Genomic DNA, 70,091 nt, shown 5'->3' on the forward strand with positions numbered 1-70,091 from the left:
TTTTCTATTGTGGCAGAGAAAACTGATCCGTCCCCATTGACTTACATTGGAGGTAATGCCGGATCCATTTTGCATCCGCATCCGCATCCCAGGACGGAAAGCAATATACATCATGTTGCGGTTTGCTCTCCGGTCTGCGAACACAACTAAACTAAACTGAATGCATTTTGGAGCATTTCGTTCAGTTCAGTTTTGTCCCCATTGACAATGAATGGGGACAAAACTGAAGCGTTGTTTTCCGGTATTGAGCCCCTATGATGGAACTCAATACTGGAAAACTTAAGCGCTAGTGTGAAAGTACCCTAAGGCCCCTTTAACACGGGCGAGAATTCCGCGCGGGTGCAATGCGTGAGGTGAACGCATTGCACCCCCACTGAATCCGGACCCTTTCACTTCAATGGGGCTGTTTAGATGAGCGGTGATTTTCACGCATCACTTGTGCGTTGCGTGAAAATCGCAGCATGTTCTATATTCTGAGTTTTTCACACAACGCAGGCCCCATAGAAATGAATGGGGATGCGTGAAAATCACAAGCATCCGCAAGCAAGTGCAGATGCAATGTGATTTTTACGCATGGTTGCTTAGGAGAAGAGGGATGAGTTACCCGGGCCCCTATTTACTTTATTATTTTCCATTATAACATGGTTATGATGGAAAATAATAGCATTCTTTAATTCAGAATGCCAAGTAAAAGGTCCATTGGGGGTAAAAATAAATAAAAATGTAACTCACCTCATCCACTTGATAGCACAGCCGGGCACGTCTTTCTTCTTCTTCTTGCAGGACCTGGCTTGAAAAGGACCTTCGGTGACATCACCATGTGGTGAGCGCGGTGACGTCAGCGCAGGTCCTGCTGAATAAAGATAGAAGGTTCTTCTATCTTCATTCAGCAGGACCTGCGCTGACGTCACCGCGCTGTCACGACCATGTTTATGGCCGTGACTCCTTGGGAGCCGCATACAGTTGCCCGCGGTTTGGGTTGTAGTGTCAACCGCAGCTGGAGACATAATGTTGTTTGCCTCAAGTGCGGTTGCCGCGGACAACAGGTATGTGTGCGGTTGCCTTGGAGTTGTGTGCGTGTATGTATGCACTTTTGTATGTCTGTGTGCACTCTGTCTTATGTGTGGTGTGCACTGACATCTTCCCTTCACTGTGGTTGCCCGTGGCAACGTTTGGTTGTATTGTGTACACGTGGTGGCAGTGTCCTATCCTTCGGGCTGACTCCCAGGACATGGTTGCCACCCATGTCGTTGCCTGCGGCAACAGCCACAGTGTGTTCTTGGATTGGACACTTCCCGTTTAAGTGGTGTTTTCCCTTCTTTGGTATTGGAAGGTTAACTCCCTGTGTGTGTGAGTCACTGGGTGTGTCTGACTGTTGGGTGTGGCTTCTAGGCCCTATAAAGCCTCAGTTGAAGGCAGTAGTCAGAGAGGGTGCTTCAGCCATGCTTGCTGGAGACATCCTCCTGGTTATTTACCAACTGCCAGTGGGGGCCACCCTTCTGGTCATAAAATAATGTTGTTTGGTGTTTAGAAGATGTGTTTGTCTTTATGCTTCTTTATTGCAGCTTATGGATCTGGGTTCCTGTGCGTGGATGTGTGGTTGCTGGGTTCATCTCAGGTTGTGTGGACATCAGCTTGCCAGCACAGGGATCCAGTCAGCAAGGCTGTGGCAGGTAGGTGGAACTAGTTCGGTTCACCTGCCATATCCGTAAGACTGTTAGTGTTCCCCCTTCCCTGCAGCTTGGCCAATGTGACTCCTGTTCCTCAGTATCCAGAAGGAACAGGTTGTCTTACCCTGACTCCTAGTCCAGGAACCGGTCGGAGGGTGAGTTAGGGATCCGAGGTTCCTGAGCATGGGTCCTCCTACCTTAAAGGTCGGCCCATGCAGCTAGGAGTTAGGGTCAGGTTAGGGACGATTTAGGAGGTGACCTGCTCCCTAATCCTGCCGTCCTGGCCGAGCAGCCTAACATCATCTGGCATCGCACGGTTGAGGGTTTTCCCCATTCCCAGCCATGACACGCGCTCACTATGTGGTGAGCGCGATGACGTCACCGAAGGTCCTTTTCCAGTCAGGTCCTGCAAGAAGAAGACGACGGCTGCGCAATCAAGTAGATAAGGGGAGTTACATATTTTTTTATTTTTACAATGGACCTTTTACTTAGCATTCTGAATTAAAGAATGCTATTATTTTCCATTATAACCATGTTATAATGGAAAATAATAAAATATACAGAACACAGATCCCAAACCCGAACTTCAGTAAAGAAGTCCAGGTTCGGGTCTGGGTATCACAGCCAGTTTTTTATCACGTGCGTGCAAATCGCATTGCACCAGCGCGATAAAAACTGAACTTCGGAACGCAATCGCAGTCGAAACTGACTGCAATTGCGTACCTACTCGCATGATTTTCCCTGATCGCAGATGCCGCGCATCCGGACACGCTCGTCTGCAAGGGGCCTAAGAGATTCTGCTGACAGCACCTAATGATGTTTAGTGCACTCAACAGATCCTTCAGACAATTCATTATTTTAATATGGCTTTGAGAGGAGGGTAGTTTTTACATGAAAAATATTTCCATTATAGAAAGTTTGACAAAATCTGTGATTTATTTTTGAAAATCTCTAACATATTTCAGCAAATCAGATATTTAAGGACCTTATCCCTATTTTGAGGATCTATGATTTGTGGACCACAAACGGATACGGTCGTGTGCAGGTGTTCTAACACTGTAGATTGATAATCATTATAACGCAGAGACAATTTGGAGTTTGTTGTAGCAACGAAAAGCTCGTCACACACCAGCTAAGGAGCCCTGCATCCCTCACTGTAGCAACTAGAAGAAGCTTCTCTTCAGAACAAGAATAATAGACGGGGGAGGGGAGGGCAGCCCAATGTTTTTGTTCCATTATTTCGCTTCATTACAGGGTCTGGTTTATAATCCTTCACGATACTTAGCATAACCAAGCTCCTCACTAATTTAACCGTCGGCCTGTTTAACGCCAACAGGCAGTGGACTTATACAGTAAAGGAGCATTTGTTTTCAGGCACAGTAAAAAGTCTCACACAGATAATATAACAACGAGGAAAGGAACACAGTAAGAATAGACAAATGCTAGTTGTAAAGAGCTTTCAGTAGCTAAAACATAACTAGGCCTGAATATATGATACCATGCCGTCATATAGCAGAGAACTAAACTATAGCTAAATTATACACTAAGTAGTGGATAGACCAATACACTCGTTTTTATTTTACATATATTACTATCTCACCACCAGTATTCTAGTAGTGTAATTTGTTACACCCAATAACCTTATTCACACGTCCCCATTCATTTTAGGCCCCATGCACACGACCGTTGTGCGTTTTGTGGTCCGCAAATTACGGATGGCATCCGTGTGCGTTCCGCAATTTGCAGAACGGCACGGACAGCCATTGATCTTACTGCCTAGTCTTGTCCGCAAAACAGACAAGAATAGGACAGGTTATATTTTTTTTTTTTGGGTGGACCACCGAACGGATGCGGACACACGGAGTGCAGTCCACATCTTTTGCGGCCCCATTGAAGTGAATGGGTCCACATCCAAGCTGCAAAAACTGCGGCTCGGATGGGGACCAAAACAACGGTCGTGTGCATGAGGCCTTAATGTGTGTATTCAGACATCAGTGGTTTACCATGGTCCATGGTTTTAGCACAGACGCATGCTTTATTTTGTCTGTGTTCACAGATCCATCACGCCCATTATAGTCTATGGGTCAGTGAAAAACTACAGATGCAACTCGGATACCATCCGTGTTTAACAGTTCATTAGGAAGAGATTCTTTGAAAATTACTTTTCAGCTGCACAGTGTCCGTGAAACACGGACAGCAAAAAACAGACACACAGATCCTTCATGGACATCTTCACATATTTGAGCACAGACATGTGAATGACGCTTAACTCAGTTGCATCCATACATTTTGAACCTTTTTATTATGGGAACCTGGCCATGTGCTCTCAAGTCTGACACCTTGCTCTAATGTGTAAACAGGAACTTGTTCTCTCCCATGTGGCTGACTTCCTGTGAACTATAGGATGACATCATCAGCAATCAGCTCCTTCCTGGTAACTCTCAGGCCCCTCCAAGTTTCCTTTGCATACCCTTTTATTCTGTTTGTAATGTATCCCCTATCCAAAGCACCAGGAGTGCAGATACACAGCAGGTGAGTGTATACAGTGATTAGCTGCAGTTATATAAACCTCCTGACTCACACTGCCTGTCCTATCTATGTGTGCTGACGCTCCAGTGTAGTTCTATAGGATGTAACTTCATACTCGTATCGTGCCTCCTCATGTAAGAGATGACAGGACAGAGAGGGGAGACAAGATGCTTCACATAGGAAAACATGGAGACTCTGCAGTGTAAAGGAATAGAAGCTGTGTCACGTATCTGTCATGGCTGCCATTACACAGAGCACAGTGCGGTGTGGTGAGACTCCACCCCCTCTGTCTCTTCAAGGAATAATGGGAAATGTAGGATTCATTAAGAAAACCATATCTGAGTGGAGAAAGAATCAAGATAGCTGCCAAATTACACAAAAAAAAAAAAAGTACACACAAGAGCCTCTATCTTATTATTTTATAATGGGATACTCTGCACTATATATAGGCAAAGAAGTGCATCTTTAAGGCCCCTTTACACATGAGGCAATTATCGGAAATGATCCACCTGCTTGCTCGTCAGAGGAGGAGAGCGCTGCATTTACAGGTGAAACTCGAAAAATTAGAATATCGTCCAAAAGTCCATTTATTTCAGTAATGCAAATTTAAAGGAATAGCATTAATGCAGCTTAAAAATAGAATTTTGTGAAAAGGTTCAATATTCTAGGCTCAAAGTGTCACACTCTAGTCAGCTAATTAATCCATATCCCCTGAGCAAAGGGTACCTCAAAATTGTGCCTTTGGGGTTTCATAAGCTGTAAGCCATAATCATCTAAATTATAACAAATAAAGGCTTGAAATATCTCGCTTTGCATGTAATGAGTCTATCTCATATTATTTTAACCTTTTAAGTTGCATTACTGAAATAAATGAACTTTGCACGATATTCTAATTTTTCGAGTTTCATCTGTATATGCAACAATCACTTCTGTTATATAGGGACAAAGGATCACCACTCCCATCGCATGTCCCCATAGAGAATCATTGTTTCTGGGTAGCAGATCACTGTTTACATATGATGATCTGTTCCCCAAAAATAATTAGGGCTCATTCACACCAGCGGATGCCAGGCAAGTAATCTGCTGCGTGAAAGAAAGCCAAGCCCCGCTCTGGACAGCAGAGACACGGAGCATTAACATGATTGATAATGCTCCGGGCCTCTCTGTGACCTTTTTACTACAAAATCACGGTGACAACTTTATTTCACACTGATTTTGTAGTAAAAAGATCACAGAGAGGCATGGAGTATTATCAATCATGTTAATGCTCCATGTCTCTGCTGTCCAGAGCGGGGCTTGGCTGTCTTTCACGCAGCGGATTACCCGCACGGCATCCGCTCGTGTGAAAGAGCCCTTTGGCTAGGGCTACATGTGCCGCAGAAAAGTCGTGCACCATTTTTTATAATGATAGTCAATGGTGTCGCAAGTTGGATTTTTGTGCGACTATCACATTGCAGTCGCAGCATGTCGCAGTGCGACACCATTATCTAACATTACAAAAAATGTCAACATAGTTGTACCCTTACTGTCATGTGACACTTTTCGCTGTGTAGCTCTAGCCTTATTTAGATGGCCGAACCTGCGCTTGCTTGTTCATGGGGTGATTGGCGGCACCTTTACATAGGGCAATTACAGTTAAACAAGCATTCTTAGGAAGTGTCTTCATAAGTGCCCCAATCATTGGCTGTGTACATGGACCTTTAGTGTACACCACCATTCCCAGACCATGATAAAAGAATTCAATTACAGATAAATAAGGGATTAGTATATCAGATAAAAGCGGTTAGGTCAAATTTTTGGTACAGATTAAAGGGGTTTTCCAAGATTTTGATACTGATGACCTATCCTCAGGATAGGTCATTAGTATCTGATCAGTGGGAGTCCCACACACACATTCCAGACATTCACTTCTATGGGGCTGAGCACGATAACAAGCACATCCGCTACACAATCTATGGCGCTGTACTTGGTAAGGAGCCCCAATGCCTTCTCAAACAGCTGATCATGGGGGTCTCAGGTGTCGGACCCCCACCGATCAGATACTGATGACCTATCCTGAGGATAGGTCATCAGTATCAAAATCTTGGAAAACCCCTTTAAACTGTCTCCTCTGTTCCTTTATGAAGGGTAATAAACGTACAACTTGTGGTCACACAAACATTGAAGACTTGCACTACAAAAAATTGCAGGGAATCTCCTGACAGAATGTACTTAAAATGTGAGAAGTTGAGCAAACTGGGCACTTGTACCACAAAACCCTGGCATGTCAACTAAGGGTTAGGCCTCATGCACAAGACCATATATATTTTGCGGTCCGCAAAAAAACTGATCTGCAAAAAATACGGATGACGTCCGCGTGCATTCCGTATTTTACGGAACGGAACAGCTGGCCCCTAAATAGAACAGTCCTATCCTTGTCCGTAATGCGGACAATTATAGGACATGTTCTATTTTTTTGTGGAATGGAAATACGGACATACAGAAACAAAATGCATGCGGAGTAACTTTTTTTTGCGGACCAATTGAAATGAATGGCTCCGTATACAGTCCGCAAAAAAAACAGCACAGACACGGAAAGAAAATACGTTTGTGTGCATGAGGCCTCATGGCATGGCCAGTTGTCAGACTTAAATAAGGGGAATACTTTGTTCCAGACAATGTACATGATAGCTCCCATCTGATTAAAATACTAAAAGCCAAATAAAAGAATGTACACTACCCCCGATTTGTTAGTGCAAATACATGGTGTTTGTCCATTGATGCAACTGAGTTGTTAACTAATCTTTTAGCATTTACATTGGTTCCCATGCAAATCTGCAATCACTCCCTTCCTGAGGTCTGTAAATAAACACTGAAAACACCAACTCAGCCCTATCTTGTAAGTAGTCAAACCATTCCTGCCATAAATAGCGGAATGTCTATGATAAAGCTGGCCACACACAGATAAATGCCAACCATCCGAGTTTATATCACATCATGATCTGTAAGAAGAACAGGGGGGGGGGGGGGGGGAGAAAGAAAAAAAAAAAAGATCCTGAGCAGCAGTTATGCACATTTGGCATCTCTTTTAGCCATTTTCATCTGAGATCCGTTTTTTTAGATACATTTTTTTTTTCATAATGGCTAAAACGGATGCCAAATGTGCACAACGGATGCTTAAAATACAGGATGCATTTTTTTTTTTTTCTGTTCTTCTGACAGAACAGAACGGAAAAATAAACTGTGATGTGAACTCAGCCTACGGCTACGTTCACATATGTGGCATAAACTCCGGTACTCTGTTCCAGCAGAGAAAGAGTACCGGAGTTTACCGTATCTGGTATAGCCGCCCACTGCAAGAGCCCTATGGACTATAATGTGATCGGACGGTAATCCATCCTGCATGCAGAAAGCCGGCAATTATTCCAGAAAGCAGAAGTATCAACATCGAATCCCATTATAGTCAATGAGGATCCTGCAGTGCACAGCCATTTGCAGTCTATGGGGCCATTCACATGGCTGTTTATTTTTTTGTTTATCTATTAAACGGCCAGTGAATAGCGGCCGTCAAAAAAACAGGACCTGTCCTATTTTTGTCCATTTTCACAGCCAGACGGATCCCTTTGCAATCAATAGGACCACTTAGACAGGAGTGCACCCATCTTAACAACCGTTAAAAACAGCTACACTAGTGCAATATGGACTTTTAGGGATTAAAAAAATAATAATATAAAATGTGTATATATATATATATATATATATATATATATTATATACAGTACAGACCAAAAGTTTGGACACACCTTCTCATTCAAAGAGTTTTTGTAGATTCACACTGAAGGCATCAAAACTATGAATTAACACATGTGGATTTATATACATAACAAAAAAGTGTGAAACAACTGAAAATATGTCATATTCTAGGTTCTTCAAAGTAGCCACCTTTTGCTTTGATTACTGCTTTGCACACTCTTGGCATTCTCTTGATGAGCTTCAAGAGGTAGTCACCTGAAATGGTCTTCCAACAGTCTTGAAGGAGTTCCCAGAGATGCTTAGCACTTGTTGGCCCTTTTGCCTTCACTTTGCGGTCCAGCTCACCCCAAACCATCTCGATTGGGTTCAGGTCCGGTGACTGTGGAGGCCAGGTCAATTGGCGCAGCACCCCATCACTCTCCTTCATGGTCAAATAGCCCTTACACAGCCTGGAGGTGTGTTTGGGGTCATTGTCCTGTTGAAAAATAAATGATGGTCCAACTAAACGCAAACCGGATGGAATAGCATGCCGCTGCAAGATGCTGTGGTAGCCATGCTGGTTCAGTATGCCTTCAATTTTGAAAAAATCCCCAACAGTGTCACCAGCAAAGCACCCCCACACCATCACACCTCCTCCTCCATGCTTCACGGTGGGAACCAGGCATGTAGAATCCATCCGTTCACCTTTTCTGCGTCGCACAAAGACACGGTGGTTGGAACCAAAGATCTCAAATTTGGACTCATCAGACCAAAGCACAGATTTCCACTGGTCTAATGTCCATTCCTTGTGTTCTTTAGCCCAAACAAGTCTCTTCTGCTTGTTGCCTGTCCTTAGCAGTGGTTTCCTAGCAGATATTCTACCATGAAGGCCTGATTCACACAGTCTCCTCTTAACAGTTGTTCTAGAGATGTGTCTGCTAGAACTCTGTGTCGCATTGACCTGGTATCTAATCTGAGCTGCTGTTGACCTGCGATTTCTGAGGCTGGTGACTCGGATGAACTTATCCTCCGCAGCAGAGGTGACTCTTGGTCTTCCTTTCCTGGGGTGGTCCGCATGTGAGCCAGTTTCTTTGTAGCGCTTGATGGTTTTTGTGACTGCACTTGGGGACACTTTCAAAGTTTTCTCAATTTTTCAGACTGACTGACCTTCATTTCTTAAAGTAATGATGGCCACTCGTTTTTCTTTACTTAGCTGCTTTTTTCTTGCCATAATACAAATTCTAACAGTCTATTCAGTAGGACTATCAGCTGTGTATCCACCTGACAGCTCCACAACGCAACTGATGGTCCCAACCCCATTTATAAGGCAAAAAAAATCACACTTATTAAATCTGACAGGGCACACCTGTGAAGTGAAAACCATTTCAGGTTACTACCTCTTGAAGCTCAATCAAGAGAATGCCAAGAGTGTGCAAAGCAGTAATCAAAGCAAAAGGTGGCTACTTTGAAGAACCTAGAATATGACATATTTTCAGTTGTTTCCCACTTTTTTGTTATGCATTAAATTCCACATGTGTTAATTCATAGTTTTGATGCCTTCAGTGTGAATCTACAATTCATGGTCATGAAAATAAAGAAAACTCTTTGAATGAGAAGGTGTGTCCAAACTTTTGGTCTGTACTGTATATACATATATATATATATATATATATATATATATAAAAAATCACTCCCCTCATCCACTTGCACAGGCAGTCGCTCCTCTCTTGATTCTAAAGGACCTGCCCTCAGTGTGATGACATCACCACGCAATCATGCTGGGAGCGCGCAGCGACATCATCACGCTTAGCGCAGGTCATTAATGCCCGTTTTGCATCAGTTTTTCATGGGCATTAAAAACAGCCATGAAAAACAGATTTATTTTTTTTTAAGCATCCCAACCACCACAATGGCCCCAGTATCTATAATGCACTCCCTGTAGTGCCCTCAGTGTCTATAATGCTCCCCACAGTGCCTCAATGTATATATAATACCCCCCTATCCCCTGTATATAAATATCCCCCAATAGTGCCCCTGCATAAAGCCCCCAGCCCCCCCCCCCCCCTTATAGCAGCTCCAATTTGCTGGTTACAAAAAATATATATAAGTAATCTACTTCAACGCCCAGACATACATGTGACATCATGATGCTGGGGGCGTCAGGCCCCATCCAGTGCAAACCGAGTGCCAGCACACACTCATTAACACAAGTTAATGAGGTGTTTTTTTTAACCCCTGAAAGGCACTTTAACCTGTGCACCTTTCTGTTCACTTTGGGGGTCCCGTTCTGGAGATAGAAGCGATATGCCATAAATGTCCCAGATGGGCCAACCCTTTTAATGAAGCCTTTGTCTACTTCAAATGAAATGACATTTCACAAATAAATTAGACAACATCCAAAGAAGTTTAGGAGCTAGATAAAAATTTTTTTTTTTTAATTAAGCGCAATAAATAAAGCAGTGAAACACAAAATCAGCACTTAGGTAGTGCTCTGAATAACTACTGATGTAGGACTAATGCAACATGATGCTTACAAATAACTGAAAATAAAAGCATCCTGCTCTGTAATACAGCAATTCTAATCAGACTCTAGCTTTATTTCATTGCATCCGCTGTGGGTCCATAGAGCATTGTACTGTATGACAAGAACTCTGCTTCTGCCATGTGAAGGCTGTAAACTTAGAAGGGTTGTAGCAAGTTTTAAAGTTATCACCTATCCACTGGTTAGGGTATAACAGACTGATTGGTGGGGTCCGACGACTGGGACCTCCACTTCCAGAACAAGGGTTCAGTTCCCTTCGCCTTGTAGAAAGGCAGGTCAAGCATGTGCCTTGCTGTTCCATTGGGACTGCTGGAGATAGCCAAGTACAATCCTAAACTATCCCATAGAAAACAGTCCCATAGAAAATGAATGGAACAAGCTCGACCTGCCATTCTCAGGAGGGAGAACTGACCCCCCCCTTTTTTTGGAATTGATGGGTATCCCAGCGGATTGACCCCCAGAGTTGAGTTACTAAAAACTTTCAAACTCAGAATAACGCCTTAAAGGGTCATAATTATCAAGTCGGTCTTTGCTGTCCATAGCAACCAATCATAACACAGCTTACATTATCCAAAAGCACTATGGAAAATAAAAGCTGCGCTGCGATTGGTCGCTATGGGCAACAAAGACCATTTCATAAAATCACCTCTAAATTGTCCCATGAATGGGGTACTAAGAAGAGCCGACTTGTTACTGAAGTCCCCGACAACCGTTCTTCTCAGCTCCTCTAACACATTGGTCCACTTGAGACTCTAAACCTTTGTAGTGTTAATTAGCAAGCACAGCACACAGAAAGGTCCTAACATAACAGCTCGTAACTGCAGTCACTTCCAGGTGTAAATAAACTATCAGAACAATGACATCACAAGGCGTCTCTACAATAAATACTGTACAGAATCGATATATTTATATATACACACAAACTATTCACTGAGTATCAAAAAATGTCATCAGGGTGCTCTGGTCATAATTGTCCAATATCTCCAACAAGAGAGGCACTTTGGATTTGACGTTCGTGCCTTTGAATTTGAACTTGTCAATGAAGAGGTCTGTTATCATACCTAAAAAACAAACAAAAAAAACACAACAGTTAAATAAATGTACACCCCAGACCATCCTGTTTCATGTCATCTGTAACCATATGTATATGAATACAGCCCTGAAGCTGCTTTACTCCCGAGTTAATGAGTTGTGTGAAAAGAAGCCTTTTAGTAAAGTAAATCTGAATCAGAACATTAAAGAGCTCCCCAAAGTGTAAGTGTTCTTTTTTGTTGTTGTACATGATGTAAATAGTAAAAGGTACTGTTCTCACTGGTCACTGTATTAGAGTTACCCACTCCCTTTTGGTCTTCAGCTGTGTCATGTGACCAGCACCGCGAGGGAGTGGAACTAAAGTGTTTACGCCACAAAAATAAAGTAGCAAATTATGACGTATGCCATTAATGTATGACTTTTCAATTGTGTCGGCAGTTTTTAAAAGTGCAGAGAAAAGTGGGTGGGGCTTAGTGGGAGCGGATGGAACCTCCCGAGGCCCACCGGATTTACCATCATGTATGCCAGAAACCAGAGTAAATAATAGTTTAGCCCAGCTCCAGCTCATAGCTGGCATAGATTCGGAAGTATGGCGCATGGACTGCCTGGAACTAGGGCTGGGTGATTTTGCAAAAAATAAATTAAAAAAATTGACTTTTTTTTTTTAACCCTACGGATGAATTTTTTTATTTAAATCTTGATTTTCAAATTTTTGTTAATTAAATTGAAAAAAATACCAAGACACAATTCAATAAATTATTTTCTGTATACCATTTTTTTTTCTTTTTTGCCTTAATCTCTACTTTATGAACAATTATAATCTTGACTACCAACAGTTTTTATTTTTCTGTCAGGGGTGCACTGTATATAGAGGGGTGCGCTGTATATTGGGAGTGTCCTGTGTATATAGAGCGGTGCACTGTAAATGGTGCATCCAATGTCTTTAAGGGAAGCAATTGGAAGGTGGGAGAGGCACAGAAGCAAGGGGGGTGGGGATTAAAGTACAGGGTTGGCAAAGACAAAGTAACTCTGTGGGAAGGCAGGGTGCTACAATGTAAATGACATGAGAAGGGGCACATAAGATGGCAAGGAGAAGTTTAGGAACAGTTTTAGCAGACTAATTGAAGCTGCAGCCTGCCTATACAGAACACGGAGCAGGCTACAGCTTTCAGAGCTCCCCATAGCCTCGCTGCAGCAGACATAGGCATACCTCATTCACTGTGTCTGCTGCCATTCCTACAGACTGCAGGACGGATCCCGCCATTGCAAGTATAACTACTAGCTCCACCTCCTCCTCACATGTGGCCATTTACTGCCGCACGTCGTGCTTCTGTGGGGGAGGAGAATAGAAGAGGTGGGACTGACAACTCGTACCGCCTTGAAGCAGGAGCCCGGCTAATTCAGCGCCGCTGAGGTCTGGAGCACTGTATCAGCGCAGCATGTGCGAGTCCCTGCAGCCTGCCCCAGGATTAATAGCACGGGCAATGAGACAGCTCTCCAGAAGAAAAAAAAAAACAAAGCTAAAGAAAATCATTGTGACAATATTCAACAAAAACAATATCTTCAGGCCTGTGCCTCTTGATAAATGTGGCGCATTCTATGCAGACTGCGTTTGTAACGTTAGTCCTAGTATTTCTCCCCCACTGTCTTTTGTGTGGTCAGCTTCTGTAGCTATGAGAGCCTCAATGTCAGTTTCATAGGAATCAGTAGAGACGTTGGGGGAGATTTATTATAACCAGTGTTAAGGGAGACTGGTTAAGGCTACTGTCACACTCGCGTTATTAATTCCGCTATTGAGATCCGGCAGAAGATCTCAATATGGGAATTAAACAGATCCATTTTGATTTTGCACATCAGGATGCACCTGTTCCATTAGGATGTGGCTGTGTGAAATCAAAACTGAAAAAAAAAAAAAAAATACGTCAATGGGTGATGGATCAGTTTTTTTCCTATTTTTATGACCGCACACAAAACCGCAGCTTGCAGCGGTTTTGTGTCAGATCACAAAACTGAAAGCTGACGGAATGGAAGACATCCTGAACGGATCTCTTTCCATTCAGAATGCATGGGGACTAAATGGAATTTTTCTTTCCGGTATTGAGATCCTCTGCCAGATCTCAATACCGGAAAACAACACAAGTGTGAAAGTAGCAACCAATCAGATTCCACCTTTTATTTTTTAGAGCGCCTTGGGAAAATGAAACGATCAATCTGATCGGTTGTTATGGGCAACTAAGCTAGTTTTCCTTTGCAACAGTTTTGATAAATTTCCTCCATTGACTTCTTGTCTACATGTAAGACTCCAGCCCAGAATTATAAGGCCTCTTTCACACAGGCGTTGCGGGAAAATGTGCGGCTGCGTTGCGGGAACATGTGCGATTTTTCCGCGCAAGTGCAAAACATTGTAATGCGTTTTGCACTCGTGTGAGAAAAATCGCGCATGTTTGTTACCCAAACCCGAACTTCCTTACAGAAGTTCGGGCTTGGGATCGGTGTTCTGTAGATTAACATGGTTATAAGGGAAAATAATAGCATTCTGAATACAGAATGCATAGTAAAATAGCACTGGAGGGGTTAAATTTTTATTTTTTTTAACTCACCTTAGTCCACTTGATCGCGAAGCCGGCATCTCCTACTGTCTTCATCTTAGCTGTGTGGAGGAACAGGACCTGTGGTGACGTCACTCCGGTCATCACATGATCTTTTACCATGGTGATGGATCATGTGATGACCGGAGTGACGTCACCACAGGTCCTGTTCCTCCACACAGCACAGAAGAGATGCCGGGCTGCGCGATCAAGTGGATTAAGGAGAGTTAAATAATTTTTTACTTATTTTTTTAACCCCTCCAGCGCTATTGTACTATGCATTCTGTATTCAGAATGCTATTATTTTCCCTTATAACCATGTTATAAGGGAAAATAATAATGATCGGTTCTCCATCCCGATCGTCTCCTAGCAACCGTGCGTGGAAATGGCACAGCATCCGCACTTGCTTGCGATTTACACGCAACTACATTCATTTCTATGGGGCCTGCGTTACGTGAAAAACGCACAAAATAGAGCATGCTGCGATTTTCACGCAACGCATAAGTGATGCGTGAAAATCACTGCTCATGTGAACAGCCCCATAGAAATGAATGGGTCGGGATTCAGTGCATCCGCGCTGAATACTCGCCCGTGTGAAAGGGGCCTAAATCCTAAAGATGGCCCAAGCATGGACACCAGATTTATCACAGCAGCTCAGGATAGATGGTAAATCTGGTGCCGGAATGGACACTTTTCATTGACTCGATACCAACCATTGGTCGGCTTACTTTGAGACAGATTTTTACGCCAGTTGTAAACAATTTTGGCACAAAATGGCACATTTTAGGTTCTGCCCCCTTTCTACCCACTTTACACTAAGCCCTGCCCCCTTGTTGAGCATGTCTGAAAAAAAGTATAGAAACCCTAGATGTGCCAAACTGCGGCAGTTTGCTCCACTTTTTGGCACGGACATGTTAGTAAATCTGGGTCACTGCGTCAGTGGAGGAGTTAGCATGTCGGTCACAGCTGAGGACCAGAAGGGCGCGGATAACTACAGCCACTGATAGAGATTTTGGAGGTTACAGACTCCCTTTAACAATTTACTACTTCATATGAAATTCACAATTTCACTTTCTACTTATGCAAAATCTGAAGATTAGGCTTTACTCTGACAAATGGTTTAGAATTAATTGTAGGGACTTTTATACGGATTGAATACATTTATACATGAGATTATTTAAATTCTAGCACTGGTGTTGTAATTGGGTAATCTCCATTTCTGTTAGATCTACATCCTTACTGACAAGGCCTACTGTAACCATCAGTAAGGATTGTGAAGGTGCAGCTGCTGATGAACTTCCTGAAGACGCATACTTGCCATGCAAACGAGCAGGTGACACATTTATGGATACGAGAGGTTTTACTCATCCTTACACAGACTGCTAAAAGTACTTGTGCCTTTTTTAGAATAAAGCTAAAAAGAACAAATGATGACAATTTTATGTGGTTTTACTGCATTGTCCTCACAAGTGTATTTCCTGGTATGCCAATCATACCATGGTTTAACAAATACAAGTCTTCCTAATCTCCGCAAATATTAACACTATATAGTAGTGAATGATTTGCATGGAGTTGGTTTATAGTCATATAATCCCCGATACCAGGTTTCTGGTAGACAGTAGTGTCCGAACAAAGTTTAGGGTGTTTATGAAGTTAGTGTTGTGCAGAGCAACGAGTGACCGCAGAGAGGAAGTCAGAATGTTCTATGATTGAGCAGTAGTTATTTGCTGTACATATATTTGGACACTTGCATTTGAGGGATAAAAAGAGCAATAAACTGATTCCTATTTTACACAAAAAATGACAAAATTAGCTATATTTTGTACAGATGTATGTACAACCATTGTCCAAAGTGGCATGCGAGCCTTTTAATAGTGTGTCACTTGAATTACGCGGTCTGAAAGGGGTTGTCAATCATTTTTTGAAAGTCTCAAAATGGCATAAAAAAATAAAAATAAAAATCACCACTGATATCTTCTTCCTGGTCCCTCTAGACACACAGATAATACCTGATCAGCCAACCACTGGCAGAGATGTGTCACTGCTGCCATTTCCTGCGTGTCGACAGGCACCAGGGAGCAGAGACCTGAGGAGGATTGGAATAGGGACAGTGGGGCACCATTAAAATGTTTATCCAATTCTAAAAATGCCCCGGTCCCCTCCTATAGATCATACTTATACTTACCCCACTACATGGCACCCGGGTCACTCCAGATCCCTGCACAGCCGCCGCTGCATCTCCCCATCGTGCGGATCAAAACATCCAGCGATCGGAGGTGCAGCCTATAGCAGGCCACGACAGTGACTAGCCTCCCTAGGATCAGACTGCATCTCCGCGCAACAAGGAGATGCAGCGGCGGCCGTGCAGGGACTGAGAGTGACGTGAATGCCGGGGAGTGGGGTAAGTATGATCTTTTTTACTCAAGAAGAAAAGGGTATGATTGGATATGTAGTTCCTAGTGTTTGTGTCTTATGCAAGGAGCAAAAGGTCAAAATAAAGTTCATGTACAATGCTTAAATGATGAAACAATGGCAAAATGAGTCCACAAAATATGCTACAGTGGCAGTTATGGTATAAAAGGAAAAAAAAAAAAAAAAAAAACAACACACTGAAGTATTGAGACAATCTTACTGGAAGACCCATTAAATAGGTTAGATGTTAGCCCTCATGAGAACTTTTCATTTTATTTGGAGCTTGCATAGACAGCAACTCTAGTCATAGGGGAAAACATCTTTGATTTGGAAATGGATTAGCGCTCATTCACACGACTATGTATTTTGCTGTCCGCAAAAAACTGATCCACAAAAAAAATACAGATAACGTCTGTGTGCATTCCGTATTTTGCAAAACGGAACAGCTGGCCCCTAGTAGAACAGTACTATCCTTGTCCATAATGTGGATAGTAATAGGAAACATTCAATTTTTTTGCGGAACGGAAATATGGAAATTGTATGCACACGGAGTACCTTCTGTTTTTTTTGTGGACCCATTGAAATGAATGGTTCCGCATACGGCCCGCAAAAAAAAACAACTGAACGGACATGGAAAGAAAATACGTTCATCTGCATGAGCCCTAACGCTGATCAGGGTCTAGAAAAGCTCAGCAGCTCATGTTATACACCAGGTTTCTGGTATTCAGTCATACACAGTGTTGCACCTTACATGAGTGAAAAGGCAGATGTTCGAATGAATCACTAGCGTTAGGCTTCAGAGTATTCCCCAACAAACTTGAGCCACCATCTCAAAAAAAAATAAAAAAATTTTTGTGACCTCCTGTATAGGAAAGTGCAGTAGACTACAGTGTATGCCAAAAGGACAATATTTTGGCATAGGTTGGGAGCTTGGGGGCCTAAGGACACATTTGGCACAAGCACTGGGAGCTTTTCTGGCAAGTTGCACATGTAGCAGAAGCAAGATGAGAACAGAGCCTTAGTCTACTGTATTATTATGCCAAGCTAATGATGTACCCTAAAGCATGGGTTTCATAAAACATTAACAGGAAAAAAAAATCACCATAAAGCCTTTCAAGATGTGCTGGCTGCTTCTTGTATTCCTCCTGGAGCTTTTCAGCCTCCTCCAGAATACTGCGATACTCTGGGATCAGAAAATCTGTGTTGCCTTCATGAACTTGAAGCTCCTTCCAGAAGAAAAGTGGAATTCACATTAATCATTAAATTTTACATTGATTTACAATAACAGCCCTAGAGTCTCCATAATTTATCACATGGCTGGAACATACCTGAAACCGCTAATAACATGTCTTTCGGAGGGCAGACAAACCTATATATACTCTGTACCTATGATATGTTTAGCGCAAAATTTCTCTGAATTAAAAAACAAAATGGTGTTCAAGAGCGGACATCGTGAAATATGATAAAAATGGCCAAGACAAATCATATATCCAGTTGGTAAATCATGCAGAAATGCAATGTTAGGAAAAAAATAAATAAAAAAATCTATGAAAAAGTTATCCTGATAAAAAGTTCATCATAACTGGACCACAATACTGTGAACGTAACAAAATGACTAACAGGATTGTCACACTGTGCAACAAGGTAATATGCTGTTTCCCAGCAACCTATCTAGCCCGAGATACAGGGGACATCCTACTTGCCAAGTTGTCTAGACTAAGGCCGTCTTTACAAATATTCCTTGGCAATCAAGTATGCAGGAAAAAAATGCAGACACTCAGTTAATCAGTTTGTGCAGAAGCAATAGGAGTAAAGAACAGAAGATAAACTATAAACTGATTAAAAAAACTCTAGATGGGTCAGAATCATAAATAGTGGGATCCATCCCAAAATTGAGGAGCTGTGTCTCCCAATGAACGTAGCAAGAAAAGGACTGAGTACAAGGCAGGAAGATGAAGGCCCACTTGAAGATCGGAGACCTGGGAAAAGTCAGACCTAATAAGCCTATATTCCCATCAGAGGGGAGCGAAAATTGTGCCCAAAAGGCCTGGACCTGAGCAGTGTGAAATATTTTGGGGATAAGTAAAAAAAAAAAAGAAATAGAAAAAACTCTTGCTGCTGAGACCCAGGCACAGAATGGAGACACCTGGATTCCAGCATGAAACGGGATGGTGTATGATGGTGAATGGGACAAAAAATATCTGTGCAGGCTGCGGTGGGACAACTGCTGGACTGTCAGGTAAGGCCGTCCATAAAAATGGGTTTCCTAGTGGCTCAGTGATAGAAAAGGAGAATATGGGATAAACCCGACAGCTAATGCTGAGTGCCCACAGGCAACTCACATCCAGACAAGACAAAACCCAATTCTAGCCTGCTAGCTTACCACATTAGCCAAGAGAAAAACACCAACCGTTGTTAATGGCAAACATGGTAGACAGTGACTAGGATGGTATAGTAAACCACATATAACGGGCTATAGGACAGCAAAGCTGACATCAGAACCTATGCTATACAATGGATGAGCTACTGTGCCAGCTACCTCACCTAATGAAGGAGAGTAGTGACAGGTGGATGCAGAATGGGTGTAGCCATGCCAATATAGCATCCGGCGATATAACAAGACCTAATCCATATAATGGAGATAAGTGGCTGACTGGAGTGAGAGGCAATTGCAAGGCAGTGTCTAGTGGTAGTCCTACTACTGCATGAACATAAGGGGGGATACAGATTGATTATCCTAACATGGTCCAAATAGAATACCGTAACTGGAGATCGGGAGGCTGCAGACAAATCAGAACCAGACGCAACTACTCAGTCTAATGACTAGGTCACACAACGGCCTCATTAGCTGCAGCACTAGTGACTGCCCAGAGACTCTGCCTATGGAAGTGGGTAATGTCTGTCAGATGCAAATCAGATGGATATGGCCTCAATTAACTGCATGAATAGGTCAGACTGACAGTGAAAATAGCACTGAGCTGTGTAGACTCACCACGTACAAATAGCGATAGCATCAATTGCTCCTCCAATGAAGCAATCCAGCTGTCTGGTACATGAAAGGTCTGTGTAGGACTGACAAATACAGCATCTGGTGATAGCACAAGAAAGGCAGGGCTCGGCAAAAACGCTTCCGTTACTGATGATACAACCGTCTGCATCCGTCATGAACGGATCCGGTTGTATTATCTTTAACATAGCCAAGACGGATCCGTCATGAACTCCATTGAAAGTCAAAGGGGGATGGATCCGTTTTCTATTTTGTCAGATTGTGTCAGAGTTAAACGGATCCGTCCTCATTGACTTGCATTGCGGGGAATGATGGATCCGTCTTGCTCTGCATCCCATGACAGAAATAAAACCGCAGCTTGCTGCGATTTGTTCTCCGGTACGGGAACGCAACCAAACGGAACAGAATGCATTTTGGAGCATTCTGTTCTGTTCAGTTACGTTTTGTCCCCATTGACAATGAATGGGGACAAAATGGAAGCATTTTTCTCCGGTATTGAGACCCTATGACGGATCTCAATACCGGAAAATAGAAACGCTAGTGTGAAAGTAGTCTTACTGAAAGTGGCACAATAGCTGGTGAAAAGCCAGAATGCGGTAGGCTTGACAGGAAAATAATTTGATGCTAGTGCGGACAATCTATCCTCAAAGAGTAATGAAGCTGTCTGGCGCATGTCAGTACCATACAGTTGTTAAATCTAGCAAGCAGCTATAGAGCAATTTTTCTGCCCTGAAAATGCAGTAATGCTGTTGTCTGGAGCATCTCAGAATGGGATAAAGTCAGTACCTCAACTTCAAGAGAGGGATGAGGCTGTCTGCTATATATTCGAACTGCTGAGTATTTCCAAGTACATCAGCAAGCAAAAATGTAATTACTTCACCTATTACAGGGAAATACTGATGACTGGCGCATGACTGAACTGTGCAGTATGTGACTGTGTGATGCCCGACAGATCAGAGCAGGCATGATGTCAGAAATTGTGGTGAAAATATAATTATTCCACGCAGATAAGAGAGTAATGGGGTTTGCCAGAGCCCAACAGAGCTGAATAGATCCAACAGGTATCGCAGCCATCAGTAGCTGAGATACTCCACCTAAAGGGGGTAATGCGGATGTCCGGTGCATGTGAATCTGCATACGGCTGTCCGATGCAGAATGCATGCAGAAATAGAGTGGGTTTGTCAAACACGGTGAGAGGGGATAATGCAGTGTTCTGGTGCACCGTCAAAGTAGGCATTGCTTGTCGGAAGCAGCATCTAGTGGCGACACAAGTTCTCCGCCACTGAAGGATGAAATGTACTGATAAGGCTTGCTAGAGGCAGAACCCCGTGAAGTCACGAATACTTCACCTGTGACAGGGGAATGCGATCAGAAGTATGTAGGTCTGCCATCTACATCATCTATATCTTATGTCTGGTGCACAACCATACTGGATAGGCTGGACAGATATGGTACTGATAAATTGCCCAACTACTCTGCCCATTGAGGGGGGTAATGTGAATGACTGGTTTATGTAAGAAGACTGTCTAGGCTTATATGAACTAACTAGGGAAGTACAACTTAAATTTAAAAAAAAGGGGGTATTGTGGGTGCAAGTCAAAACAGCACTGTCATACACGATGGATAAAGTGTCTGAAATACTGAAAGGGGGTGCCAACTAGGGCAGATTCTACCCAGTCTGCTGCATATGGAGGCCAGGATGCACCACTGGGGAAAAAGGGCCAAGAAGGCTAGAAGAATGAAAACTCTGCAACAGGAGAGGAGGAGGAGGAGGAGGAGGAGGAGGAGGAGGAGGAGGAGGAGGAGGAGGAGGAGGAGGAGGAGGAGGAGGAGGAGGAGGAGGAGGAGGACGACAGGTTCCACACCCTGCATCCGTGAGTCTGGGGCTCGCGTGAATAAAGGGCCGGCCAGAAGTGGCTGCTGCCCAGACCGGAGCGGCAGGGACTAGAGCCTGGGATTGGAGGTCCGAAGGTATCATGGAAAGGCCTGGAAATGGGCTGAGGGATGGGGGAGTGGAGCAAGGTCCAGAAAGCTGAAGAAAGCAGTGGCCGTTCCGCAAATGCTGGTTGCAACCTCCACAGGTCTGCCTCCTATAGCTCAATGTCTGCAGAAAGGAAATAGCTAATGGAAAGAGTTAACACTTATTCTTCACTTAGTGTTTCCTGTTGGCAGCAGTATCTATACCCAAGGTCCCCCAATGACACAAACCAGAAAAATTAGCTAGGATTGATATTACAATTACGAGTACCCGTTCTTCGTATGCTTGCTATACAAGAGGAAAAAACTATGACTAAGATATAAATAGGAGAATAAATATTTGGGCACAAAATAACATAAGATCATTTCTTCTATCTCAATATTATCCTTACTGGCAGGTGAGCATACCATGCAAGTACACTGATCAGACGTTCTTCACATACTGTACCTTCAGTGCATCAATTAAATGAACTTTCTTAGCCAATAGCAGCTGGTACTCTAACTTTGGATGGATCATTCTCAGGGTATGACCAACTGATTCTTCACTTATATCTATTCAGGAAAAAATATATTATATATTAAAATGATGAAATGCTTACAAATATGCAGGCTTGTACACCAAGCACATTCACTGGAACAGTATACACCAGGTACCTCAATCTACATACACAGATAAATCAGGCATCAGAATAATGCAATAGGTCCAGACAATGGATAGACATCAAAAACAGAAGAAAAATCTGGGAAGCAAATTACCATATGATATATTGAGATTAATTTTTCTTTTAGTGGCTTCTTTAGATAAAACATCTTTTAGAATTGAAATTGTGGAGATATTGTCCGATTTAAAAACTCCTTCCCCTTTTCTGAAAAATAATTAAGACAATGATGTTACTGAGCAGAAATATATATGGCGGAATCTCACAACGTAATCAACTAAATGTGTAGAAGCCCTGCGTGCCTACAAAAGGAAAATGCAGAGATTGTGGGCTCTGCTACAGGCAATAGTTACCTGTATGAACATTCAAGCTGTGTATCCAGAAAGGTATTCTGGAAGTAGAAAACAATGTCTTCCCCAACTGGTGGCTTCTCCGGGACCTCCGGCAGACAGAATACCATCCATGAATGGATCTCTGGAAAGCTGAACTGGCCTGTCAGGCTCAATATATTCATAGGCCTGCAAAAATTGCAGCTTGATTAATAAAAGGCATTATTGAAATCATTCAACCAAATGTTAGCCCCTTTGATAATATTGTGGCAATGACATCTTTCTTGTAGGGTGCATCTGTGCGGCAGTACAGCGTGCTGCACTTAGTAGATGCTGGATCTGCCTGCCTGATGTAATAGTATGAGCAAGGCAAATAGCAGTTAAAGGGGTTGTGCAGCGATTTATATTGATTACCTATCGTCAGGATAGGTCATCAATATCAGATTGGCGGAGGTCCAACACCCAGCACCCTTGCCAAGCAGTTGTTTGACGAGGAGTCAGCGCTCCATGAGAGCGCCACTTCCTGGTCTTTAGACTATGCGTCATCTCATGTGGCGCGGTGGCGTAGTGTAATCACAAGCACTCGCTCCATTCAAGGGAATGCAGCAAGCACTCGTCATTACACTGCTCTTCTGATAGCAAGTGTAGTGTAATGAAGAGGAAGCAGTGCTTGCATGGAGCGCCACCTCCTCTTCAAACAGATGATGGACCCCTGCCAATCTGAAATTGATGACCTATCCTGACAATATGTCATCCAATATAAATCGCTGTACAACCCCTTTAACCAGAATGGTGCCCTACATGTAACGGTGTGACTGGCACCTTATATAAGCCTTGGCTGTGTGCATACAGAATACAAAACATCCACCTCTTTCTGTAGTTTTGCCGTAGTATTAATGCCTTCTTTTTAGTGAAGATTGTCCAAATAAGGCTAGTGTGAACTAGAGCCAAAATCTTCAGGCAGAGGAGCAGCCTGCAGGAAGAATTGCATCCAGCATAGCCAGATACTACCTGACCCCGCTGACGATAATGAGACTCGGCAGGGATCCAGCCTATTTCCGGCATCATTGCCGGGATTCAGCCGGACAAAAGCCGCTGATTGCAGCAGAATTTGTCCAGCTGAATCCCAGCACTAATGCCTGAAACAGGCTGGATACCCACCGAGTCCCATTGTAGTCAATGGGGCCTGGCAGTGCGCCAGCCTTTATCAGTTGAACCAGATACAATGTCTTCCAACAGGCTGTTCCTCTGCCGAAACAGCCTTCTGGAAGAATTTACCGCTTATGTGAAGCTAGCCTAAAACAACGTAAATAAGCATTCAAAGTACTAATAGATAGAATACTGTATACACATTTCTTTTCATACTGTTTTAACAGCTGCAGGACAGGGTATTTTGGGTCTTCAGGACCAGACACAGTGTAGCTGGAGAAAAAACATGACGTCATGAACAAAAAAAAAAAAAAAAAACAGCCGACATGCATGACCCTGGTGAAAGAAGCACCTGAGGCGGGGCACTAGGTGGATGGAACATGATAGTGAAGTTAAATGACAGAAGGCTATGAAAAGAGAAACATAGCTGCGTGAAGAAAAAACAGGCCGAAGGAGGTGGTATGTTTGAGCGACGTGGGCCTGGAACGTGACTGGCTAGACATTGACATTGCAAACGAGGATAGTGGACAAAAACGTAAGCCTGGTGCGTACACAGCTGCAACGTGAATTAACAAACGTAAGCCTGAAACGTACCCGGCTGCAACATTGATTTAACAAATGCAAGCCTGGAAATGGACCCGGCTGCAACATTAATTTAACAAACGTAAACCTGGAACGTACACGGCTGCAACATTAATTTAACAAACGTAAGCCTGGAAACGTACACGGCTGCAACATTAACTCGACAAACGCAAGCCTGGAAACGCACCAGGATGCAACATTGATATAACAAACGTAAGCCTGGAACGTACACGGCTGCAACATTAATTTAACAAACGTAAGCCTGGAACGTACACGAGTGCAACATTAATTTAACAAACGTAAGCCTGGAAACGTACACGGCTGCAACATTAACTCGACAAACGCAAGCCTGGAAACGCACCAGGATGCGACATTGATATAACAAACGTAAGCCTGGAAACGTACCCGGCTACAACATTACATTTACAAACGTAAGCCTTGAAACGTACCCGGCTGCAACATTAATTTAACAAACGTAAGCCTGGAAACGTACTGGGCTGCAACATTAATTTAAACAAACGAAAGCCTGAAAACGGACCCGGCTGCCACAAATTTTAATTTTTTTTAACCGATTTATTTAAATGTTTATTTATTTTTTATTTTTTTATTTTTTATAATTGATTTAAATGTCTTTTCTTTTTTTTTTTACGCATTCCCCTACATGTCCACTGGGTGGCAAAAGAGCTCCTTTGTTTTTTTTTTGAACAGAGAAGCAGTCTGCGGCACATCCACTGGGTGGCGATAGAGCCTCTGCCGAGCTTGCTGATGAGACGAGGCTCTGCCCTAGGATGTGCATGCAGCGGTGAGTGGCAGTACCGGGCTGCGGGAATGTGGGGACATGGGCAGGGGCGCATGCAGGGACACAGCGGGGGAAGGGGCACCTGGCATTACAGGAGGAGAGGGCTGGGTGGCAGCCAGGAAAAAACCTGCCCCCCGCTCCTTGCAGACAGCTGCGCCATGCAGGAAAGCCGCTACTGTGTCCTGGATCGAGGCGGTGTAGGGGCGGGTCAGACACGCTGTGCTGGGAAGTTTCCCCGTGGAGAGGGACCGGGCCGGCATCCAGCAACAGGGGGCAGACTGTGGTGCATGGCCACGCTGTTTGGGCCGCACCACGTGTGATGAGCTGGCGGCGAGTTGTAGCCATACTTACCGGAGTGCTGTGTGCGGGCGGGCCGGCCGTGCTGTGAAGAGGAAGGGAACTTACCCAAGCGAGCTCCTGAAGGCTTGAGGCAGCGCGCAGGTTCAACTCAATGACCGGAACTGCACGTGCACAGGTGAATAGGTGGGAGGAGAATATAAAGCCCTTACGCCCCTCCCACAATTGCAGGCTGAATATTCAGCCTTCTCTATTTGTACAGCTATGAACGTGATTTTCTTCCTGACCAAAGCAGTTATTTTTGTATAATTTTTTCGGGGGGGTTTTGGGGAGGGGGTTGTGGGGGGGTTAGACTTCTAGTGTGCAAAAGCAGGAGTTAGGCGGCAGCCTTTTTTTTATTAGGATGTCAATCTCAGGAAAGAAGAAACAGACTTCCTGTGCATACATAACACGACGTGTCATTTGGAGAGTCAGAGTGTCGGTCACATGATGCTGCTAAAGACCAGAAAGTAACAGATAAGTCACAACTACAACCACCAGTAAAAAGATTAACTTCCCTACAATTTACATCACATACCTTTCTATTGGGGAAGAGAATAACATTTTTTGAGAGAGTGCCTTCTTAAAATCTTAGTTATGGATTTTGGGTTCAACGAATACTATGTACAATATAGTATAAAATAAGTTTGATTTCCCTTTTCATTATAATGGAGAGTGTACCTGTTTTGATCAAAGACATGGCTCCTCTGATGGAGAGACAGAGGTTTGATCTGGTATTGGCGAACTTGGCATGTTTTAGGCTGAATTCTAGGAGTTACATAGGCTTGTAATGTTCCATACTGGCCTTCAATGGAGCGAATCTGTACAAATACAGAAAGGCTAAGTAAGACAGGTTTGTCGAATAATGGTAATTTAATTCAATCTTGCATATCGTCTGTATTAAAGGGGTATTCCCATTACATACAATGGGGGAAAATCGCTAAGATATGCCCCCATTGCCTGATAGGTGCAGGTCCCACCGTCTGGGTCCCGCACCTACAACGAGAACTGAGCGAGGAAATTAATGGAGGGGGCACTGCGCATGCGCAGCCGCCCTCCATTCATTTCAACAGGGCCGCCAAAAATAGCTGAGCGCTGGCTCAGCCATTTCCATCTGCCCCATAGAAATGAATGGGAGCAGGGGCCACGTGTGCGCTCCCATTCACTTGTATGGGAGCAGTGGGGAGCAGCGCTTGGTGGTGGACAGACCCTGGAAAACCCGGGGTCCTCCAGCCACAGTTCTCCTTGCTCCATTATCCTTGTAGGTGCGGGACCCAGACAGTGGGACCCGCACCTATCAGAGAATGGGGGCATATCCTAGCGATATGCCCCTATTGTATGGGATGGAAATACCCCTTTAAAGCCCAACTTAGAACATATAAATGCTTATGAAACTTCCTATTCTTTTAGTGTTTACAAAAGCAGCAGTTGTTTGTGCTCTACAGCAGATCTTCCCACTGTAACTGAGGACAGTAAATGGCAACCACAGTCACTCATTTTAGAGGCAATCAGGCTAAGGGCTCATGCACACAACCGTATGTATTGTGCGGTCCACAGAACACGGATCCACAACAAAATACTGATGACGTCCGTGTGCATTCCGGATTTTCGGGAATGTAACAGCTGGCCCCTAACAGAACAGTCCTATACTTGTCCGAAATGCGGAAAATAATAGAACATGTTCTATTTTTTTGTGGACCAGAAATACAGAAAAGGAATGCACACAGAGTCACTTCAGTTTTTTTGCAGACCCACTGAAATGAATGGTTCCACATATGGTCTGCAAAAAAAACTGAACAAACACAGAAAGAAAATACGTTTGTGTGCGTGAGCCCTAATTCTTCCATGATGTCTCGCTCACCCTACTCTCAAGCAAGTCTTGGGATGCTGTTCTCATAATTACACCCCACTGCCTTGTACAAGAACAGATGAAGTATTAGTATATGGAGGATGAAGGCATGATGGCCTTCATACATTTAGTGGGAGCTAGCAAGCCTTCCATTCATGGTGGCATCATGAAGTAATTAGGCTAAACATGAAAAAAAAAAAAAAAAAAAAGCTAGAATTATAATTACAGCACTTACAATGAGTTAACATTCATAAAAGGGATTCTGTCACCAAGTTTTAGGCTATAGAGATACGGACATGAACGACTAGATCGCCGCTAGCATGTCCGCAATATACCGGTCCTATAGGGCTGTGTGCTTTTATTTTCTTTTAAAAAGGATTTTAGAGATATGTAAATGAGTCTTGTAAGGTGACCAAGGGGCTGTACGAACCTTCCTAGTGCCCAGCCACGCCCCCCTGTGAAGGAGGCCAGCACCGCCTATGTCCTCCGAATCTCCTCCTTTCGTCATTGATAGATAGCCGTAATCTCGCGATGCGCGAGCTCGCGCATGCGCATTTCCTTCCCTGAGGCTAATGCCAGCACAGGGAAGGAACACTATACCGGCACTAATTACAGCTATCTAACGGTGACAAAAATTGGATTTTTTGTACTCACCGTAAAATCCTTTTCTCGTAGTAGGCATTGGGGGACACAGCACCATGGGTATATGTCCAACTACCACTAGGAGGCACTAGACACAAAAAGTGTTGGCTCCTCCCAGGTGGGCTATACCCTCTCCACAGGCACGAGGCTATTCAGTTTGTACCAAAAGCAGTAGGAGAGAGAAGAAAAGCAAGGAACCAACAACTCCCGTACCGGGAAAGATCAAGAGACCAGCCCGGAGAAGCGGAAGTAAAAACATAGGGTGGGATCTGTGTCCCCCAATGCCTACTACGAGAAAAGGATTTTACGGTGAGTACAAAAAATCCAATTTTCTCGTGCATGGCATTGGGGGACACAGCACCATGGGACGTCCCAAAGCAGTCCCTGAGGGTGGGAAAAGAAGAGACGTGCCACCGGCTGGGCATACAGGTGCAGGAGAATGTGACCATGTGACCCAACAGGAAAAAACACGGAATGGGCAAGAGGTCTCATAACAAGGAAGAAACCTCAGAAGAAGCAGGGAAGACTGCCAGCACCCCAGGACAAATGTCTGGAAGAAAATCCCAAATGCAAGAAGGTGGCAAAAGGGAACACCAAGCGCAGCCAAGGGCTGGAGAAAAAAATTAGGACAGCACTGCGTGTTGGATCGACCCAACGCCCTACATTGTCTCAGACCCATAAACCTGTGGCCATCCCCTGAAAGGCCAGGGGAGAAAAGAAACAGGGAAGCACTGGAAACCAAACGAGTGAGGGAAGCCATAGCAAGGCTCACATGTGAAGGGAGAGGGACTCCCCTCACCGCAAGGCCAGGTGAAGAAGCCAAGCGCCCCATGTAAAGGCGAAAACCCAAGGCTGCTAGAGGAAACTGCCAACCCTTGGAGAAGGAGGGGGTTGTAGGTAAAAGCCAGGAACAAAGAACGATCGCTCCTGCGTCCCCAAAAACAGGAAACGAGGCACAAGCCTCCGAAAACAAGATAGCACTGTAAAGCGCAAGACCAGAGGAAACTCTGGGCATGTGAAGTATCATGGAAAAAAGGAACCAGAGACAGGCCCAGGCAACCTTGGCAGGAACACACTGGACTGACAGACATGGGAGTAGAAGAAGAGCACTCCAAACAGCCTAAGGAGGAAGGGGTCTACAACAGGAGGAGGTCCCTCCCGAAGGAGACCATACGGTGGAATTGCAAACCGTAGCACCAAACCACTCAATACCAGGTACTTTACGTGGGAGGATGGAAAAAAAAAGACAAATCCCAAGAGGACCTCAAATGAACAGGGACTCCAGAAAGGAGTACCCAGATGGGGTCACAAGGAACCAGGAGCTGAACCACCGGAAGACAACGCAAGCCAGCATATCCAGGAAAGGCGAAAAGAAACCGCCATAGGGGAAGGGACATTGGCCATGGACAACTAGCCGCACCAAAAACATTGACCAGCAAACCGTAAACATTGTCCCAGAGAGGGCAAGTACAGCAGCTCGGAGGTACCACAAAACGACAGACATCGATATGCATAAGGAATGCAGAAGTCGCCATGAAAAAACCGGGGTAGCCTACATAGAAATGTAGAAACCAGCTGCGACCGGCATACAGAAAACTTCCAGGGGGGAGAAAGTACCAGACAGGTGCAGACGACAGCAAGGTCCAAGAGGACTGCCCCTTCGCCATGTAGCACAACTAAGCAGAAAATACAAGGGAATACCGAAAACACCTGGACCCAGAAGGAACTACGGGGCCCTGTCCGATACCAGAGCAATCAGCTGAAAATTCAGACAGGTGTGTGTGGCGCTCAGAGGTCCTGTCCTTGACCCGTCAGGGAGGACGTCCAGCAATGATAAAAGCCGTGGACCCAGAAGGATACCGTGAGGCGGACATCCAGCGATGACCGAAAACCACTGCCGCGGCCGATGCTCACCAGCTACATGTCCAAACAAGGTAGAAGATCCAGTGGAGATCCTTGTACTACACCAGGAATGGCCCGCTCAGCAATAGGAAACAATGTGAGTACTCCCCTATAACATGGGGTAACGCGGAGCACAGCATACCGTAGGACCTTAAAGAGAAAGCAAGAGCAACTCTAGCACAAAGGCCAACAACCACCTGGCCATGGAGTAGGAGGTTGAATGAGGACCACCCGCCGGACCAGACAGATCAGTCATATACTGGAGCTACCAGAAGCAGCACTAGACCGATAAGGTGGGGGATGGGCTGACCCACCCCTGCCAGATATGGTAACCATGCACATGCTGAACAAGGGTGACCTGGTGCTGACAGTGCCTTGAGCGGCACAAGGAGACCAATGAGGACGACAGTAACGGAGTGGCAGACGTACGGAAGAACCAAACGGATGGAACCAACATCTGCAGCACAGATTAGAACCCGTGGGCAGAAAACACCTAGTAAGAAAGAAACTGTCTGGGCCACAGATCGCACCACAGGGCCCAGCACTTGGGGTACTACAAACACACGCCTAAAATAAAGGTAAAGTGGCTGCATGTTGCCGACCAAGGAGAGTGGAAACATAGCCACAGCATCTGGGGATGCGACAGCATTCGAAGGGTACAGGTACACAACCTGTAAAGTAGAAATATGGCTGTGAAGAGGAACTTCATTTAAGATCGAAGCAATGTGGCCGCATGGTGCACCCCAGACCCAGAGAGGTGCAACAGCAACTGCGTTAACAATGGAACCCATAGGGCCGCACGGTACCACAAAGAACAAGACAGGTGCACACTACAATCAGGTAGGTGCAATGGCAACAGAAACAGGGCCGCATAGTACACCATAGAAGCCAGACAGGTGTAACGGCTGCAGCATCAAAGACGGTTCAGGAACTCTACCTATGAAGGAAGTAAGATGGCTGTTTGGTGCACACTATGATGAGGTAGGTGCAATGGCCACGGCAACTGGAGGAGGCCTCAAAATCTCGTCCTGTAAGGGAGAGAAAATGCCACATGGTACACCATAAAGCCGGACAGGAGGAACGGCTACCACATCCGGAGATGGTGCAGGTACTCTACCTGTTAAGGGATCAAGGTGGCAGGGAACAGACAGGTGTAACTGAACCGGACAGGGGCAACTCTATGGCAATAGAAAGTGGCCTCTATATCTCGCCCGTAGGGAGAAATGTTGCCGCCTGGAAGACAATAGAGCCCGCCAGGGGTATCGACCACAGCACCGGAGATGGCGTAGGTACTCTACCTATGAAGGGAGCAAAATGGCTGGGAATAGACAGGTGCAATTTCAACGGCAATTAAAGGCGGCCTGTAAATCTCGCCAGAAAGGGAGAAATAGTGCCGCACGGAACACCATAGCGCCAGCCAGGGGAATTGGCTACAGCATCAGGAGATGGCGTAGATACTCTACCTATGACGGGAGCAAAGTGGCTGGGAACAGACAGGTGCAATTGCAACGGCAATCGAAGCGGCCTGTACATCTCGCCCGGAAGGGAGAAATAGTGCTGTATGGAACACCCCAGAGCCAGCCAGGAGTAATGGCTTCAGCATCTGGAGTAGGTGTAGGTACACTACCTATGAAAAGGGGCAAGGCAGCTGTACAATTGCTCTTAACTCCCCAACCTACAGGAGGCGATAGCCGAGCTAACCGCTTGCCCAGAACAGGAACCCCCTGTAATGAGGTAGAGTGGCGAACACCACCACCAGGATGGGGACCCTGTGGAAACACTCTCAAATATGTAGAGGATAGCCCCTGGTATAGGGGAACCAGGAAGGCTTGTCAGGGACAGCCTATGGCAGTGGTGCAGGCATCCCCCTGTTAAGGAGAAGGCGTACGTATCAGAGACACCGCGTAGGTGACTCAGTATGCTAAACACGGGGACGGCTGCCTTACCTGTGCGGTTGAATACCTGTGTGGTCAGGGGAGCACCATCCGAAAATCCACTAGAGGGGATACCAACCCTGGGTAGGAAAGGTTCCTCCGTCCACATTCGTCTTGACCTCCCAGAGGGCTTCTGTATGGAGGAAGACCGCCTGATGCTCTGTTCCGAGGGAATCGGCGCAGAGGTGTCCCCAGAGGCAACGGATGGGGTGACAGGAAGGATTCGTCACCAGCCTCAGGCCTGTCCTGGGGGGGATCCGAGGATGCCGAGGAGGGGTGGTACCCCGTTGAGACCACCCGAGGGAGTACCGTGAGCTACCCCTAGCCGAACCCGGGTGCAGGTACCCCTAACTGAGCGTGCCCCATCTGCAGGGAGGACCCTGGGAGGGCAGAGGTGGCCGCAATTTGGATTGGTAGCGGCCAGCGACACCGCCAGGGAGAGGCGGTCAAGGTTCCCATGGCATTGACACGGAGGGAGCCCATTCATGGGGGACCGACACAAAGGGATTGTTCGGGGAAAGGATCTGGGAAGAGGTACTGCACCCAGCAGGGACAGGCTGACCGCACGGCAGCCATTGTTAGACCCAGAGAGGTGCAGACAGCGGACGCACGTGAAAACACGTGGCGACCGAGGAGAGGCTGGGAGAGGAGATGCTCAAAAAGCAGCCAGCAGAGGCTGTCTATCCTGACCCGGACGCCCTGTTCCCCCAAAGAGGCGCTGCAGCAGCTTGTCCCCCCAAAAGAGGTGGTCAGTAGGGCTGCAGGGGACATAAAGCAATTGAGGGGAGGGAAGGGGTTAACCACCCCCTTCAGCAGAAAAAACACGTTAGCCCAGGAAAGGGTGAAGAGATAGCCCCTCCCAAGGGCCGGGCGGGGCTCAGAAAAGCCCGGGAAGCAAGGAGGAGGGGCCGGGAAGATTGCGGCCTAGCAGGCCCAAAAGCCGGGGCCTCGATTTATTAAGGCGGCCGGGAATGGAGCGAGGGGGGCGGGGCGAACCGCGGCCGACAGAGGGCCCACCGAATCATAAAAATAGGTGAGGAGGGTAGGGGGGGAGAAGCGACACCTAGGGACAGGTGGATCAGGGCAAACGGAGCACCTGGGAGCCGGGAACGGGCCACAGAAGATGAGGCCTAGTCCCGGCAGAAGCCGGGGACTAAAGTAGCGGAGAAGCCAGGGAGAAGACTGTGTGGCCAGGGAGGAGAGAAAAGACCAACCAAGGGGGAAGAGAAGGGAGGGGAAACAAGAATATAACCCCCCCCAGAAAAAAGGGGGGGTTGGCTAGGGGGAAGATGGAGGCTCCCCAGGACCCCCAGCTAAGGTGGATCCCATCCCCCTGGCCACAGGAGGGAACCTAACCCTGGGGCAGGGACACAGGGGAGTATACTCACCATCAGATATACTCACCATCCGATGTCTTCGGGCGCAGCAGGGTCACCCCTTCGGCAGACTCAACACGGAAACCGTGGGAATGCCGGCAAGCCACTGCGGATGCAGTCCGTGGGGACTGGGTGACCGGCGATGGTACCGAAGTACGCGCCCGCAGGGGGGCAACTAAAGTGGAACACGATGGAGCCCCAGCCTGCAGCAGGTATAACGGTGGAGAACACCGAGACCTGCGGAAGAGAGAAAAAAGAAAAGAATAAAAATAAAAAACAGCAGAACCTGCAAAAAAGCAGGACAGGTCTGCCTCCTACGGACACTAGACTAAAACTGAATAGCCTCGTGCCTGTGGAGAGGGTATAGCCCACCTGGGAGGAGCCAACACTTTTTGTGTCTAGTGCCTCCTAGTGGTAGTTGGACATATACCCATGGTGCTGTGTCCCCCAATGCCATGCACGAGAAAGAAGGAGATTCGGAGGACATAGGCGGTATTTAGAAGAAAGAAAACTGGGGAGATTTATCATCACCTTTGCGCCTGAAAGTGGAGTTAAAAAGTCGCACGTGCGACTTGTTAAAAAATTGTCGCATCCCCCCCTTTTTCCAAACACCCCAACAAATTTATCTTCAATCATGCCAGTTTTCCGACATAAATATAGCCAGAAATCTATGGCATCTCTGAGCTGCTCAGATTTCTTGTTAGGCACACAGACTGCAGGAGGATGCACCTAAGGTATGACAAGGTGTGCTCCCCGTCATAAATTAGGCGTATCCTCCAGCAGCAGACCCTTTCTGTGCCAGTCTTGATAAATCTCCACCAATGTGTTTAAATAAATATCCCCCATTAACAAAGTGCATTTCTATAAGAATGGTTATGCCAGTTTTATCTTAGAAATTACCTTCAGTTCTAGGCGGGTGGTGTTTGCCTGACAGCGATAGGTAGCGAGGAGGAAATTTCCATTTGGCTGTGCAACAAATTTCATATGTTAAAACACAGGTAATAAAAATAATCTAATCCTCATATCTGTCAGTGTGCCTCACCTCGGTGTCGCAGCCACTAAAACTCACAACAGCTGAATTCTTGTCGACATCGAGCAGGTCCACAGGGACATCACTCTGCAAATATTAAGACCATCAGTGTTGTAGAAATCAATATGGGCTCAACTACGTACACAGCTAAAACTCAGACCTTCATACAAGGCCGGCGTCATAACCCAGCATCCCCGGGCAAGTGCCAGGGCCCAATGCTCCTGGGGGGGGGGGCCCACTGAGCTGCTATGAGCACTTCCATCAATACAAATGGGAGCTCTCACTGCTGTCACTTCACTTACGCAGTACCCCTTTGGTGGGGCCCTCTGAGCTGCAGAGACTCAGATATGCCCCCTGAGCTGCAGAGACTCAGACACGCCCCCTCTACACAGGACACGCCCCCTCTACACAGGACACGCCCCCTCTACACAGGACACGCCCCCTCTACACAGGACACGCGCTGCCTGAGGAGAGAGACCGGAGGGCTGGAGCTGTGAGTGAGTCTGCACTGTGACTGTCTCTTGTCTGTGGGACAGAAGGGGGGGACTCTCCGATCTGCTGCTGCTTCATTCTATTTAGTTGTATTACTGTTTCATTAAGCAGTTTGCCTCCATGATACCTGCCCCCCCCCATATCCTGTCCTATCTCATCCTCATGGGGCCCCTGCTGTCTCCTTTCCTCCCTCATGTATCCAGAGCTCCTGTTTCACCCCCCTATCTCCTGTTGCTGCCCTGCACAGACCTCCTGCCCCTACTTCTTGTATGAATCCCCTCAGAGCCCCTTCAACCTACTTGCTGTGTCCACCCCTCCTGTCCATCCAGGGCCCCTGTCTCACTCCTCTGCCTCTCATTATGGTGGCATCTGAACAGCATTCACCATAAGGACCTTCTAACGTCACAGGGTCATGTGACTGTGCCCCCCACCCCGTACTGTGCCCCTTTATACCCTGCATTGTGCCCTCTTACCACACCCTGTGCAGTGCCCATAGTCATTCCCTGTACTGTGCCCTCTTATACCCTTTTATCCGGTCACTGTATGGTGGTTTTATCATTGTATGGCGGTGTTATCACTATATGGCGGTGGTATCCAATAACTGCATGGCCATAACTGTATCCCCTTCCCTGCCCACGCCATCCTTTCTTAGACCTGGCATGAGCGGGAAAAGATACAGATTGCGGTGCTAAGGACCTTTGTGCCACAATCTGCGTCAGAAATACGCCTAAGGCTACTTTCACACCTGCGTTTAGGTGGGGATCCGTCTGGTATCTGCACAGACGGATCCGCACCTATAATGCAAACGCTTACATCTGTTCAGAACGGATACGTTTGCATGATAATTCAAACGGATCCGTTTAGACTTTACATTGAAAGTCAATGGGGGACGGATCCGTTTGAAAATTGAGCCATATTGTGTCAACTTCAAACGGATCCGTCCCCATTGACTTACATTGTAAGTCTGGACGGATCCGTTTGCCTCCGCACGGCCAGGCGGACACCTGAACGCTGCAAGCAGCGTTCGGGTGTCCGCCTGCTGAGCGGAGCGGAGGACAAACGCTGCCAGACTGATGCATTCTGAGCGGATCCGCATCCACTCAGAATGCATTAGGGCTGGACGGATCCGTTCGGGGCCGCTTGTGAGAGCCTTCAAACGGAACTCACAAGCGGAGCCCCGAACGCTAGTGTGAAAGTAGCCTAATATAGACGTATTTCTATGTAATAAATGACCCCCTAATTGTATTATTATTTGGGGGTAGGGCTAATATCATTATATTATATACTATATAGATTCTAGTGTATTATACTGTGCCTTGTATTTCCCAGTAGAAAATGATTCTTGGGAAGCATAGTCCTCACCACTGACGACCAGGACCAGGCAGCGCTTTGTCAGTACATGGCGGCCTCCCCTCTCCGCCACGCAGCTCCGCTGTGTACTGGTGCTTATTCTGACACTAGGGCTGGGTTCACATCCCATTTGTGCCATCCATTTAATGTATACCAAAAATGTATGCGTTAACAGATGCCTCAGACTGATGCCGTACAGTGGCGTCCGTTCACCATACAGTTCCATTGTAAAAAAAAAACATACGTTAACGTATGCATTTTTTACCTGACTCTGCAGGATACAAAAACGTGGAGTGCTGCACATTTGTATACATCAAACCGATAGGAAAAACGTGATGTGAACACACATTGGGGGCTCACTGCTGCAGCGGGCCGTCGGAGAGAAGGAGCGCAGGGAGCTGCGGTTAGTGAATGACAGGACCACCAGCAACCCTGCAATGATAGGTATGTGAGGGGGCCACTGGGGGGTCATTCATCACACTGTGAGGGCCCCTTACACAGTATAATGACTCCCAGTGCCCCCCATTTAGTATAAGATCCCCATTGACCCTCCATTTAGCATAATGACCCCCAGTGTCCCCCATTTAGTATAATGACCCCCAGAGCCCCCTCCATACAGTATTCCCCCAGTGTGGGGGCTACTGGGGGTAATTATTCTGAATGCAGGGCCACAGGTGGTCATAATACAGTGGGGGGGGGGGGGGGGATCTGGGGTTCATTATACTCTGTGAAGGGCCACTAGTAGTCATTATACTGTATAGGGGCCACAGGGGGACATGTCAATGTAAAAAAATGCCTCATGGGGGCCCACTGGGATTTATCGCCCAAGGGCCCACATGAACCTGGAGCCGGCCCTGCCTTCATATCACATCCAGAATGAAACCTAAATCAGGATTTAACTCCACGTTACATTATTTTCTCCTGCTGATGTATTGGAAATAATATATGGTTAAACCACCGTGAACGATCTGTTTATTTAATGTGTCACCATTGTAGGTACCATTACACACATACCCTTTGGAGAGAGAAAAACAAAGAATTTACAATGCAAACTACAAACCTGAATCAGCACATTGTCAATAGCCATCTGAACCTCCAGGATAAGGCTGTAGCTGGCGTCATCCTTATTCAGTGTGAACTTGTCATTGATACTAAATACAGGGACGGCAGAGACTGCTGTGGTAGACTGGGAGGAGTGCTGGTATCGCTCCCGCTCCTGAACAACTTTGAACTGAAGCTGCTCCAATTCAGACCTGAATATAAAAAACATACACAAGGGTTAATGGGATTCTGTCACCTCCCCTCAGCCAAAAAACGATTTTAAAGCAGCCATGCAGCACAGCTTACCTGGATTAGGCTGTGCTCTTTTATCTTGAAATCCGTCCAGCAGTTAGTGCAAAAAACGACTTTGATCGATATGTAAATGTGTCCTGAAGGTGCCCAGAGGGGCGTTTTTTTCTTCTTAGTGAGCCCAGTACCGCCCCTCTTTCAGTGCCCAGCCCGCCTTCCTTGTACTGTCTAACCGCCGCCCCCAGCCTGCCACAGCCTCTCCTCCCTCTCCTCCCCCTCCCTCACGCCGAACGAAGTCTCGCACAGGCGCAGTACCCACTGAGGGCTGCGCCTGTGCGATCATCAGGAGACTGAGGGCGGCAGCTTCATCTTCGTCACTGGGCATGCGCCGAGCCCAGTGACGTCCGATGTTGGCTCTTTCCCTCAGTCAGTCTTGTAGGAAGCGCAGAGGATTGCCGATCGGCTGCTGCACCCTGCGCTTTCTCCAGTCTGCCTGCCACAGTGAAGACGGCCAGCGATTTCTTTCCCCACCCTCCCTTCAGGAAAGAAATAAGTATTTGTTGGGGCGAATTAGGTATTATTATATTAAGTAAAGCTTTACTGAATTTATACATTTTCACTGAGCAAAAACAAATACTTAAATAAGTATTTGTTTTTGCTCAGTGAAAATGTATAAATTCAGTAAAGCTTTACTTAATATAATAATACCTAATTCGCCCCAACAAATACTTATTTCTTTCCTGAAGGGAGGGTGGGGAAAGAAATCGCTGGCCGTCTTCACTGTGGCAGGCAGACTGGAGAAAGCGCAGGGTGCAGCAGCCGATCGGCAATCCTCTGCGCTTCCTACAAGACTGACTGAGGGAAAGAGCTAATATCGGACGTCACTGGGCTCGGCGCATGCCCAGTGACGAAGATGAAGCTGCCGCCCTCAGTCTCCTGATGATCGCACAGGCGCAGCCCTCAGTGGGTACTGCGCCTGTGCGAGACTTCGTTCGGCGTGAGGGAGGGGGAGGAGAGGCAGGAGAGGCTGTGGCAGGCTGGGGGCGGCGGTTAGAAAGTACAAGGAAGGCGGGCTGGGCACTGAAAGAGGGGCGGTACTGGGCTCACTAAGAAGAAAAAAACGCACCTTCAGGACACATTTACATATCGATCAAAGTCGTTTTTTGCAGTAACTGCTGGACGGATTTCAAGATAAAAGAGCACAGCCTAATCCAGGTAAGCTGTGCTGCATGGCTGCTTTTAAATCGTTTTTTGGCTGAGGGGAGGTGACAGAATCCCTTTAAGGTGGCCGTACACTTGAAAGTTGACCAAAGAAAACATTTTAGCCAACCAATATCATTTGAAAAGAAGTTGGCTGTGTTTAAGGGTCAATTCACACATCCGTGTGTGTTTTGCAGATCCACAAAACACAGACACCGGCAATGTGCGTTCCGCAATGAAAGGGTCCGCAATTCCGTTCCGCAAAATGCGAAGCAGAATTGCGGATGTGTGAATGGAGCCTAACAGTTTTGTCCGATACTCGGATCAGGCTACTTTCACACTCGCGTTTTGTGCGGATCCGTCATAGACGGATACGTTCAGATAATACAACTGTCTGCATCCGTTCAGAATGGATCCATTTGTATTATCTTTAACATAGCCAAGCCGGATCCATTTTAAACACCACTGAAAGTTAATGGAGGACGGATCCGTTTTCTATTGTGCCAGACTGCGTCAGAGAAAACGTATCCGTCCCTATTGACTTACATTGTGTGTCAGGACGGATCCTTTTGGCTCAGTTTCGTCAAGCAGCGTTTTGGTGTCCGTCTCCAAAGCGGAATGGAGACTGGACTGATACAAACTGATGTATTCTGAGCGGATCCTTTTCCATTCAGAAGGCATTAGAATGCCAACTGAACCGTTTTGGACCGCTTGTGGGAGCCCTGAACGGATCTGCCAAATGGAAAGCCAATACGCCAGTGTGAAAGTAGCCTAAAAGATCTTTCATTTAAAGCAAGATTCATGAATTCAAAATCTTTCTTTAAAAGAACATTGCCAGAAAGATCTTTTGTCTATCAGCCAGTTTCATTGCATGTGTATGGGCAGATTGAACAGCTGTAATTGCCAATATGGACTACAATGTGTAAGGCCGTGTCTGTGAGAGGAACGTTCACTAGATGTTTGTTTGTTCAACCATCTTCTATCTAATGTGTATGGCCACCAACAGAATCTGTATTCGGGTAGTACGTTACTAAACTATACTAGTATGTTACATTATGAACAATTATGAAAGATGATGAATGTTTGCAAAGGTAGCTGAGAAGTTATGATCGTAAGCTCTTATGGTTAATGCTCTCACCTATTGTTTATAGGTACTATTTTTTCCGCTTGTGTTATTTTTTGTGTACTTCTGGGTTTAAAGCACATAGGGAAATTTATCATTTAAACTGCTCCAATTTTCTCCTATAAAAAGTTGTAGATTTTGACACATTCCCTGTTCTGTGCCATTTTTTTTTTTTTTTTACTTTTTGTGTGATCTTTGTCACTTTTGAAAAGTCAGTGAAAAATTGTGCACGGTTAGATTTTAATTCCGTAAATTCCTGATTTTTCAACTTTGACATAAAAAAAAAAAAAAAAAAAAAACAACACACACACACACACACACACACACACACACACACACACACACACACACACACACAATCTTACTCCAGTACAAAGGTGCTGTAAACCAAATTTAACGTGTGACCTTTGATGAAAAGTGTTGGGGACTGATGGCAGGGGTCTGATGAATTTTTATAAAGGAAAACAGTCTAATAATTCATGTTTTCTTACTAGAGTACTCAATTAGTCGTACAAATAATCGGTAGAATACTCGATTACTGTATTCAGCACTGGAGATAGCTGAACACATGTACTCTTATCTTCAGCAGTCCCATAGAGTTGAATTTAAAAGGAAAACACTGGCCCCTGTTCTTGTGATCGGCAGAGGTCCTAGTGGTTGAACCGCTGGTGATCAGATACGTAAATTATCTTAATGGGACAACAACTTTAATGCAGATATATCACCAGAATACACTGCCAAATTTAAGCATGGCCACTGAGCTGTTATCCAAAATGACCCGATAAAACATTTACTGTGGCATTTGATTATGATGTATATTTACATAATTTGCAGGGGCAGTATGGGTTCACAAGCTGCGTTCATGCCATGTGTGGTGGCTTCCAGCTGTGCGATATAGTGACCGAGGCATCAGAGTACTTAGACGGTGGACAGAGGGAACCCCCTCCCCCTGTCCTCCAATTGGACCCCCCTGAGACAAAACTAAAGGGTTTTGATCGGTTGCTCTGGCAGCCTGGAGCCTTGTAATGGGCTTGTCCAGCCTTGGAGTAGACAACCCCACTGGTCGGAAAGTGTGCCCAGTATATAATAAAAAATAAAAAAACCCTCTCCTGTCTGCAGTCCCACCATTCCAGCGCCACTGCCCCATTCCTGGCCAGATCAGACGTAGTCTGGTACTTTGACTACAGACACAGGACTGACCTACTATCGGTCCAGCCAGGAACATGGCAGTAATGCCGGAGCAGCATGATGTATAGTTTTATAGAAAAGTATTCAGTTTAAGGCTCCATTCACACGTCCGCAAAATGGGTCCGGATCTGATCCGCAACGTTCATTCAGTGTGCTGTCCGCATCCGCACTTCCGTTCAGAAATAAATAGAACAGGTCCTATTCTTGTCCGCAAGTGCCGGCCATGTGCGGTGTCCGTGTTTTACGCTTCCGCAATTTGTGGACCGCAAAACACTTGCGTGTGAATGCACCCTAAATTGTATTTCAGTCATTTAAATTCCCACTCAGTCTGGGCTTTGAAGTCAAGGAGGCGGTCCTGTTAGTGATTGACAGTTATATGTTTGCACAGCTATAGAGGGACAGCTGTCAATCACTGATAGGACGCCTCCTTGACTACAAAGCCCAGATTGAGCGGGAATTTAAATGACTAAAATACAATTTATACTGAACCCTTTACCACAAAGTTTTGCATCAATCTGCTCAGCTTTTCCTGCTATATAACATGCTGCCTGCAGCTCATACTGTACTTTCATGGTGACAGGTCCCCGTTAAGGGGCTACTAGACGCTAACACAAAATACAACAGACTAATAGTTGTGAGCCTGGTGCTCGCTTGCCTCTTCTCACCTATATGACTGATGACCGCTGTGTATCTGCCTGTATACACAGTGCCTGTCAGTCATTGATGGAGGGGTTGGGAGCAGTCAGGGAGAGCGCTCTCCTCATCAGTACAGCAGATTTACTTTAAGTCTACTTTATTTTTTCTTAGCTGCTATTAACTAAATAGCGAAATCTCTTTGTGTAGTTTGGTATAATAGAGCAGCTTATTAATAACATTAATAATGATATGCAGTTGTTAGTTTTACCCCATTCAATCATTTCCGATATACATTATTCACCATCTCTGACCTTAGAGATGCTATTTTGGTTTGCATTTCTTGGCTCATCTTCAGCTCCTCACCAGGACCAGCTTCTCTGTGACTCGGTTCGGTTGTAAGTCCAGAAACCCATCCTAACAGATACATAAAATAAATATGATATTTATAAATCACAGCTAAGAAATCACATTTCAAGTTCATAGATTATTGTTCTTGTGATGTAAGGTATCAATAGTGATGAGTGAACTTGTGTTTTCAAGTTCGGCATACAGGTTATCTAAGAATCCCGTTATGGATTTCGCTACCACAGCCCATGACGGAATTCTATGAAGGCATGCACCACGGAAGCCTATAAGAGGCATTCCATCATAATAGAAGTCTATGGCCAGCCAGAAATGGAATACTTAAAGGGGTTATCCCATCATAATGATTACTGTTAAATCTGTTAATGATTTGACAGTGATCATTTTTTGTAAATATACTTTATTAACAAATCCCCACCGATTAGGATAAAATTCATACCCACTTACCTGATTGTTGTGACTCGGTCTCCCCTGGTTACGACCACTGCTCTTCTCCAAAAGCCGGAAGGTCGCGCTTGCCCAGAAGACGACTCCTTTTCTCCCGGCCGGTCCGCTCGCTGTTCTGAATGCGCACGTTGCCGCGCATGCGCGACAGTGACTTCTTCCCGGCCAGAATAGTACAGAGCTGCGAACGCGCACGCCGGCTCTGTAGGATTAAGTCACCATTGCGCATGCGCGGCGGCGTGCGCATTCAGTCCAGCGCGCGGCACGGCCGGGAGAAGACTTCAATCAAGATGAGTGGGATAACGCTAAGTGGGATAACCCCTTTAATGATAAGTTAAACCCTTTCAGACGGGATACAGCTAACTTCTTTGACCTACCAGAGTAAGTGGACAGTACAATTTCATCATAACCTTCCTTCCCAACACAGCCTCCCTGGATGGATGTTATGCTTTCTGTCAAGGCCTAAAGAACGAAAAAATAATAATGTATAATGTAATGGTATTATTTTCTAAATGTGAAAAAAAATACATAAATAATCCTGAGGGACAATTCTCTCGGTATTTTAGCTCTTTAAATGGGCATTCCTATGTTAGACACTTACGGCATATCAATCATCCTACAGATGTGGATAGCGCCCATAGGACCTGCTCCCATCTTCAGTACAGTGGGTTCCAGGTGGGATTAATGCTTACAAAAAATCATTACTATAAGCACAGACTTACATGGTCAAATCGGAGAACAGGATCACCTGCGCTGTCAAAGCCATATACCTCCACTGTACCATCATCTCGACCAATCAATATGTCCTTCACTCCATCCCCCATAATATCAAAGTTGTCAATGCATAGAATGCCTAGCAAAATACATAAATAAGCATGACAGACCTAACCAGTTTACTGCAATCAGGGTAGATCAGGAAGGCATGCAAGAAATGCATAAAAGGATTCATACAAACCTCCTCGTTTCTTCTCATTGAATATTTCCCATTTGGGCGCAGGCGAGCTCCTTGCAATGTGAATTAGTCCAATCTTTCCATCCGATGTTCCATACAAGAGCTCTTCTCCACTGCTCCCTGCCAGAAAATACTTTTGGTTAAACGTGAAAGTCACATATTTCTTACATTTATATGTCATGAAAATATATGACTAAGAACTTAAAGAGGACCTTTCACCAGAATAAAACATCTAAACTAACTATACCGACGTGTAGAGCGGCGCCCAGGGATCCCCCTGCACTTACTGTTATCCCCGGGCGCCGCTCCGTTCGCCCGGTATAGGCTCCGGTATCTTCATAGTTAGGCTCCACCCAGGGGAACCTGACAGCGTCTCTTTTTCCTATGCTGTAGCGGTGGCCAATCGCAGCGCTCAGCTCATAGCCTGAGAGTTTTCTTTTTCTCTCAGGCTATGAGCTGAGCGCTGCGATTGGCTACCGCTACAGCATAGCCTTCCCGGAGCCATAACTTTTTATTTTTCCGTAGCTGTATGAGGGCTTGTTTTTTTGCGGGACGACTTGTACTTTCTAACGCCGCCAGTTAATATGGCATACAATGTTATGGGTTTTGTTTTTACAGCATTTCACTATGCCAGTAAAACTGACTTTTGCTCTTCATTTTCCAGATCAGTACGATTACAGAGATACCACATATGTATAGTTTTTCTTGCGTTTTAATACTGGGGAAAATAAACCTTTAAAAAAATAAATCACCATATTCTAACAGTCATAACTTTTATAGTTATGTCTACGGAGAAATGTGTCAGGGCTCATTTTTTGCAAGACGATGTGTAGTTTTTGTTAACACCATTTTGGTGTGTGTATGACAACCACTTTTAATTAAAAAAAAATAATTGGGCGCTAAAAATGGAGAATCGCCCATTTTTATTTTTTTCCGTTATGCCATTCACCATATGCCCATGATTTTTTTGTACTGTTTAAGTTTTTTTATTTTGGGGAAAGGGGGAGTGATTTGAATTAATATATTGTATATATTTTAGTTTAAAAAAAAAAAAATGTTGGCAATTTATTAAATATTACAACTAAGTGCTGCCACCTGCTGAACTGAATTGTAATATACGTACCGTATATTATGAGTAAGAACTAGGTTCGAAACATGTTAACCGGACGGTGGAGGGAGGTGATGTCTACACTTGTATTTTTAACCGAAGATAAATAAAGACGACAGCAACATTTATAATCCCGGATGCTGGAACCTCTTTTTTTTTTTTATGTATAATGAGCCTGGAAACCTAGCACAGGCTCATTACTTTCAAGGAACACAGTCCCTGATCTCTGCCAGGGGATTAGTTCCTGCAATGAAGCGCACACTTCCGGCATCTCAAATCCTGTGGTCACATTTGACCAGGTCTGTATGCACCTGCTAGCTATGGCGAAGCGAGCTCCACCTTCAAAGAGCCGAAATCCGCCGTACATGTATGGCGGAGGTCTTGAAGGGGTTAAAAAAATTGTTTTAGTCTGCAATCTTAATTTCTTCAATTGTTTTCAGACCCTGTGATTTTCAGCTCGCAACCTGTACCTAGTTCAGACTTTTCTCATTTCAACACGTCCCTTACAGTAAAACAAGCTGGAGGTGAGATCTCTGTCCAGGACGCTGCTATCCTTCCCCTACAATCTGCTTTGTGTGCGCTTTCCTTCCTATCTATAGCCTGTGTGAGCGTCCCTCCTAAGATTCTTTCCCTCTCTCCACACTCTGATCTGCCATATAAAATCGCCTTCCCCTTCCTGCTGCTATCTCTAAGGCTGGGTTCAGACCTGAGCGTTTTACAGCGCGTTCCTACGGGAATGGTTCTCACCTGAGCGTTTTACAGCGCGTACGATCGCGCTGTAAAACACCCGACGCCCCAAGAAGTACATGAGCTTCTTTGGGGCGTCTTGTCGCGTGTTCCCATACATAGACTTCCGGGAACACGCGACAATGGGCGTTCGCTTGTCTCTGTACCGGGATTTGCAATCGCGCATGCAATCGCACATACAGAGCGCGACATCCCGAATGCTCAGGTCTGAACCCAGCGTCATACTGCTAGAAGAGGGAGTAAAAACAGAGCGCCGCCAAAAGCCAGATAGGGCTTTGATGAATTTATGTCAGATTCTGCAGTTAGGTGACAGACTCTGCAGAGTAAAATGGTTTGGAATTTTTAATAAAGATTATTTAGACAATTGATAAATTAAGGAAGGAAGCAAATGAACAATAAAATAAAATACAAAAATCTGTGTAAAGCCGTCAACTTACAACTCGCAGTGAATGCAGAGAGCCATAAGTGGATGCAGTGGTTTCCTCAAAGGTGGGGCAGGGGCTGGTGTACCTCCATTCTTCAAATAAGAGGGAGTACCAGAGGGGAAACCTGCAGCTATCCAGACATGCATGGCATATCCTGCAGATGTCAATGTCTACACTGGTAATATCCCTTAAATAGTACAAATAAGGCAACTGCTCCCGAGCTCTACCCTGCTAATTGTGACTACAATATTACTGGACATACATATAAAATGTAATTATGCCTTAATACATCTGAAGGAAATCCATGAAATACTAACCTCCATCACCACCATTCAAGGCCAGCACAGAAGGAAGACCAGGAACTTCAACTTCATACAATAAATCAGAACCCTTGAAGTAAATAAGACCATGAATACGAACAATAAACTCTAAAAGGTTAAGAAGCACACAAAAGTTTAAAGATATTTGGTATGTCTTCATAAATATACTAGTTGGGACGTCACTGCACCGCTCCAGGAGCGCCGCTGCCTTCTCAAACAGCTGATCAGCGGGGGTCTTGGGTTTCGGACCTCCGCCGATTAGATGCTGATGGTCTATCCAGAGGATAGATCATCAGTTTAAACAAACTGCAAAACCCCTACCAAATTTACTTTCTGCTAAATAGTCCATGCTTGGTTACTGCAGACTTAAAACTTTATTCATATGTTTACAAAGTCACAAGCCACCTTCTAGACGTATGAATAAAGGTTGAATTTTAAGTCAGTAACCATGCATGTCAGTGACATACCAAAAGGATTGGAGACAAAAATGATGTACTGACAAGATCAGTGACAAGAGGCATAGCATCTTACCAAGTGAGAATGTCATTTCTCACTATCTTAACAAAATTATTTCTCATTACCTTGTAGTATGTTTTTTTTTCCTGTTACAGAGCTCTAAATCCTTTGCATATCCACATGTATGGCAGGGTTTTAAACATGGCGCCCGCTTAGAGCTGAGCAGGCACCACAGGCGGCAACTGCTGTATTATAAAGCAGACACCTGCGAGCAGTGTTCATGATTGGAGTTATCCCTTACTTAACCACTCTAACAGCATGGTCAATTTTAACCATGGTACATGAGGGGTCATTTACCGGGCCACTCCTAGTGACTAAATGCCCACCCCCTATCTTGCAAGTTTTTAAGAATTCAAATTACCCCCTTTATCTAGAAATAAAATTAAAAATATATAAGCATCATTGGTAAAAATGTTAACAAAAACACAATAAAAAAAAAAAAAAAAACATCACTGATTTCACTGCGTCTGGAAGTGTTCAAATCATCAAAATATAACAGTATTTATCAGAGGCACCGTAATGGAAAAAAAATATTAAAATGGCAGAATCGCTGTTTTAGGTCTCTTTACCTCCCGGGAATAAACAGTGATCACATTTCCCCAAAATTGTTTTAATAAATTGCTCTGCAAAAAAGATCCCTTACATTGCTCCGTAGACTCATATAAATAGTTATTTCGTTTTTTTTTTTTCTCAGTTCCAACCCATTAATATTTTTTTTCCAGCTTCCCAGTACATTGTTTGAAATATTACATGGTGCCATTAGAAAGTACAACTTGTCCTGTCAAAAACAAGCCCGGACATGGCTATGAAAATTGAAGAGTAAAAAGGTTATGGGTTCTTAGAAGGTAGAGAGTAAAAAAACATGACGATATGATACAATTCTGCCCGTCTCCATCCACTACTGTGGAGACTTACAGAAGAAGTATTTAAATTGGAGCTGTATAAATCTGCCTTCAGCAAGCTCTCCCTAGTCAGGGTTGTCCAGCCCTCAAGGTCATCTCTAACTGATGGGTGGAGGTCCAAACTGCCAATCTGGAGACAAAAAAGTTGGCGCCAGAGCTACAGAGCACCGTCAACATTGTAGTGGACAGCAACTGTCAATGGGAGCAGCACTGCAATGACTAGTGCTGTCCACTACAATGTTGATAGCGCAATGTAGTTCTGGCCTCAACTCTACACAGAACACCTGATCGGCAGGAGATCTTGGGTGCTGATACTAAGCTAGTGATGGCCCATCTGCAGGACAACTCCTTTAGAGGGGAATTTCCTTCTTAGATATATAAAGGCATAACGACAGACGTTTGGTAGACCTCTAGGACCTACATCTATCTGATCCCCCATTCCATCTGAGGATGTGACTACAGAGAATGACTGAGGTGGCTGCACTTTTGCCAGAATGTATCCATTCACTTCTTTGAGAGTCACTCTTCACCTGAAACAGCAGCCAATGCCCACCTTACAAGGAGGGAGAGGGGTCTGGGGACACCATTTTATAGATATCTGGCCCAGAGTGGGGTCCTGTGGATATGCCATACATGTAAGGCAGGAGCCCCTATTTACTCAGTGAGGCAGGTAAGTGCTCTGACAGAAAAAAGAGCCCTATAACAAATATTTTAGCTGATTTTAGAAGACATGCAGGATAATTATTCGAACCCCAACTTATAATGTTATGGGGCCAGGGCCGGCGTCATAACGCGGCATCCCCGGGCAAGTGCCGGGGCCCAATGCTCCTGGGGGGGCCCACTGAGCTGCTATGAGCACTTCCATCAATACAGATGGGAGCTCTCACTGCAGTCATTTCACTTACGCAGTACCCCTTTGGTGGGCCCTCTGAGCTGCAGAGACTCAGAACACGCCCCCTCTACTCAGGACACATGCTGCCTGAGGAGAGAGACCGGAGGGCTGGAGCTGGAGTAGAGAAGTGTGAAGACAGTCTGTGAGTGAGTCTGCACTGTGACTGTCTCTTGTCTGTGGGACAGAAGGGGGGGGGGGGGGGGACGACGACTCTTCGATCGGCTGCTGCTTCATTCTATTTAGTGGTTTTACTGTTTCATTAAGCAGTTTGCCTCCATGACACCTGCCCCCCCCCCACATATCCTGTCCCATCTCATCCCCATGGAGCCCCTGCTGTCTCCTTTCCTCCATGTATCCAGAGCTCCTGTTCCACCCTCCTATCTCCTATTGCTGCCCTGCACAGACCTCCTGCCTCTACTTGTTGTATGAATCCCCCTCAGAGCCCCTTCCCCCTACTTGCTGTGTCCACCCCTCCTGTCCATCCAGGGCCCCTGTCTCACTCCTCTGCCTCTCATTATGGTGGCATCTGAACAGCATTCACCATACGGACCTTCTAACGTCACAGGGTCATGTGACTGTGCCCCCCACCCCGTACTGTGCCCCTTTATACCCTGCATTGTGCCCTCTTACCACACCCTGTACAATGCCCATAGTCATTCCCTGTACTGTGCCCTCTTATACCCTTTTATCCGGTCACTGTATGGTGGTTTTATCATTGTATGGCGGTGTTATCACTGTATGGCGGTGGTATCCAATAACTGCATGGCCATAACTGTATCCCCTTCCATGCCCACACCACTTTTTTTAGACCTGGCATGAGCGGGAAAAGATACAGATTGCGGTGCTAAGGACCTTTGCGCCGCAATCTGTGTCAGAAATACGCCTAATATAGACGTATTTCTATATAATAAATGACCCCCTAATTGTATTAATATTCGGGGTAGGGCTAATATCTGTATAGTATATAGATTCTAGTGTATTATACTGTGCCCTGTATTTCCCTGTAGAAAATGATCCTTGGGAAGCACAGTCCTCACCCCTGACCACCAGGACCAGGTAGCGCTCTGTCAGTACATGGCGGCCTCCCCTCTCCGCCACGCTGCTCCGCTGTGTACTGGGGCTTATTCTGACACTAGGGCTGGGTTCACATCCCATTTGTGCCATCCATTTAATGTATACCAAAAATGTATGCGTTAACAGATGCCTCAGACTGATGCCGTACAGTGGCGTCCGTTCACCATACAGTTCCATGGTAGAAAAAACATAAAAACATATACGTTAACGTATGCATTTTTTACTTGACTCTGCAGGATATAAAAACGTGGAGTGCTGCCCATCTGTATACATCAAACCGATAGGAAAAACGTGATGTGAACACACATGGGGGGGAGGGGGGCGTACAAAAATTTGCTGTGGGGCCCAGTCAGTTCTAGCTACATCACTGCACATCTCCTTCTCTCCTCCAGGCCCGGCTCACTGCTGCAGCGGGCCGCCGGAGAGAAGGAGCGCAGGGAGCTGCAGTTAGTGAATGACAGGACCGCCGGCTCCCTGATCTCCAGCAATGATAGGTATGTGAGGGGGCCACTGGGGGGTCATTCATCACACTGTGAGGGCCCCTTACACAGTATAATGACTCCCAGTGCCCCCCATTTAGTATAATGATCCCCATTGACCCTCCATTTAGTACAATGACCACCAGAGCCCCTATTAAATATAATGACCCCTCGTGCCCCCTCCATACAGTATAACCCCCAGTGTGGGGCGACTGGGGGTCATTATTCTGAATGGAGGGTCACTGTGGGGTCATTATACTGTGAGGGCCCTTTACATAGTATAATGACCCCCAGTGTCCCCCATTTAGTATAATGATCCCCAATGACCCTCCATTCAGTATAATGACCCCCAGAGCCCCCTCCATAGAGTATTCCCCCAGTGTGGGGGCTACTGGGGGTCATTATTCTGAATGGAGGGTCACTGTGGGGTTAATATTCTGAATGCAGGGCCACAGGTGATCATTATACAGTGTGTGTGTGTGTGTGTGTGTGTGGGGGGGGGGGGGGGGGGGGGATTGGGGGTTTATTATACTGTGTGAAGGGCCACTAGTAGCCATTATACTGTATAGGGGCCACTGGGGGTCATTATACCGTGTGGGAGCCACAGGGGGACATGTCAATGTAAAAAAATGCCTCATGGGGGCCCACTGGGATTTATCACCCAAGGGCCCACATGAACCTGGAGCCGGCCCTGTATGGGGCAGATATGTAATATCCTCCACTCTACCAAACTGGCAATCTACAATATCTAATATGAATGTGTAAAACCACCTTACCTCTAATATCCGGAGAACTCTGTCCTGGCATGCAAGTATTGGTGTAATCCTTTCCAGCTTTTCTACTGGTAGACAAAGGACATCGCTAATCTTATCCCCAGAGAGATAGTAGTGCTGGTCTTTACAGTCACAGTAATGGTTATAGATGTAACTCGCACACAAGAAAAGATCGGATCCAGATACGTGCCTAGGAGAAGGATGGACCATATTTTAAGCAAAAATACTTAATTCATGTAAACTCTACTAACCTACCAAGTTTAACACAAAGAGACTGTGGCATGTAAGAGTTAAAGGTGTCATCTATCCATGGATTGCATCTGGTACTACAGCCTAGCTGCACTAAAGTGAATGGTACTGAGCTGCAATACCACATACAACACGTGGACATGCATGGTGCTCTTTTTGGAAGACAATAACTCTAAAAGCAGTAAAAAACAAAAAAAAAAAAACATTTTTATGGTGCACCTAAAAGTTTAAATATTTTTAAACTGTCACAAATGCCCAAATGCCATTTTTTTAAAAATATTTTTATTAATTGATTTTACTGTTTTACTAACAAAACAGTTTGCGCCTTTCTGCAGCACATACAGAATCTGTACACTGCAGCAGTTCTACAATATGCACAGCAGTGAGTACCATACTGGCAGGAGCACATATCACTGCTCCTGTCTGTGCCCGCTCCACTCAAACCTCTGCATAGCACATGAGTGAAGGATACCCTGCACCAATGTGCTATGCCAGGCTTTAGCGAGGACAAGCAGAAGCTGTGATCTGCTAGGCAGAGCTCGTACCTGTCCTCGCTCCACTAATGCCTGGCATAGCGTATTGGTGCAGGGTATCCTGCACTCATGTGCTATTCAGAGGTTTCAGCGGAGCGGCACAGGCGTGAGCAGTGATGTGCGCCCCTGCCAGTAGGGTAAGCAGGTAACTGCAGTAAAGTGATCTGTACAGACCAAGAAGTGGTGCCTATTATTAGTCTTAGTGGGCAGTGCAAAAACTGCTGGATTTTATGGTTTTTGTTTAAATAAATATTGACATGGGAAATGAAAAAAAATGACATTTAAAATTATTTAAAAATATGTTCAAAATAAAAAGTGATTTACTCAATTGTTCATTTTCTGATAACACATTCCCTTTAAAGTCAGCTGCCCAAACACATTTAGGTTTTGTTCAGCTTTTCTGATGCAATTTTGAAGCTGAAACCAGGTGGATTCACAAAAGAGGTGAAGTCAACTCTGCCTGAGAAAAAATAAATAAATGATTTAGGCTACTTTCACACTAGCGTTCGGGTGTCCGCTCGTGAGCTCCGTTTGAAGGGGCTCACGAGCGGACCCGAACGCAGCCGTCCAGCCCTGATGCAGTCTGAATGGAGCGGATCCGCTCAGACTGCATCAGTCTGGCGGCGTTCAGCCTCCGCTCCGCTCGCCTCCGCACGGACAGGCGGACAGCTGAACGCTGCTTGCAGCGTTCGGGTGTCCGCCTGGCCGTGCGGAGGCGTGCGGATCCGTCCAGACTTACAATGTAAGTCAATGGGGACGGATCCGTTTGAAGATGCCACAATGTGGCTCAATCTTCAAGCGGATCCGTCCCCCATTGACTTTACATTGAAAGTCTGGACGGATCCGTCCGAGGCTATTTTCACACTTAGCTTTTTTTTTGCCATTTTAATGCAGACGGATCCGTTCTGAACGGAGCCTCCGTCTGCATTATTATGAGCGGATCCGTTCAGTGTGAAAGTAGCCTTAACGTGTTTCAGCAAGAAAAAAAGTAATTCACTAGGTTTTTGTGATGATCTGTTTTTAAAAAAGCAGCACAAGTGAAAACATGTAAACCCACCCTGATACTTTGCCATAATGATCCCTTTAAGATCCACATCTGGTTTTGGCTTTAAGGACTGCATTAGAAAACCTGATCAAAACCATGACCTGTACAGACGGCTTTAAATCGGAAGTTATGCTTTAATATTTAATTATTCAATGTCTTCAACCTCAAAAATACAAAAAAATAAAAAATGTATCAAAACTTGGAAGACAGGTGGTGTCAAAACGCTGTTGTAGGATATAACTGTATTTACATGGCTCTGATGCTTTCCGTGAGGTTTGTTTCAAAGGACAGGAACTGCTTTCCCCTTTTTGTAAAGCCCCGAACTTCTGATCCAGATGCCACAAATATCTTTTCCTGAGCTGTGCCGAGAGCTCCTCCAAGCTCCAACCGTGAGATCTTCTGGCCGGGCAACGTCTTAAAAACGGGCTAGAGGCAAATACAGAATAAACATCACAAAAACTCATTTCCAGGAACACAGCATTTTATACTAAGCAGTAGTACACAAGCCTTACCACTGCTTCACTTTTCTTGATACCAAAGCATGTAACCACTCCATCTTGATCGCCAACTACCACCTAGAAAAAAGGATATTAGAACAAATCTCATATTAATAACTCGCCAATCTCAGACAAGCAGGTCAAGCTGATACTACACTACAATTCAAATGAACTTGATGCATAATAAATCCACTGGCATTATTTTATAATATAATCCTATCTTCCCATGCAATAATCAACATTAGCAGTTATATGTCTTGTCATAGTGAACCTGGAGGAGAGCACATCCACTTTTTATAGAATTGTGGAAAAAGTAAAAAAAAAAAAATTTTAATGAAATGAAAAGCCGAGTTACCTTCTGAGTTGCTCTTCGTCCAGATGCTGGGAGCAACTGCATTGTTTTCTGAGAGGTGACCCCAACCTAAAGGGAAATGCAATATTACTAAGTGAGGAACGCTCCGGGGTCTTTGTCATTCTTACAATAAAAACAAAAGCCATTTATAATGCACTTTTCGCACACATGCCTTCTAGTATCTTTTTTGGTGGGGTATTTTCTATTCCAATTGTTTATATTTCTTATATAATAAGTGCCCAAGAGCTCATAAAAGACCCCTGTAGGACAATTATTGTTTTTGTTGTTTTATTGTGTAGCTTTGCACTTTAATTGAAGCATCCTTAGAGCCCCAGCTAGAGGGGAAAATTGCCCTTTATCATACAGTTACAGGCAGAGCTGATACTGATCTGGGTCTGCCAAGACCCAGCAGCTCTACGATGCTACCTCTATTCACTACACAGTCCTCACTGAGCACAAGAGATGACAGAAGCCGTTATAACAGCTCCAGAGGTAGTTATACTGTGACCCGCTCCATTACAGGAGCAGGATCATTTCTGCAGCAATGTCAAAAGGCATTGCTGCTAAGGTGTTAAATACCCAATATACCTGCTAAGGTATTAAATACTCAGTTTTAAATTAGAGGGGCAAAGGTTTAAAAGTAATATCAGGAAGTATTACTTTACTGAGAGAGTAGTGGATGCATGGAATAGCCTTCCTGCAGAAGTGGTAGCTGCAAATACAGTGGAGGAGTTTAAGCATGCATGGGATAGGCATAAGGCCATCCTTCATATAAGATAGGGCCAGGGGCTATCCATAGTATTCAGTATATTGGGCAGACTAGATGGGCCAAATGGTTCTTATCTGCCGACACATTCTATGTTTCTATGTTTCTAATAGCCAATTATCCGTCAGGACTAGAACAGTTGCTACTCATTTACTGCATGGCTTATCTAGATACTGATGACCTATCTAGATCAGGCATGCCCAACCTGCGACCCTCCAGCTGTTTCAAACTACAACTCCCAGCATGCCCTAATAGCTGTAGGCTATCAAGGCATGCTGGGAGTTGTAGTTTTGCAACAGCTGGAGGGCCACAGGTTGAGAATCCCTACTCTAGATAGGTCATTAGTATCTGATCAGTGGGAGTCCAACACCAAGGACCCCCGCCAATAAACTGTTTGAGAAGGCAGTGCCACAGCTTTCTCACAGTTTATCCTAGGCTGAGTGACGACACGTTTATCAGTCACATGGGCTAGTCGCAGCTCAGCCCCATTGAAGTGAATGGGGCTGAGCTGCAATCCCAAGCACAGCCACTATACAATATGTGGTGCTGTGGTGAGCACAGAGAAGGTCGTGGCGCTCACAGGAGAGCTGATGCCTTCTCAAACAGCTGATTGGCAGGGGTCCCGGGTATTGGACCCCCACTGATCAGTAATGACGAACTACTCAGTGGATAGGTTATCAGTATTGAAGTCCGTGAAAACCTCTTTAAATGTGTTCTGGGGGTGTGTTACTTTGATTACAGTTGATTTTAATTTCTATAACGTATACCTTTTGTTAACTGTGGTACGCAGCACTGAGATATTCTCTCTAATGATGCACAGACCTGTAAAGACAACGTTGGTTGCCGTACAGGGCAGATTACACAGATTGTAGACAGATTAGAAATAGCCAGATTATTAGAAACATGGACAGACAAGCAAAAATGTGTCTAAACAGATTTATAAATATATTATTTAATGCAGAACACAAGCCATGCACATTTAATTTCTGAAATGAGTTGGAACGAGTTAATCTTCTCTCTGAGCATCGGCCATCTGTAAGCCATTCTAGTAACTATTATAAGGAGGAGCGCTGAACCTCCGGCTTCTCAACACTTCTCCCTGACAACAGGATAACCGGGATTATTCTGCGCCATACCTGCAGGTAATCCACGCGGTTTAGCTCCAGCTCCATGGTGAAGTCACAGCAGCTGTCTAGTAATTTATATCAAGACGTATCCCACAGACAGAGATTCAGGGGTCAGACTCCAGTCAGCTCCTCACCAGGAGTCTTTCCATTTCACAGCATAGGCGAATAGCTGAAATACATCAAAATATGATCAGAATAACAGCACAACATAGAACTAGAAAGAAATAAAAGTATTAGTGTCCGTTACTTCCACATACTCACGGTACAGCATGTGAAAGAGGATGAAAGATACCAAGATTAAGTTGCAAACTTTCACTGCAGATTCTATTAAAGATATGGGACAAACTGGTGCGGAGTGCTGTACTGGTACTGTTTGTCTGGTAAAGGGCCAGAAACCCGACAAACCCCTTTATAGTCAGTCTCATTCATCTTGTTATGTGCACTGGATCCAGCATTTTCATTGAAAGTTCACATCATTTGTCCCTAGCACATTACTAATGCAACAAGAGCCCAGATGGGACATACAGGTTTCATAGCTCTTAAAGGGGAACCTCTCGCCAGGAAAATTCAGCGGAATCTGCAGACAGCCTGTTATAGAGCAGGAGGAGCTGAGCAGATTGATAGATAGTTTTATAGGAAAAGATTCAGTATAACTTGTATTTCATTCATTAAAATTCATTCTGAGCATTGAGGTCAAGGAGGCAATCCTATCAGTGATGGACAGCCTTCCCTCTATGACTGTATGAGATAGCTGTCAGTCACTGATAGGACCATCTCCTGGACTTCAAAGCCCAGAATGAGCACAGATATAAAAGAATGAAAAGCAGATCATACATCAATCTGCTCAGCTCCTCCTGCTCTATAACAGGGTTCCACGTGACAGGTTCCCTTTAACGTTTAGCACAGTATTCGTATTTAGTCCTTAGTCATCACTCAGGTTTCGCAGGATTGTCCAACTCCTGTTCTATTTTATTTTTCTGAACAACTTCATGGACAGAAAAACTTTCTGGGCAGTCTGGAAAATTAAAAACGGCCCAACGGTTATGATACGCCTGTTGGCAGGGCTTCCTCAGCATACTGTCAGTGTTTACAGTAACTGACATAGTACACTGCAAAACGGAAACGGTTTAGAAAAGTTTATTTACTCTTAAAACACAAGCATCATAGGCTTTTCACTAAAAATCTGTTAAAAGGGTTGTGCAGTGGGTACATATTGCTGACCTATCCTCAGGATAGGTCATCAATATCAGATCAGCAGGGGTCCGACCCCCAGCACCCCCCAATTATTCCGGCGACCTGTAGTTCTGAGCCTTTGTTAGGTCGAGCATGCTCAGTGAGTTGCTATCAGTATCTGATTATTGAGAAGAGCGGGAGTGACCGGACTGTATATCAGCCAGCCAATCAACAAACATCAACACTCACAGCAGGAAAGCTAGGGATTGTGGGGATTGTAGTCTTTGCAGTTTTGTCAGGGAAGATCAGACGCCATGACATCGTGTTTCAGGCTCACACAGGAGCTAGACAAATGGATTGCAAGGTAAAATGAAGCTCTGGTTATGTGTGTAGGTATGGCTTCCGGTTCGGTCACAGCTTGCAGCCGTAATGCAGTTTCCAAAAATTAAGTTAATTTACCGGAATACCCCTTTAACTAGTTGAAGACGTAGCAGCGCTCTTGTGAGTGTTACTTCCTCTCCATAATTAGGGTATCTTCATACGCATCAGATTTTTTCTGTGACTGAAAATCAGTTCCATTCATTTGAATGCATTTGTTTTGGTGGGAAGCCCATGGATTTCTGCAATCCTCATTCAGGTGAATTGAGCCGATTTTCAGTTGCAGAAAATCTGCTGTGTGTGAAGGCGTCCTTACCTGCGCGGCGTCTCCTTTGCAGAGGGAGCGTGGTCTAATTACAATTGTTCGTCTTGTTCACTTGAATGGGAGGAGCAAATGCAATTACACTGCACCGCCTCTACAAGCGAGATGACGCACAGGTAACTATAAAGAGCACCGCCAGCTCTTCAAACAGCTGATCGTCGGGAGTGGGACCCCAGACAATCTGATGATTGATGATCTATCCTTAGTATAGGTCATTAAAGGGGTTGTCTCACATCAGCAAATGGCATTTATCCTGTAGAGAAAGTTAATACAAGCCACTTTCTAATGTATTGCGATTGTCCATATTTCTTCCTTTGCTGGCTGGATTCATTTTTCCATCACATTATACCCCGCTTGTATCCAGGGGATATGACCACCCTGCAATCCAGCAGCGGTAGACCAGCTTACACACACTTTTTCCTATAGTGTACAAGCACGGCCACCGCTGCTGGATTGCAAAGGAGACAATATGGACATTCACAATACATTAGTAAGTGCCTTGTATTAACTTTCTCTACATGATAAATGTCAGTTACTGAAGCGAGACAGCCCCTTTAAATGGATGCCACTGTAACCCATGGGTGATGACTGACTTAATATGATGCCTACAAGTAGTCTCTCTCACCCAGGGGTTTCAATGACGATCGTTTGACAGATATGGCAGGAAAAGCTACTAAAGCTCATGATGTATATGTTAAATGGACACCCTTATAGCCACCACTGGTAGGCATTCATCATAGCCACCATACAAGTCTGGAGCTTTTCCCAAAACATAGAGTAAAGGGGTTGACCACTATGTATTGCTAGCAGCACGTGTGAGGGAACAGAGCATACACAAAGCTAATAATATGCATTATTAACCCATCTGCGCCCATGTCCAATGCGCCCCCAAAATCGCTGCTGATGGAGGATCCCATCCATGAGTGGCCTCCATTCACTTACAATGGGGGATGGACAGGAGAACTAGCGTATACACCATCCTCATCCCAAGTTTAAGTGATCGAGTCCTGAAAACCTCCATCAGCAGACATTGTTGGAGCACAATGCCAGGAAGCAGCTGAGCATACCTGCAAATAATCAATAAAGGGGTTATCCGATATCAAAAATATCCCCCCAATGCCTGAGCCCCTTGTATGGATTATACTTACCTGCTCCCCGGCACCCGCGTTGCTCCTGATCCCTACATGGCCACCGCTGATGCATCTCCTGTCACTCCGATCAAAACATCCGGCAACAGGGGGCGCAGCCAATAGCAGACCATGGCGGTGACCAGCCTCAAGGTGGCTCGTCCCCGTCATGGCCTGCTATTGGCTGCTCCCCCAGTCACCGAATGTTTTGATCCAAGAGACAGGTAGATGAAGCAGTGGCCATGCAGAAATCCAAAGCAAAGCGAGTGCCAGGGAGCAGGTAAGTTTAATCCATACAAGGGGCCCGGGCATTGAGGGGATATTTTAGATATCGGATAACCCCTTTAAAGGGGTTGTCCGGGTTCAGAGCTGAAGCCGTTAATATCCCTTTCTTCACCCACTCAGGCCCTCTGATATCAGCATCGGAGCATTTCATGCTCCGATGCTTTCCCTTGCCCTGCGTGGTGCAGTACTGTTTTTTTTTTTTTTATTACACTGCTAGGCGGAGGCTTCCACCTAGCAGTGTTCCTGGTGACGTCACCAGCACTAATGGGCAGGCTTTAGCGCTGCCCTAGCCGTTTTACAGGGCAAGAGAGAGCATCGGAGCAGAGGGTCTGTCTGGGTGAAGAGGGGGCTATGTCCAGGTTCAGCGCTAACCCCGACAACCTCTTCAATTATTTATTCTAAACCATCGGACATCAATAGTGCAATAATGCTTCTTACTAGCTGGATGGATGTGCTGTCCCCACCACGGGTGCAGATAGCAATAGATGGCCGCCAACCCCTTGACGGAGGCTGAAAATGCAAACTGAACACAACCTATGACATAATAACTAAGGTTACTGATAACATCTTAGATTTCTTGCATGTTCCCATCTCCAGAACAGGGGTCCCACAACCTGCGTCCATGCTCACTCAGCTGTTTTGCTCACCCGGTGGGATGAGGTTTGTGAGTTAGGGTCATGTGGTAAATATGCCATAAATGTACCACACCAATAAGAAAATACATACACAGCACTACAGAATCATCTGCATCCCCTGAGGAAGCGAGATGCGAAACGCGTGTCGGGTTAGAACTGCAACTGGTCGGTATTTACTTTTGCACTGTGTATCCCTTTTACATTTCATGCATTGGCTGCACCATAGGCGGTAGAGTCCTTTTGACTGACTGGGTTTGGCTATGATACGTTTAATGCATAAGGGACATAATATTGATGGTTGTGTGACAACACCGCTGCAGTTTCTTTTATTACATGACTGCTGCTACTGATACAGTTTTATATTATACTTGTGATACTAATAAAGGATTTATGAATGATTCTGTAGCGCTGTGTATGGATTTTCTTATTGGTGGATCAACTCTGACGTACACAGTTTGGACTCCATATTGAAGCCATTTGTCTATTGGTGTGATTAGGCCATGGGAACACCCTGCAGATAGGACAGCTGAGAAGCCCCTCACACTAAACTGGTAGGAAGCAGGTCTCTACCTCACACATGCACTAAAGTCTTCTACACTGCCAGAATGTAACATCTGAAAACATGAATAAAGTTTATTGAAACGACATCTTCGTCAAACACGCTTTATTTGTAAACGACAGAAGACCAGCTTTATACAATAGGAGCAATGTATGGATGAGGTAAACACAGCTCCCCTCGGCATCCCCGCACTACACCACGGTATACTACTCACCTCCTTGTCCACACATCACTGGCGCCTTCAGTGTCAGGGGCGCGAGCAGCTCAGAGCCCCAACAACCACAACCAAGGCAACCAGCGCGTCCGGGGAGGAGCCACCTGACGTCACGGCACATGCTACTTCCTATGGGCGAAAGCCACTCCGGTGACGTCATTCCCATGTGACCAGGCTTTCGTGTGGGAGGGGTAGTGCTCCGAATTTAGCTTGACAGCTGGTTGTTTTCTCGGGGTTTCTGACATGCGCACTAGAATGCAATGTTTTAGGTGGCGCTGGAAAGTCTGGGGGCGCTGGGTTGCACTGCTTTGCCCGAACTGTGTACATTGGGGTAGGATGCTCTGCAAGGGATTTAGGACTCCTGGTTTACTGGGATGCAATGATCTGCAGGGACTGAGATCTCTGAGTGCACTGGGATACAATGTTCTGTGGGGACTGGGAGTTATGGGTATACAGGGATGTAATGCCCTGCAAGGACTGGGAACTGTGTGTGCATAGTGATGTATGACCTGGGTACACAGGGATGAAATGCCCTGCAAGGACTGGGAATTATGGGCACACAGGGATGAAATGCCCTGCGAGGACTGGGAATTATAGGTACAGAGCGATGTAATGACCTGCAAGGACTGGGAATTATGGTTACACAGGGATGTAATGCCCTGCAAGGACTGGGAATTATGGGTACAGAGCGATGTAATGCCCTGCAAGGACTGTGAATTATGGGCACACAGGGATGAAATGCCCTGCATAGACTGGGAATTATGGGTACAGAGCGATGTAATGCCCTGCAAGGACTGTGAATTATGGGTACAGAGCGATGTAATGCCCTGCAAGGACTGGGAATTATGGGTACACGGGGATGTAATGCCCTGCATGCAGTGTCGGATTTGGGTACCTAGGGCCCACCAGTAAAATTTATTTTGGGAGCCCACCCTACAGATACATTGTCATATATCTTCTATACGAAAGAATCTTCATATAAAAGAGAGGATTAAAAAAAAAATATAAAAATTATATTATCCTTCAGGCGGACATAAAAAACGCCTCTAAGTTCTTTTATCAAGTATCTTAATTTGATTTGTTCAAGCAGTGAAACAAAGGGTCAGTTGTATGTGCAAAAATATATAATTGTTTATTATAAAAACCAAGAATATAAAAACAATACAACTGCAATATAAATGATGAAGTTACAAAGTAACACCCAAAATCTACCACGCGGTGGTGTTGACAAACCCCTATCTGATCAGCACAGTATGATTTAATGATTTATGACAACCAGTGTCATACTTTTAACAAACGGACTCATACACCAAGAGAAACTTAGGATCTTCTGTTATCAAACAGGCTATAACAATAAAACACGGATTTACAGGAAAATAACTGTTATCCCTTGACTCTGTTTTCCTATGACCAATCAAAAATATATGATATTAATATGATAAAATATTCAGCTCGGCAATCAGACTAAGGAAAATAACTTTCCAAGGGTTTAGTCCTCTTTTCAAATAATGTCAGATGTTCCATTAACAATATGCATCTTTGCTAAGAGAATAATCAGCATTATGGAGGCACCTAAGACTATATATCACCACAGTATGGGAACTCTTGGCTATATACCGAGAGAAATATCTTATTAATATCATGAGTAGTAAACAAAATATACGTTACCAGGTCAAAGGTAAACAGAGTTCAGATGGGACCAGTTCTCAAGAACTTTCCTAGTAATTCAAAAAGAATAATCCAAGTTTCTTCTGATAAAGTTTTTCTTTTTGATTAAATTGATGAATCAATGGATATATGGATCTTTTTTCCTCTTTCTCTAGTTCTCCCTTGCTACCCCGCACACGAGTAATTATTCCCCCCTTATCTAAGAATCATCCCCTTTAGATTAGGGATTCCCAATCAGGTAAGGTGGGTGTACTTGCATGCTAATAATACCATGATGTCATATAACTCCTAATATGGTCAAGAACAAATAATGAAATAATATAATATTGTCCATCTGCCTCCAGATGGCGCTGCGGTATTGTAAATGAACATCACAACTTTTAAGCATTAAAATTAAATATCTAATAATATGTTTTCAGGACCTTGTTGACCTTTCTTAATAAATCATTGAGGAAGGTCTTTCCCTGACACTTTTAATTACCTATATCCCGGACTTGTTGGAGTAGACTGTCTTCTCCTATCTTTTTGAAATATAGTTTGACTTGATGAAAATTTTATATAGCGGCTTTGATGCTTGGCATCGGAACTTGTACATTTCACTTATCTACATCCATGAATAACTATTGTTTTGAAATAACATTTTCTCTTCTCAGAAAACCCAATTAACATAAACTTACTTGTTTCTATACCTTCTACAATACCTTCTAAATGATAAATACATGGTATAACATATATATATATCGATACATTGTTACACATAGATAATACATTATATGAATTATTGATTAACATGTGTTGTAAACTAAATATACCATGCAGAGATATATATAATATAATTATGAATATATAAATTGAACTTCATATAGCAGGTGTGCCTCAAGGACATCAAACCTTATCAAGTAATCTTAAAGGCAATGAGATAAGCATACATTTTGATCATAATGTCATTAGATAATATTGTATACGTATGAAAAAGCACAACAACATTCAAATATAATAAATAATCTAACAAGTTTTTTATATGACTATAGGCTGGTTGAGGTGCCGTACATTGAATATATGTATGTAGTGCAGTAAGTTTAATGTGTTATATGCCACTTGTGCAGGGGGTGGGAGACTAGGGGCCCACCTTGCTCAGGGGCCTACCGGGGGTTTCCCCTGTACCCCTGTGGGCCAGTCCGAACCTGTCCGGGACCCTCGCTGATCAGCTGTTTGAGAATGCAACAGACCTTCTCACAGTTTACCAATCAGAGCGCTGTACATTGTATAGAGCTGTGCCTAGGCCATGTGACCAATGAATGTGATGTCACATGGCCTAGGGAAAGCTGAGAGAAAGCTGTGGCACTACTGCCTTCTCAAACAGCTGATCGGTGGGGGTCCCTGGTGTAGTGATGGACGAACATCGGCCGGGGTGGTTCGCGAACCACCCCGGACAAATAGTCCCACAACATGGACAGTGACATACCAGATGTATTATTCGAATTTGCGCTGTCCATTACAGAGGGAATTTTTTTTTCTCCCCACAGCATTTAAAGGGGTTGTCCCACAGAAAATATTCTACAGTTTTCAAACCAGCACCTGGGTCTGAATACTTTTGTATTTATATGTAATTAAAAAGTTCGCAAAGCCACAGAGTTATTTAATAAAATGTATCTGTGTAGCACCACCTGCTGTTTGCTTTTTTCTTATTTCTTTGACCTGCTCACTGAGATGGCCGCACATGCTCAGTTTCATCCTTCAACTGGCTCCTGAGCTGTGATAGGGAGAGCATGGACACGCCCCCTTTAGCTGCAGCAGAGAAGACACTCCCTTTGAGCTGCCAGCTTGATATCGATCTAGCAGAGCATTGAATGGGGAGATCTCTGGATCCATGTGAGGTACAGGGCCGGTTCTAGCTTTGTTAGAAAGAGGTTGTCATGTACTATATGATATCTGATTAGAATTTTTTACATTAGTAATGGGATAACCCCTTTAGGGATAAAACAGGGTCAGTGTCTACCTGCTTCCACCTCAGAGGATCACACAAATGTGTTTACAGTCACTCCAATAACTGTAGAATGGTAGAACATGTCCTATCCTTGTCCGTATTGTGGACAAGGATTGGAAATTTTTACAGAAGTTAAAAAATAAATGGTGGCATGCACTCGGCTGGGATCCGCCTTTATCGTATCCGCCATTTGCAGACAATAAAACACTTACGACCGTGTACATGAGCCCTAATATGTACATATACTCATATTCCTATTCCTACAGCCTGTCCACCTCATGCTGTGAGTAGAGACTTTATCTCTAGACCTCCATACATTTCCATGGGATTAATCTTATTACACAATACTACAATGGCCCAGTTGACCCAACATCTGGTATTAGCATAATTGACTTGGATCAAACAATAGATGTTCCTATCACCACATAGCCTCCCAGATTCAGCTGATTCTATTGACTCTTGGTTTCTCCATCTGGGACGCTGGTCTGGGGCTTGTATCCTGAAAGCTTCTTGCCTTAACTATCAGCCTGGCGTCCACCGGCATGCCACGCAGATAGGAAGACTGTTGTAACCGTCTCTGTGTGGTTGGTGATTGAACCTGCTTGGTCGCTGCATCATACATTTTGGTGATGCTATGGCTGCTGTGTGTTTAATCCATGAAGTCGAGTTCCTATAGAAGCACAGAAAAGCATAGTAAATATGTGGTTGGAAACCAACTGTTTCCGATTGATAGACAAAACCTGCGGGGTAAAATATCTGCCCATTATCCATATCAAAAATGTCACATCCGAAAAGAGCGGAGCTCGCCTACTTGGCTATTTTCTTAAGCCCCACTAAAGTGAAAGGAGAGAGCAGCCCAACGTCGGCCACTTCCCCCTTTCCTGGCCGTGTGTGACAGGGTCCCTTTCTTGGAAATTTTACTGCAGATTTTGCTGACATTCCACAGTGGATTTCAGTGCGGATTTACCAAAGATCTAACCCTACGCATTGCAAACAGTGAAATATACAGTGGAAATCTGTAGCATAAATTAAACCAATCAGATTCCATCTTTTATTTTGGACAGCTCCTTTGGAAAATGAAAGGTGGAATCTGATTGGTTGCTATGGGCAACTAAGCCAGTTCTACTTTACACCAGTTTGATAAATGACACCCTTCATTCTTCTCTGTACCAATCCTGATTCCTAGTCGTTTTGAATGTGTACTCTTTGTGGAAGCTTCCATGCTGATTTTTTTTTTAGATTAGGTATTGGTCATTTCAAAGACAATGTATAAGAAACTGGTTATACTAAAATCTTGTTAATGTGATAGTTTGGTAGATCGCTACTTATTGGCACCAAAAGGAAAGTCCACTGGAATCTGTGTAAATTCAGATGTAGCAAATGGACTTGAGGGCATGGGTGGGCATATCACACCTCAAATCTGTCATTACACTCCCTAACTTACTATTGTTAGGGCAGCTTTTAAATGCCATAGTGATTAGGGGCCTTTCTAGTGACAAGTATATTGTAGTCTCCTGTCAGTCAAGAAAGGGTTAATACTTGGGACCACTGTGGCTGACTTCACAGTTAAAGTGCATGAGGTGGGTATCAATAATAAGCCCCTGTAGTAACTATGGCAACTGTGCTGCTGATGTCATAGATGCCCAAGTCTATGACATAAAGAACCCACAGATAAAGGTTCCATAACAGAAGGACAAACGGCCATTTGCAGAGCCATGCTTGATGTGTCTGGAGACCTGGAGCTTCACCATCTGTAGAGGGAGGAAGGGGACGCCCGCCTAGCCAGCCAGATCAGCCCTATCGCCTAACCAGCCAGATCAAGTCAAGAAGTTGAGAGGTATGCTGACATGTGAATTAGGCCTCCTGCACACAACAGTATTTTTTAACGTCCCGCAAAACGTGGTTCCGTTGTACCGTGATCCGTGTCCGTTTTTTCTTCCGTGGGTCTTCCGTGATTTTTGGAGGATCCACGGACATGAAAAATAAAAATAAAAATCTAAGTCAAGTTTGCCATTGAAATGATAGGAAAAAACGGACACGGATCATGGACACGGACGCGGATGACAATCTTGTGTGCATCCATGATTTTTCACGGACCCATTGACTTGAATGGGTCCGTGAACCGTTGGCCGTGAAAAAAATTGGACAGGTCATATTTTTTTCACGGCCAGGAAACACGGATTTGCGGCTGCCAAACGGTGCAGTTTCCGATTTTTCCACGGACCCATTGAAAGTCAATGGGACCGCAGAAAAACACGTTAAATGGGACAACGGCCACGGGTGCACACAACGGTCGTGTGCAGGAGGCCTTAGGCTTAAAGGGGTTGTCTCACTTCAGCAAATGGCATTTCTTATGTAGAGAAAGTAAATACAAGGCACTTACTAATGTAGTGTGATTCACCATATTACCTCCTTTGCTGGCTAGATTCATTTTTCCATTACATTATACACTGCTGGTTTAAATGGTTACGACCACCCTACAATCCATCAGTGGTGGTGGTCGTGCTCGCACACTATAGGAAAAAGCACTAGCCTATGTTAGGTCTTACGATACCAACCACCAAATATGTAGGTCAGCACTTTTTCCTATAGTGTGCAAGCACGGCCACCACTGATGGATTTCAGGGTGGTCATACCAGTGTATAATGGGAAATGTGGAAAAATGAGTCCAGCCAAACGAAGCAATATGGATAATGACAATAAATGAGTAAGTGGTTTGTACTAACTTCCTCTACATAATAAATGCTATTTGCTGAAGTGAGACAACCCCTTTAAGATGACCGTGGTCAGGCCGGGAAATACAAATAAAAAAGTATACTATTAGACTCTGCTATAGGTGCTATTACACGTCTGCACATGGCTGACCTGGAGGCCTTTGTTAGGCCTCCTACTCCTATAGCAACCCAGTGGCGCCACACAATTTTGTTGCAACGTGCTGACATAGGAAGCCCCTTTCGTCTCTTAAACTAGTCCTTAGATGCTACGGTTGCTATTGTTTGCAGCATCCAAGGCATTAAACAGCCAGGCCTGGAGCCTGGTTTTCAGTCAAAACTGGCCTCCCACAGCGACCACACAGGAACAACTTCTGCTATTATGTCAATTGGCTGGAACTACATAGTTCCCATGATGTAATAAAAGGTCACAGTGTGAGAAGGGGTTAACAAGTTATGGTAAGGCTGTATTCACACCTGTGTTGTGTTGTCTGTCTGAATATCTGGCAATATCAGCAGTCATATGAGCAGGTAACCAGTACATTGCTGCCACCTAGTGGAGGTGTGAAATACATTTTACTTACAAAGGAAAAAACGGCCCCATTTCCACCCTGGAGAAAAGCATCTACTGGAGCTACTAATGAGTGGAAATGACACAAGGCTATTGAGCCTTTCAGTGCAATCTTCTCAGGGAGCTGATCCCGAACATGCTGAACCGACATGTCTGAATTCTGTCACCGTACAGTCTAAACGCTCTAAGCTCTATAAAGCCTCATTCACACCTCAGTGTTCCACGCATGTGCGCTGTACATGTTCTCCACGGACAGCTCACGTCCTCATTCATTTTAATGTGTGTATTCACGGTCCAGCACGGTCCGTGGGTCTGTGTTTTCAGCACGGATAAATGCTCTACTTTGTCCGTGTTCACGGATCCATTATGCCCATTATAGTCTATGTATCCGTGAAAACCACGAATGTAACACGGATCCATCAGTGTTTCAGGGATCATTAGGAAGAGATGCTTTGAAAATTATTTTTCAGCTGTGCAGTGTCAGTGAAATACGGGTGACACACGGACCACACATGGATCCTTCACAGATATCTCCATGGAGGCATCGCTGACCTCCTTTTCACAGATTTAATCACGGATGTGTAAATGAGGCTTAAGGCACACTGTCAGTTTTTCGTGGCCATTTTCCAACCATTTGTGCATCCATTTTTTGTCTGTCTGTCCGTTTTTAATGCCCGTTTTGCATGTGTTATTCACAGCTGTTAAAAATGTCTTTTTTTTAAATCAAAAAATCCCAACCCCTGCAGTGCCCTCAGTGTACATAATACCCCCCAGCAGTAATAATGTCCCCCATAGTGGCCCCCAGCAGTAGTAATATCCCCCATAGTGCCCCCCGGCAGTAATAATGTCTCCCATACTGACCATTAGCAGTACTAATGTTCCCCATGGTGGCCCATAATGTTTGCCATAGTGACCCCTGCAGTAATAATGCCCCATAGTGGCTCCCTGCTGTAATGTTTCATTTCAGCAAAAAAAAGAAGAAGGAAAAAAAATATACTCACCTCATCCTCTTGCTCCTCTATTGAATGAAAAGGACCTGCCGAAGGACCAGCGCTCAGTGTGATGACATCATCGCACGCTCCCAGCGCGACAGATCCTCTTCAATCAAAAGAGGAGTTACTGTCTCTTTGTGTGCAAGTGGATGAGGTGAGTATCACAATATATGCAATGGGCGGCCGCGCCACTGAGCCCTCTATGTCGTGTCCCAGGTGTAGGAACGGCTGAGTGGTATAGGGTGGCCTAAAATGTCCCTTTTTTTTATGAGGTGTGAGTGTCACGGTGCTCCTACCTGGATACGGCTGGACCAAAGGCGTTGGCTCAGAAGCAAACAAATAGGGGGACTAGTTGAGGGATAAAAGAATAACTTGAGTCCAGATCTTGAGATGCAGTTCCAACTTGGTCCCAGCAGGCTTTAGCATTAAGACTCTGGCAGGCAAACTCATCACTGCTACATTTGTTGCTCTCTGGCTCTGCTGTACTATCAGACTGGCTGTATAACTTTGCTTCTTCTTTATGATGCACAACACTTAGTAGTCTGACTATGTTTGGCAAGGAAATACTCCTCCTGGCTCCTGAGGCTTCAAGCTTTGGCCTCCATGTCCAGCAGAGCTGAGGGTGCTCTAGATGGCTTGGCTTGGGCATGTTCAGGAGAGACGTGTCCAGCACACCCTCCCTTGGCAGGGGGTAAGCTGGAACTGACTTTCACTAATCCCCACCCTTCGTGCAGGAATTGGGACTGGCCCACTCCTCCACCGAGGGGGTTTAGAATAGAATGGAAAGCTCCATTCTACCTAACTATAGCTCTGCCGTATTTGCTGCCACCTGCTGGTAAACCAGGCGAATTACATTTAAACACAACAGTTGCAAACATTAGAAATGCACAGTGTAGTGGACCTGAAATAAATACACAAGATGACATGATATTAGCACATTAGAGATAGTAGCGGGGTGAAGAAGTGGTAATGCCACTCTGGGGTGTGACCACCCTGTAATCCTCTCTGGTGACCAGGACTGTGGAAACTCACATAGGCTGGTGCTTTCTCCTATAGTGTGCAAGCAGGGCCACCACTGATGGTTTACAGGGTGGTCGTAACCATGGGAAAAAGCAGTGTATAATGTGATGGAAAAATGAATCCTGCCAGCAAAGGAATTGAAGTTGAATAGGTCTCGATTCGTCATGGCCGCCGCACGGACATTGCCCGTGCATTAGGGACCGCAAATTGCAGTCCCAAATGCACGGAACGACCGCACAACGGCCGTGTGCATGAGGCCTAAGGCTGAGTTCACATGTATTTTAAGCATCTGTTATGCACATGTTGCCTTCGTTTTACCCATTTCTGTCTACGATCCGTTATTTTAGACTGCAAAAAAAAACTTTATGTAGGAATTTTTTCCCTCTAAAATAACGGATCCCAGACGGAAATGGCTAAAAGGGATACAACATGTGCATAACTGAGCATAACGGATGCTTAAAATACAGAAGAACGGAAAGCTAAACGGTGATGTGAACCTGGCCTAACAGGCGCTCCAGCACTAAGATCCCGTTGGAGATTGCCACTACTTTCTGTCACCTTTGTATACTGCCCTGAGATAAGGCAGCACAAATAGGTGACAAACCCCCTTTAATTTCTACCTCTCCATGGCATGAAATGTAAAGATTATTTGGATTTCATTCACACTTGACATAAGTGCAGGAATTCATCAAGATTTGTATTTGAAAAGAAAACTTGATCAGGAAGGTAATGTCCCCTTTAACTCTGATGTTGACATCACCATGGCAACTGCAGTAAACAGACAGCTATTGGTCGGCTTGAATCTACAAATCATCAGTTGGCTCCTTGGGAGATGAAACTGATTTTATGGTTAGTGATGAATTTCGGAGACACCCGGAGGAGCTGCTTTTACATCCACTGCTCACGGTGGGATTTCTGGGGTAAGATACTGAGATATATCTAACTGTTATATTCAGGTGCGGGATATCTCCGTATAAAACTGGTGTGTTTTTAGTAAGCTACAATAAAACGTGTCTAGGGAAAATAGGACTTTTGGTCAGGTCTACAACACTTGTGGTGAAGTTACCTAAAGAAAGGTGAAGTATAAAGAATGGCAGACACTGCAGATGATTGCATTAGGGCCTTATTCGCACAGTCAGTGTTTGGTCAGTGATTTCCATCAGTTATTTTGAGCCAAAACCAAGTGCGGGTCCAAAACACAGAACAGGTGCAGATCTTTCCCTTCTACCTTATGTCTGTGTAGGATCCACTCCTGGTTTTGGCTCACAATCACTGATGGAAATCACTGACCAAACACTGACTGTTGTGAATGAAGCCCTAAAATGTGAAAATTCTTGGCGTCTTTAAACTCATCTCATGTAGTTGCCTGTAAGTGAGGTTCTTCATATGCATTGCGGCTTTAGGCCTCATGCACACGGCATTTATATTGCCGGCGCCCATTCCGCAAATTGCGGAAGGCAACACCGGCGGCATTCGTTTTTGCGGATCCGCGGTTTGCGGACCGCAAAGAATGGCACGGTCGTGTGCATGAGGCCTTAGCTTGTGAAACC

The 70,091-nt window shown here is 44.9% G+C and overlaps 1 protein-coding gene across 1 annotated transcript; it reads right to left on the minus strand.

The window, feature by feature from the left end:
- Positions 1-10,315: 10,315 nt before the first annotated feature.
- Positions 10,316-59,701, minus strand: BBS7 (Bardet-Biedl syndrome 7). Its single transcript, XM_044302065.1, has 20 exons — positions 59,593-59,701; positions 54,909-55,068; positions 53,010-53,075; positions 52,670-52,732; positions 52,408-52,583; positions 50,334-50,520; positions 45,692-45,764; positions 43,098-43,214; positions 42,865-42,995; positions 42,520-42,604; positions 41,647-41,749; positions 36,959-37,151; positions 34,069-34,143; positions 33,927-33,992; positions 26,005-26,144; positions 22,482-22,646; positions 22,226-22,335; positions 21,918-22,021; positions 17,588-17,711; positions 10,316-11,513 (listed from the first exon to the last, which is right to left on the minus strand). Exons 2-20 carry the CDS (start codon positions 54,942-54,944, stop codon positions 11,380-11,382), a joined length of 2,148 nt encoding a protein of 715 aa, XP_044158000.1. The 5' UTR covers positions 54,945-55,068; positions 59,593-59,701; the 3' UTR covers positions 10,316-11,379.
- Between the last annotated feature and the right edge of the window lie 10,390 nt (positions 59,702-70,091).

The sequence above is a fragment of the Bufo gargarizans genome, chromosome 1 (genome assembly GCF_014858855.1).
Source record: "Bufo gargarizans isolate SCDJY-AF-19 chromosome 1, ASM1485885v1, whole genome shotgun sequence".
NCBI lineage: Eukaryota > Metazoa > Chordata > Amphibia > Anura > Bufonidae > Bufo > Bufo gargarizans.

Bases quoted from the DNA above. Each gene is read 5' to 3' on its own strand.
- BBS7 (XM_044302065.1), bottom strand. From the start codon at position 54,944: ATGGAGCTGGAGCTAAACCGCGTGGATTACCTGCAG. The intron at 42,996-43,097 runs GTTTGTATGAAT...GTATTTTGCTAG, and splicing joins CAATGAGAAGAAACGAGGAG to GCATTCTATGCATTGACAAC. The intron at 22,022-22,225 runs GTAATTTGCTTC...TTTCCTGAATAG, and splicing joins TAATCTCAATATATCATATG to ATATAAGTGAAGAATCAGTT.